General features: G+C 48.2%; 1 protein-coding gene and 1 non-coding gene across 2 annotated transcripts; both read left to right on the forward strand.

Moving 5' to 3' along the window:
• Nucleotides 1-1,963: 1,963 nt before the first annotated feature.
• Nucleotides 1,964-53,528, forward strand: mtnr1al (melatonin receptor type 1A like). Its single transcript, XM_038793551.1, has 2 exons — nt 1,964-2,147; nt 52,087-53,528. Exons 1-2 carry the CDS (start codon nt 1,964-1,966, stop codon nt 52,854-52,856), a joined length of 954 nt encoding a protein of 317 aa, XP_038649479.1. The 3' UTR covers nt 52,857-53,528.
• On the forward strand, nt 38,300-38,381 carry trnas-uga. Its single transcript has one exon. It is a non-coding gene; the product is annotated as a tRNA-Ser (tRNA).
• Nucleotides 53,529-72,089: the final 18,561 nt, after the last annotated feature.

The raw sequence follows: 72,089 nt of genomic DNA on the forward strand, positions 1-72,089 counted from the left end.
ATTCTCCCCGTGTTTGCGTGGGTTTCGCCCCCTTAACCCGAAGATGTGCAGGGTAGGTGGATTGGCCACGTTAAATTGCCCCTTAATTGGAAAAAATCAATTGGGTACTCTAAATTTATAAAAAAAAGAAAGGTTTATGTCTTCTCACATGGCTTCAATTATGTCATTGTGTGGGTGGAGCTGGGCTGTGGCTGTGTGAGGTGTTTTGGTTTCAGTTTCAGTTTGACTGCTGTCGACTCAAGGAGAAAGAAATGTTCCCTATCTTTCTATATTTTCATTTTAAAAACTGTTCCAAAAGTAAACTGGTTGTGGCTACCTACTTCAGTAACTTAAAATATATAGTTTGCTTTCCAGAAGGAGTTTGAATGTAAAACAAAAGGGAAAATGCTGCAAAATCTCAGCAAGTCTGGCAACATCTGTAGGGAGAGAAAAGAGCTAATGTTTCGAGTCCGATGACTCTTTGTCAGCGTTTGAATGTGCTGGTTGAGACTGGATCAGAATTTCAGAATAAGGACTAGTCCCATTCAAGTGAGAATGCAGTGTGCTGGGCCATGTCTTTGAATAGGGTTTTTTGGTTTGTTGGATTTTGTTCTTTAATTGGAACAGTTAAGGAGGAATTCATTAAGGGTTATACATAGGTTATTTGAGCTGTGTGGTGTCTTTATGTTTGTAATTGATAAAGATTCTTGCTGTGTGTTTTACATATATATATATATATATATAAACTATATTCTTAGGATAAACTTTGTTTTGATTAAAGTGTCTAGGGAGTCTGCTGAATCACACTTGAGGTGAGGGCTTTTGTGTTCATCCTAGACAAATTCATCATGAAGGTTGTTGTTCAGGTGAACTCCATAATACACTTTGTGGTTTCTAAGCCCTGGCTCATTACATTATATATATCACACACACACATGTATACCACACACACACACACACACACACACACACACGTATATACCACACATTTCCATGGCACACATATACATCACACAAATATGCATCGTACACACATATATCACACACGTATATCACACACATATGGGTGGCACAGTGATCAGTATTACTGCCTCACATCGCCAGGGACCCTGTTTCAATTCTGGCCTCAGGTGATTTGATTTGATTAGATTTATTGTCACATGTACTGAAGTACAGTGAAAAGTATTTTTCTGCGGCTGAGGAACGTACACAGTACGTACATAATAAACACAAGAATAATCAACAGGGAACAGTGATTGGTTACAGTGCGGAACAAGGGGGCAAACAAAGCAAGGTGACTGTGTGGGGTTTGCACTTTCTCCCTGTTTTTGTGTGGGTTTCCTCTGGATGCTCCGGTTTCCTCCCACAGCCCAAAGGTGGGCAAATTGGCCATTGGCCTCTCCTGTCCAAAAAGTTAGGTGGGGTTATGGGTATAAGGCACAGGAGTGGGCCTGGGTCAGGATGCTCTTTCAGAGGGTCGGTGCAGACTCGATGGGCCGAATGACCTCCTTATGCACGTAGGAATGTTTTGGTTGTTCTTGTTCTACATACATATATCACATACATCATATGCAAATGCACACAGAAATATATATGACCCACATATATAGATATTACACACACACCCATATGTCCAGTCTACATTCTCCACACTCCACTATATCCCTGAATGCCGTTTCTCTCTCTAGCAGCACCGAAATGGTTAAACTTCTATTCCCAACCCAGTCTGATCTTTAGGATTTTTTTGTTATTGTTTATATAATCGCAGTTCCGGGGTTGATTAGGAAGCACGCGGTCCTGGCAAAGCAGGAGTGGGAAGGGAGACAGGTTACAGTAAGTGGAGAGGAGAGGACTTGACTGAAGTGTGGAGGAGCAGCGGTACGGGGGCGCCTCTCTGAGAGTCAGTGTCCAGCAGGAACATCCAAATCATTCCTGATATTCATCTCTCTGTCAGTGGTTCCCCGCTGATATGATGTGACGGGCGATGAATGGGAACAGGATTTTGCCGAAGAATCTGTCCATTGAAGAGGTAGAGAGGCTTCCCGACAGGAGGCTCTGGGTGATCAGCACCCTGGCCAGCGTCCTCATATTCACTATCCTGGTCGATATTCTGGGCAATTTACTGGTCATCGTGTCCGTGTTCAGAAACAAGAAACTGCGCAAAGCAGGCAAGTTTTTCTTCTTCTTCTTCTTCTCTTCAACTTTAGAAGGGGAGGGGAGGGTGGATTCTCCCGAGACGGAGGCTGTCAGCAGCGAGTCTCTATCGCTCAGCCTGAACCTGGGTCTGCCAAGCAGCTTCCAGTGGGCAGGCAATGGTTCAAGATATAGCGAGGTCCTGGATCCCAGCTACCCCTCCCTCCCTCAAATCCCTCTGCTCCCCACTGACCCCTCCCTCCCATCCCTCTGCTCCCCACTAACCCCTCCCTCCCATCCCTCTGCTCCCCACTAACCCCTCCCTCCCATCCGTCCCTCTGCTCCCCACTAACCCCTCCCTCCCTCCCGTCCCTCTGTTCCCCACTGACCCCTCCCTCCCATCCCTCTGCTCCCCACTAATCCCTCCCTCCCATCCCTCTGCTCCCCACTGACCCCTCCCTCCCATCCCTCTGCTCCCCACTAACCCCTCCCTCCCATCCCTCTGCTCCCCACTAATCCCTCCCTCCCATCCCTCTGCTCCCCACTAACCCCTCCCTCCCTCCCGTCCCTCTGCTCCCCACTAACCCCTCCCTCCCTCCCGTCCCTCTGTTCCCCACTGACCCCACCCTCCCATCCCTCTGCTCCCCACTAACCCCTCCCTCCCATCCCTCTGCTCCCCACTAACCCCTCCCTCCCTCAAATCCCTCTGCTCCCCACTAACCCCTCCCTCCCATCCCTCTGCTCCCCACTAACCCCTCCCTCCCATCCGTCCCTCTGCTCCCCACTAACCCCTCCCTCCCTCCCCGTCCCTCTGTTCCCCACTGACCCCTCCCTCCCATCCCTCTGCTCCCCACTAACCCCTCCCTCCCATCCCTCTGCTCCCCACTAACCCCTCCCTCCCATCCGTCCCTCTGCTCCCCACTAACCCCTCCCTCCCTCCCGTCCCTCTGTTCCCCACTGACCCCTCCCTCCCATCCCTCTGCTCCCCACTAATCCCTCCCTCCCATCCCTCTGCTCCCCACTGACCCCTCCCTCCCATCCTTCTGCTCCCCACTAACCCCTCCCTCCCATCCCTCTGCTCCCCACTAATCCCTCCCTCCCATCCCTCTGCTCCCCACTAACCCCTCCCTCCCTCCCGTCCCTCTGCTCCCCACTAACCCCTCCCTCCCATCCCTCTGCTCCCCACTAACCCCTCCCTCCCTCCCGTCCCTCTGCTCCCCACTAACCCCTCCCTCCCTCCCGTCCCTCTGTTCCCCACTGACCCCTCCCTCCCATCCCTCTGCTCCCCACTAACCCCTCCCTCCCATCCCTCTGCTCCCCACTAACCCCACCCTCCCTCCCATCCCTGTGCTCCCCACTAACCCCTCCCTCCCGTCCCTCTGTTCCCCACTAACCCCTCCCTCCCTCCCATCCCTCTGCTCCCCACTAACCCCTCCCTCCCTCCGTCCCTCTGCTCCCCACTAACCCCTCCCTCCCTCCCATCCCTCTGCTCCCCACTAACCCCTCCCTCCCTCCATCCCTCTGCTCCCCACTAACCCTCCCTCCCTCCCATCCCTCTGCTCCCCACTAACCCCTCCCTCCCACCCGTCCCTCTGCTCCCCACTAACCCCTCCCTCCCTCCCGTCCCTCTGTTCCCCACTGACCCCTCCCTCCCATCCCTCTGCTCCCCACTAACCCCTCCCTCCCTCCCGTCCCTCTGTTCCCCACTGACCCCTCCCTCCCATCCCTCTGCTCCCCACTAACCCCTCCCTCCCTCCCCTCTGCTCCCCACTAACCCCTCCCTCCCATCCCTCTGCTCCCCACTAACCCCTCCCTCCCTCCCCTCTGCTCCCCACTGACACCTCCCTCCCTCCCGTCCCTCTGTTCCCCACTAACCCCTCCCTCCCTCCCATCCCTCTGCTCCCCACTGACCCCTCCCTCCCATCCCTCTGCTCCCCACTAACACCTCCCTCCCATCCCTCTGCTCCCCACTAACCCCTCCCTCCCTCAAATCCCTCTGCTCCCCACTAACCCCTCCCTCCCTCCCATCCCTCTGTTCCCCACTAACCCCTTCCTCCCATCCCTCTGCTCCCCACTAACCTCTCCCTCCCTCCCATCCCTCTGCTCCCCACTAACCCCTCCCTCCCTCCCCTCTGCTCCCCACAACCCCTCCCTCCCTCAAATCCTCTGCGCCCCACTAACCCCTCCCTCCCTCCCATCCCTCTGCTCCCCACTAACCCTCCCTCCCTCCCATCCCTCTGATCCCCACTAATCCCTCCCTCCCTCCCATTCCTCTGCTCCCCACTAACCCCTCCCTCCTTCCCTCCCTCTGCTCCCCACTAACCCGTCCCTCCCCTCTGCTCCCCACTAACCACTCCCTCCCACCCATCCCTCTGCTCCCCACTAACCCCTCCCTCCCTCCCATCCCTCTGCTCCCCACTAACCCCTCCCTCCCATCCCTCTGCTCCCCACTAACCCCTCCCTCCCATCCCTCTGCTCCCCACTAACCCCTCCCTCCCATCGCTCTGTTCCCCACTAACCCCTCCCTCCCTCCCATCCCTATGCTCCCCACTAACCCCTCCCTCCCTCCCATCCCTCTGCTCCCCACTAACCCCTCCCCCTCCCATGCCTCTGCTCCCCACTACCCTCCCTCCCTCCCATCCCCCTGTTCCCCACTAACCCCTCCCTCCCTCCCATCCCTCTGCTCCCCAGCTAACCCCACCCTCTCTCCCTCCCTCCCAACCCTCTGCTCACTACTAACCCCTCCCTCCTTCCCATCCCTCTGCTCCCTACTAACCCCTCCTCTCCCACACATTTCCTACTACCAGGCCACACCTTTCTCACCCTCCCTCCCTCCCACCCACTGCCCTCCCTCCCTCCATCTGTTGCACACCCCTACCACTCCCCATCCTTCCCTTTCTCCTCATTCCCTGCCTTCCTCTCCATCTCCCCACTCTCTCCCTCTCTTTATTCTTCCCACTCTCCCTCCGGCTCTTTCCCCCCTTCTTTCCTACTCCATCTCTCCCTCTCCCCCCTTTCTCTTGCTCCTCTTTTACCTCCCTTCCTATGCTTCCTTATCCCTCCTCACCCACCAATCTCCCCTCACACCCTTCCGTATATACGTCCTCTTTTTCCCTCTCTCTCTCTCCATCCTCCCTTCACCTCTCCCTTCCTTCTTCCTTCCTTCCTCTCCCTCTTTTCCTCCCTCTCTCCCCCTCTCTGTCCCTCTTTATCCCCCTCAATCCCTCTCCCTCCTCCACCCCCCTCTCTGCTTTACTCTATCACCCTCCACCGAATTGCCCCTCTTGTCTGTCTGTCTCTCTCCCTGCTCCCTCTCCACTCCCTCTTCCCTTCTCTTTCTTCCCCCTCCTTTACTAACTCCTCTGTATCTCTCTCTCTTCCTTCCTTTCACTCCTTCTCTCTCCTTTAGTTCCTCTCTGCCCCGACAATGCTTTCACTAAAATAGTGGGAAAGGTAATTGGATAGAGAAATTGGTCTGGTTATATTGTATAATGCATTTGTTATGATCTTGGACTGGCAACTGAACCACACGTTGGGAGACCATGCAATTTATATCCTGCCAGTTGGAGAACAGGTATTGCAGGATGCAAGACTCCTCTCCGAGGCCACCCAGTTTACTAATCTCCTTCAGTGGAGGGGAACCGCCTGGGCCAGCATTAGATCAGACTGCAGCTCCACATTCTTCCAGGAAGCTTTTAGAGATGAGGCCATTCTGAACCCTAATTAAAATTATATTTTAAATTTCAAAGTCCATGGAAATGCTTCAGTTGTAAGTCAATAAACCCAAAGAAGCAGTTCATTATTTATCAGCAACATCAGGCACCACAATAACATAAAAAGATTTATACGCACACGTTAATATTCTTTTTTAAAAATTTAATGTACCCAATTGTTCTTTTTCCAAGTAAAGGGTAACCACCTACCCTGCGCATCTTTGGGTTGTGGAGGTGAGACCCACGCAGGCACAGGGAGAATTCCACACAGACAGTGACCCGAGCCGGGATCGAACCCGGATCCTCAGCGCCATGAGGCAGCAGTGCTAACCACTGCGACACTGTGCAGCCCTGTACACATTAATATACAATAATTGGTATAGCAATGGTTTAGTTATAAATCCATTATGTTTACATGTAGAAATAAATATTGAGTCTTCTTTACCCTACACAGTTGTTTGAAAAGCTATCACACCCTCACTTGGAATGCTCTGAGGAATAGAGCCCATTTACGACGTGTCCCGTTGCCCCTTATGCTTTACTTTACTCAATAATCCTTAACAAAGTTGTAACATGACATTTTGTCCAACTAATTTAAAGATGAGTGGTAAAAGTAGATAAAAGACCATTATTGGTTACTCTTGGATTTGCACCCGGATTATCTGATTATTGTTAACGGAATTAAATGAGTTGAATTGTTCAGACCGTATAAAACGTTAACGAAATAGCTTTATTTGCCACATACATGCGGGAGAGCTAAAACTCAGCCGTCTTAACTACAGCTCGGTCCAAGTCGCTCTGCCCCAAAAAAGTCCCCACACAATTCTTTATACTGTTTGAGCTCGATACAGTGATTCAAAATGATTCAACATGATATGAGTGAATCAAATAGTACAATGCAACTGATTATCGGTCATTACAGTCATTCCCGATTAGATGATACGGATACACTGTTTTACGTTCATTGCTCATAACCGTTCCGGAGGTACTTTTTGCCCACCTGCTGTGTAATACAAAAGGACCATGTCTCAACAATGTGTCCGTGATGAGATGGTAATCTGCTCCATGTCCCTGATATTTGTATGTATTCAAATAGTACAATGTCCTTCCTAGACTGACTGGAGCCAGGCTGATCGCTGTCCTATTGGTTATATGTTACCTGTGGCCTGCTGGCTTGTACTATGTTAATTTGATTAGGTTCTAGGAGACTGTCGCTTTAACCCTTTCCAGGCACGATTTTCCTTGCTGCCCTAAGTGTACCTCTGAGGCTCCATTTTCCCTACTACCATTATATTGAATAATATTTTCCACCAAAACAAACAAACAAGAGGAAAATGCGGACCTATGACTAGTTATTTATTGTGAGGCTTCATGGGTCAGATTCCTTGAGCTATCTTCCACTCAATCCGTCCCTTTTAAGCCAATCTACTGGACTTGGCTGCTTCCAACGACATTGCTTTTAACAGATCCAAAAGACACAGATTAAATTTATTGGTTGGCCACAGAATAAAACCGGGCCCATTTTTAAAAGATAATAAATAATTTCGGGATGTGGGCAGTACTAAAAAGACCACCTTCCTTGTACATTCCGAGTCGCCCCAAGGAGAAGATTGTTAAACTGGTGAACATCCATTTCCCAAATTAGTCAGCCGAACACATTCTGATGGTACACAACTGTTTTATTGTGATAGTATAGGTCAGTACAAATATCCGTTTCCACTCTTCCCTTCCAGATCCTCCTCCTGTCCATAAACAAGTCTACCTCTTGAAAAAAAATGCAGGGCACAACTTAATGGAAAAAGTTCCAAGTGTCATAACAGGCACAAGGTCTGGGGTGTTTCCCGATGGCCGGCCCGGCGAGACTGTGGCTCATATTTAACGGCACCTTGTGCCAAAAATGATGCCCATGAGCTTCACGCTGTTACGGGATGTCCCGCCACCTGATTCACCAGACTCGTGACCAGAAGCTCTCTGTTAACAAGCGGCTTTTAAACGTTCCTTTTGAAGTCACTCCCAGTCAGCACACAAGCATGGCACCATGCAGACCTGCTCCACGCTTCAGCATACAACCAAGAACAGGGCTCTGTCCTGGAACTGTTTGGCAGGACAGTCAGGCAGCTGCAGTTGCCCCTGTTATGGGTATACACGGTATTGGAGGATGGCTTGTACGCCCCTCAGATTCCAAGCCCCTCACCCCCCACAGCTCAGGGGTGACCTATATTCCCAGCCCCCTCAGGGGTTCCTCTTTCCTCACTTGAACACTGGTGCAGCAGCTCCAGTGCCCCTGGGCTGCATACCAGGAAATGGAAATGACTACGCACATCCTCAGTCCTCCTCAGCCGCCATTGCACCAGCTTCCTGTTTTTAAAAAGGATTGTTTAACGTTGCCCACATGACCCCTCACTGGGGAGCCGGTTAATTCCTGGGAGGTCGTTAGATTGGACTTCCAATTCACTAATCAGATGGAGATTGGTGTCAGTTGGTGTCTCGCCATGTTTGGATGGATTCCGTATCCCGTTACCGGGAGCGGGCTGGTTAGATCACGAACCGATTTGCATCCGGCGTGAATCCTGATTTTGGCCTCTTCTGGTATTTAACAGGCGCGCCCAGATCCACACCGGACACAACGCAGCCATTAAATCGCGGCCCCAGATCTTAAATACAAGCTTCAATGTGCATCACCTGCTCTCAATTCACTCTGAAGTAAGATCTGGTTTATTCTTAAAGGGACCTTATTTCTAACATTGTCAAAGGTGATGGGCCTTCTCCTTGAAGTAGTGAAGGTGTTCCCACAACGTTATTAGGATTTCAAGGATATTGACAAATTAGAGTTGAAGGAATGGCAATATATGTCCGAAACAGGATGGTGCATGACTTGGATGGGAAGCTGGAAGTGATGTTGGTTCCCTCAACATTGTTGTTCTGTCCATGTCAGAGTGGTAGAACAGACAGGGTGTGTGTGGATTTGAAGGCAGAGGACATTGAGTTCCAGGAGCACAGAGCAAATGAATTGCTCTGACTATTGTTAACTTTCTTGCATGCTGTTGCATGGTAATAGGCAATATGCTTAAAGCCTATGGTATTCTAGTGAGTGTTGGTAACTTAAAGAAACGTTCAGTAAATAATCATTGTGAGCAAATAGCTACTTTTAAAATCCAATTAGCTGGATTTGCCTTTGAAATTCCAACACAAATGTGGCTGGATAACAGCAGGAAGGAGGCAAAACTAGATTCTGAAATCCAGCACACCTTGTGGTTCTGACTTCAATTCTCTTCCAGCCTATACTCCCTCACCTTATCCCTCATCAGAGATGTCACTGGTCACCCGCTTTCTCACCCAAGGCATGTAAATGCCAAACACTGGGTGCAGGACCTAGGTAATAAGCTCATTCACCCCATTCGGTACCAGTTACCACCCTTTACTAGAACAATACCAAATATAGTCCGGGAGCAACACTCGTTGTAGCCCAAAGGCCAAGAAGGGGAGAACCTAGCAAAGATATCATCTCCTCCAAATCAGCCCTCATTTCCTTCCTCGTGGAAACTGTGGCCTTGCTACAAGGCTACTTGTTACCATAGGGAGCAATTGATGTGAATAGCACATGTCTTCAATGGGAAGCTAGACGAGGGAGGAAGGAAGGGCATGCTGCTAGGGTTAGATGAAGTATGTTGGAAGATGCCTTGTATGTACAGTCATGGTAATATTTTGGAGTAAAATTATTATTCCAAAGTGTACACTGCAATGTTATCAGTGATACTATGACATTAAATCTCTTACTGTAACTACACATGTCTGAACAGATAAATGCACCGTACGTTCCAACATTTTCTATGATTGAGTTACTACTTTTCTGAAGTGGATACCCTGACCTAAAGAGCATCGGTTACCATAGAAATAGAGGTTTTTAGTTCAAAAAATATTCTTACAAGTGTAACCTAATGGTCTGCAGTCGAAGAGTATGAAAGCAGCTGTTTGATGGATGATTGATTGAAAATAGTCTGTAGGTTGCAACCTGGATGGGTCATGCGTTGTCCATGTAATAGACCAATCTAGAAACGTGGACGAATGACCTGGAGACATTAATTCCAATCCCATTGTGGCAGTTGGTAAATTTAAATATAGTTAATTAGATACACCTGACCAGTACTGGTGACAATGCCTTTGAGGGAAGGTAATGTGCTCTGGGCTATTTGTGATTCCAGACACAGAGTAACATAATTGACTCTTAACTGTCCTCTGAAATAACCCAGACAGCCAGTCCTATGAAACAGCTAATCAGTGGCTCAGAAGGCAGCTCACCAATATTTTCTCAAAGGCAATTGGAATGGACCACCCCCTCACAGGGGTGGATCGGGAGTAAGAAAGAGTGGGTGGCTATGCAACGCCTTCCCATAAATTCAGTGAGCAGGTAATGCATCGACCAGCCATCCTTAAGCTTGTTGAGGCTCTTAACAAGCCACTTAATGGTCAGTTACAAGATAATTTCTGTCATTTCCCACTAACATGTGCAGTTGGAAAAAAGAATGAAGAAAGCCAGGTGACTCATGACCGTGGGATAAAAGGCAGGAAGGAGTGGGGCTACCTCCTTTTCCAGGTGTCTTGAACCCCCTACTCCAGATGGTGCACCCTCCCTTTTCCAGAAGACAAACCTCACCCTCGTGACCCCGATCTCATCCTAACCAAGAATCGAGAAGTCACCTGTTAGTCAGGTATCCCATGGATCTTTTCCTCAGGAAGTTTTGTAGTCTCAGCAGTGGCTACTACTGAATTCTGGTTCTGCTGGAACTACTCATCTACCGGACAAACTGATTGGTCAGCAGCTCTCGAGGAAAGGCCTTCCTTTCCCGGCGAGGCGGAGGTCCTATTCTCAGCTTGTTAAGACGGCCCACAGTGTATTATTGTTACAGGAAACCTTTTTAACAATTGGTCAATTCAAGACCGACTTTTCTACTGTAAAATTCACCACATTCAATTGCTATCTGTGGGAAGATGCTGTAGTACTCGTTGACCAAACGCCAATGACGGTGTTTCAAACAAACATATTTGTGAGAACTGATTTGATACATGGTGAATATTACAACATTACAACAATAGTTCGTGTCTAATGTGGTACAAAGTCCAAAGGCACTGTGCAGACACGGGGAGAACGTGAGAACTCCACACAGACAGTGACCCGGGGCTGGGATCGAACCCGGGTCCTCAGTGCCGTAGGCTAGCAGTGGTAACCACTGTGCTACCGTGCCGCCCTGAAGTAGCTAGGGATATTATTGGGTGCCCACATTTTAGTTAACAAAGAACAAAGAACAAAGAAAAGTACAGCACAGGAGCAGGCCCTTCGGTGCTCCAAGCCCGTGCTGCACGTCGAAACAAAAATCTTCTACACTTCCTGGATCCGTATCCCTCTATTCCCATCCTATTCATGTATTTGTCAAGATGCCCATTAAATGTCACGATCATCCCTGCTTCCACCGCCTCCTCCGGCAGCGAGTTCCAGGCACCCACTACCCTCTGTGTAAAAAAACTTGCCTTGTACATCTCCTCTAAACCTTGCCCCTCGCACCTTAAACCTATGCCCCCTAGTAATTGACCCCACTACCCTGGGGAAAAGCCTCTGACTATCCAGTCTGTCTATGGCCCTCATAATTGTGTAGACCTCTATCAGGTCGCCCCTCAACCTCCGTCGTTCCAGTGAGAACAAACCGAGTTTATTCAACCGTTCCTCATAGCTAATGCCCTCCATACCAGGCAACATCCTGGTAAATCTCTTCTGCACCCTCTCTAAAGCCTCCACATCCTTATGGTAGTGTGGCGACCAGAATTGAACACTATACTCCAAGTGTGGCCTAACTAAGGTTCTATACAGCTGCAATATGACTTGCCAATTCTTATACTCAATGCCCCGGCCAATGAAGGCAAGCATGCCATATGCCTTCTTGACTACCTTCTCCACCTGTGTTGCCCCTTTCAGTGACCTGTGGACCTGTACACCTAGATCTCTCTGACTTTCAATACTCTTGAGGGTTCTACCATTCACTGTACATTCCCTACCTGCATTAGCCCTTCCAAAATGCATTACCTCACATTTGTCCGGATTAAAGTCCATCTGCCATCTCTCTGCCCAAGTCTCCAAACGATCTAAATCCTGCTGTATCCTCTGACAGTCCTCATCGCCATCCGCAATTTCACCAACCTTTGTGTAGTCTGCAAACTTACTAATCAGACCAGTTACATTTTCCTCCAAATCATTTATATATACTATGAACAGCAAAGGTCCCAGCACTGATCCCTGTGGAACACCACTAGTCACAGCCCTCCAATTAGAAAAACACCCTTCCATTGCTACTCTCTGCCTTCTATGACCTAGCCAGTTCTGTATCCACCTTGCCTGCTCACCCCTGATCCCGTGTGTCTTCACCTTTTGTACCAGTCTACCATGAGCGACCTTGTCAAAGGCCTTACTGAAGTCCATATCGACAACATCCACTGCCCTACCTGCATCAATCATCTTTGTGACCTCTTTGAAAAGCTCTATTAAGTTAGTGAGACACGACCTCCCCTTCACAAAACCATGCTGCCTCTCACTAATTCGTCCATTTGCTTCCAAATGGGAGTAGATCCTGTCTCGAAGAATTCTCTCCAGTAATTTCCCTACCACTGACGCAAGGCTCACCGGCCTGTAGTTCCCTGGATTATCCTTGCTACCCTTTTAAACAAAGGAACAACATTGGCTATTCTCCAGTCCTCCAGGACATCACCTGAAGACAGTGAGCATCCAAAGATTTCTGTCAAGGCCTCAGCAATTTCCTCTCTAGCCTCCTTCAGTATTCTGGGGTAGATCCCATCAGGCCCTGGGGATTTATCTACCGTAATATTTTTCAAGACGCCCAACACCTCGTAGTTTTGGATCTCAATGTGACCCAGGCTGTCTACACACCCTTCTCCAGACTCAACATCCACCAATTCCTTCTCTTTGGTGAATACTGATGCAAAGTATTCATTTTGCCCATTTTCTCTGGCTCCACACATAGATTCCCTTGCCTATCCTTCAGTGGGCCCACCCTTTCCCTGGCTACCCTCTTGCTTTTTATGGATGTGTAAAAAGCCTTGGGTTTTTCCTTAATCCTACTTGCCAATGACTTTTCGTGACTTCTTCTAGCCCTCCTGACTCCTTGCTTAAGTTCCTTCCTACTTTACTTATATTCCACACAGGCTTCGTCTGTTCCCAGCCTTCTAGCCCTGACAAATGCCTCCTTTTTCTTTTTGACGAGGCCTACAATATCTCTCGTTATCCAAGGTTCCTGAAATTTGCCATATTTATCCTTCTTCCGCACAGGAACATGCCGGTCCTGAATTTCTTTCAACTGACATTTGAAAGCCTCCCACATGTCAGATGTTGATTTACCCTCAAACATCCGCCCCCAATCTAGGTTCTTCAGTTCCTGCCTAATATTGTTATAATTAGCCTTCACCCAATTTAGCACATTTACCCTAGGTCCACTCTTATCCTTGTCCACCAGCACTTTAAAACTTACTGAATTGTGGTCACTGTTCCCGAAATGCTCCCTTACTGAAACTTCTACCACCTGGCCGGGCTCATTCCCCAGTACTAGGTCCAGTACAGCCCCTTCCCTAGTTAGACTGTCTACATATTGTTTTAAGAAGCCCTCCTGGATGCTCCTGACAAACTCTGCCCCGTCCAGGCCCCGAGCACTAAGTGAGTCCCAATCAATATTGGGGAAGTTGAAGTCTCCCATCACAACAACCCTGTTGTTTTACTCGTTTCCAAAATCTGTCTACCTATCTGCTCCTCTATCTTCCGCTGGCTGTTGGGAGGCCTATAGTAAACCCCCAACATTGTGACTGCACCCTTCTTATTCCTGATCTCTACCCATATAGCCTCACTGCCCTCTGAGGTGTCCTCCCGTAGTACAGCTGTGATATTCTCCCTAACCAGTAGCGCAACACCGCCACCCCTTTTACACCCCCTTATCCCGCCTGAAACATCTAAATCCTGGAACGTTTAGCTGCTAATCCTGTCCTTCCCTCAACCAGGTCTCTGTAATGGCAACAACATCATAGTTCCAGGTACCAATCCACGCTCGAAGTTCATCTGCCTTACCTGTAATACTTCTTGCATTAAAACATATGCTGGTTTAGCTCACTGAGCTAAATCACTGGCTTTTAAAGCAGACCAAGCAGGCCAGCAACACGGTTCGATTCCCGTACCAGCCTCCCCGGACAGGCGCCGGAATGTGGCGACTAGGGGCTTTTCACAGTAACTTCATTGAAGTCTACTCATGACAATAAGCGATTTTCAATTTTTCAATATGCACTTCAGGCCACCGATCTGAACCAAATAGGTTTTCAGCAACATCTCCCTGTCTGCTCTTCCTCAGAGCCATACTGGCCCTATTCCCTAGTTCTCCCTCAATGCTTTCACCTTCTGACCTATTGCTCTGGTACCCAACCCCCCTGCCATACTAGTTTAAACCCTCCCGTGTGACACTAGCAAACCTCGCGGCCAGGATATTTACGCCTCTCCAGTTTAGATGCAACCCGCCCTTCTTATACAGGTCACACCTGCCCCGGAAGAACTCCCAGTGGTCCAGATAACGGAAACCCTCCCTCCTTGCACGTTCATCTTGATCTCCTGCACTCTCCCCACCAGGGAGAGTGGGAGTGAGCCCACCTCTCTTGGTCAATTTTTACTTCCTCCACCAGGCTTGTCAGGGTCCACTTGTGGATCTGTGTCCAGTCTCTGGCTACTTGGATCCCTAGGTATCGGAATCTGTTCTGGGCCATTTTAATAGGGAGCCCCTCCAGCTCTGCCCCTCCCCTGTTGTGGGTTCACTGGGAATGCCTCAACTTTGCCCAGGTCATTATTACATTCAGCAGTCGCCCGATGTTCGCAGTGAGTTGCCTACCCTTGACAAAGCCCGTTTGATCGTCTGTGAAGACCTCTGGTATGCAGCCTTCCAGCCTTTTGGCCAAGACTTTTGCGAGTATTTTCACGTCTACATTCTGCAGCTAAATGAGTCTATATGATCCACATTCTGTTGGGTCCTTATCTTTTTTGGGTATCAGTGAGAATTTGGCCTGCGCTAATGTAGGAGGCAACGTGCCCCTGACCAGCGAATCCGCAAACATGTCCCTTAGGTGTGGGGCCAGGGCTGGAGCGAATTTCTTATAGAAGACCGCCGGGAACCCATCAGGTCCCGGCGCCTTCCCCCCTGCATGGAGCTGATGCTCCCCATGGTTTCTCCCAGATCTATTGGTGCTTCCAGCACCCCCTAAATCTGTCTTCACCCACAACTGGTAGTTCCAGTCCGTCAAGCAACTGTTTCATCCTTGCGTCCCCATCGGGGGGCTCGGAGGCACACAGTCCTCGGTAGAAGGTCTTGAATGCTTGATTGACCTTTTTTGGTTCTGCTACCAGTCTGCCTCTGTTGTTCTTTGCCTGCGCTCTTTCCCTCGTGGCTGCCTGCTTCCTCAGCTAGTGAGTCAGTTGGCGGCCAGCCTTGTTGCCATGTTCATAGAAGGTCCCCCATGTCTGGCGGAGCTGGTGCACTGCTTTTCTGGTGGATAACAAATTAAAGTCCATTTATAGCTTTTTCCTCTCCACCAGCAGCCCTTCGGTTGAGGACTCAGAATATTTTCTGTCAACCTCTAGAATGGAGTCAACCAGCTGCGGCCTGACCGCCCTCTCTTCGCTATCTCTGCACGCCTTGTAGGCTATGATCTCTCCTCTAATCACAGTCTTCAGTGCCTCCCAGAACGTAGAGTGTGTGACCGCCCCGTTCTGGTTGTTACTAACGTAATAACCTATGGCCCACAATGTATTCTGGCAGAAGGCCTTGTCGGCCAGGACGTCCGTATCCAGCCTCCATGTGGGCCGCTGGGCACAGCCCCCCTCCAACCTCACACCCATGTAATGTGGTGTGGTCGGAGATGATGATCGCAGAATATTCCGCTCCTATGATTCCTGGAAGCACCGATTTCCCCACAAAGAAGTTGATGCGGGTGTACACCCTGTGCACCTGCAAAAAGAACGAGAACTCCTTTTCTCCCGGGTGCAGGAACCTCCATGGGTCTACCGCCCCCATCTGCTCCATGAATATTCCCAACTCCATAGCCATGCCTGTCTTTCTCCCCATTCTGGGGTTTGATCGGTAGGTCAGTGGGTCCTGCACGCAGTTAAAGTCCCCCCCCCCATAATCAATCGGTGTGTGTTGATGTCGGGATTTCCGTCATGGTCTTTTTTATAAATTCTGTGTGTCCCAGTTGAGAGCGTACACATTTACCAGCACCACCACTGACCATGACGTACCATCCCCTGGGTAAACAAGATCGGACATAGAGTGTGTCATAATATGCACCCATGCAAATCATGAGGTAAAAGCTGGCAGTGACAGACACCCAGGTGAGCCAATCAACATACAGAACAGAACACAACCAATCACCAGACAGAACACCAGAGGGGGGCTTCCAACTATAAAACACACGAGGCATCAGCACTCCGCCTCTTTCCACTGGTGACAACTGTAGTGACAGTCAGGGTGTACAAATCATTCAACACCTTCTACACGTGGATCAGAGCTAGCCTGGTCTAGATAGTTAGAGTTAGTTTACTCAGAGTAGCAGAGAGTCAACCCACAGGCAGCTGTGTGCTTCATAACTGAAGTGCAATAAACCTTATTGAACCAACGCCTACGTTTGGTGTATGCTTTATCGTTTATCTGCATCGTATTGCAGTCCATGTTATCCCAGGGTGAATAACACGACAGAGTGCACTGCATTGACCTGTACGAAAATAGAAAACCAATTAACACCATAAAGGTTAAGCGTGTAACTTTTTCTTTGAGAAACATAATGATCAAGTCAATGTTTTTGAGAAAGGAAAATAAATGGGAAAATATGTGTGGCTTTATAATCTGAACTATATAGCTTTACCCACTGTTTTGGTTTGGTTTCACAATAAAATTGCTAATTGCCAAATTATAGTGTCAGCTGCCAAGATGAGATGTGATTACACACATGGATAAGGACAATATCAATAAATGATCTGAACCAAATAGGTCAATTCCTAAAGAGAGATCATGCAAATGATGAACATTTAAATTAAACAGTTCTACGGGACTATTAGTTCAATTATGTCCCTCTTCAATGTGAAGATACATTTTAAAAAATAATTATATCTCCTCTCTCTGTCATAGTGGCAGATTATAGGTGTTTTAACTTCAGGCTTGACGTGTTTCAGTCAGAAGGTCATTTTTGTCCCTGAGCCTCAAAGAGTTGTAAAATTTTAAAATGGTGAAATTCTCATCCTGGTGTTCAAATCTTTGCAACTTCCTCCAATCCTACAACTGTCTGAGATCTCAGCACTCATCCAAAGCTGGACTCAGGTGCCTCCCTGATTTTCTTCACTCCATCTGGGGCTGGTTTAGCACAGGGCTAAAGAGCTGGCTTTTAAAGCAGACCAAGGCAGGCCAGCAGCACGTTTCAGTTCCTGTACCGGCCTCCCTGAACAGACGCTGGAATGTGGCGACGAGGGGCTTTCCACAGTAACTTCATTTGAAGCCTACTTGTGACAATAAGCAATTTTCATTTCATTTCTTTGACAGCTGTGGCTTCAGCTGACTAGATGCAAAACTCTCGAATTTCCTCCCTAATTATTTTTACCTCTTTATCTCTTCTTCCTCCTGAAAGACATTCCTTGGGCCGTATTCTCCACTCCCGATAAAAATCGGGATGGCTGTCATGAAACCGGCTGAGGTTCATGACGGCCTCGGGCCCCGCTCCCCGCACCTAATTCACTTCCACCCAGGGGGCTAGGAGCGAGCCCCCGTCTTTCCCGGCCGCGACCTTGTCGCGCCGGAAATGACGCGCAAAACGGTGCATTTGTTAGGTCATCCGCGCATGCGCGGGTTGCCGGTTGCAACCCGCGCATGCGCGGATGACTTCATCGTGCCAATGGCGCAAACCGCGCATGCGCGGTGGCCGTCTTTCTCCTCAGCCGCCTGGCAAGACGTGGCGGCTTGATCTTGCCAGGCGGCGGAGGGGAAAGAGTGCGTCCGTATTGGACGCTGGCCCGATGATCGGTGGGCACCGATCGCGGGCCTGTCCCCTCCCGAGCACAGTGGTGGTGCTCCCGTGCCAATCGGGCCCCTAGATGCCCCGAACGGGCATCTGGCGCCCGTTTCACGAATGCAGCGACCAGGTGTGGTTGCTACCGTGGTGAAACGGGCATTAAGGGCCGGCCGCTCGGCCCATCAGGCTCGGAGAATTGCCGTTCGCCATGAAAAATGGCGAGCGGCGATTTTTCCCAGCCGGGGGGGGGGGGGGGGGAGAATCGCTAGGGGTGCCAGGGGGGCATAAAAAATGTCAGGAGGCCCTCCCACGATTCTCCCACGCCACGTAGGGAGCGGAGAATTCCGCCCCTTAAATCTCCCTGTTAGACCGCGCTTCATCTGCCATATTATCTTTTTGCGTAGCTTGGTATCAAATTTTGCTTGCTATCCCCTCTCCCCTGTCTTGAAGCATTTTGGGGTATTTTACCATGTTAAAGATGGTATATAAATGTTGTTGCAAGCCACCTACCGGAGAGAGTGTTCCAATTGTACACAGAAGCGTATACATAAGTGTTGTCAGGTGGATTTACCTTTAAGAAATGGGTGTTTCCCAAATAGCTGCAGTGATGTCAGTGTGTGGGTAGAGCTGGGCTGTCTGTCTTTCACTTTCGTTTTGAGCAGGAAGCTGCAGAGTGTGTTTAGTTTCATTTTCAGAGTTGGAGAGCTGCATTCAAAGCAAGCAGCTGTGTAATGGTCTCTCTCTCTCTCTACAAGCTAAAGAGTGTCTCCAGATCATTGATGATTTCAAAGTAATACCTGTTACTGTGGAGAATTTAAACCTGCTGTCTTTATTTAAAAAGGGTTTAACTTATGGATGTTGTTGGGGAAGTTATTAAGGGTTACCTATAGACTATGGCCTCGTTTTGCTGTTGCTTAAGCATCACAAGGCCGGTGAATAGTGGGAGAGGCCACAAATGAGATCCGTGCCAGGCACCAAACAGTTTGCGATGCAACCAACCCGCTCCCATAGGCAAAATTGGGATCTCGCCATAGCGTGGCAAGAAACCAATTATCACCACTTAAGCCCCATTTCCATATAATCAATAAGAGTGACCCCATATCCAACGTCACTCAGCAGCCTCCCCAGCAAATGGTCATACTGGCACTGATTGGTACTCCTTTTGAAATACGTGAACCTGGCAGAAGGGCTTCTGTGGGCAGCCGAGGAGGTGAGTAGCCATCTTTGCTCACAGCAAAGAGCCCGGGGCACTGGGCATGCTGCCCCAGTGCTTGGAAAGTGGGGGGCGGAGGGGTTGGACCCACTCAGGTGGGGGACCTTCTGCAGAGGGGCTGCCATGGGGGGAGAGTAGGGGGGAGGCGTTGGGAGGGGGGAACTGTGGAGGGGGTGGGTAACTGCTCACAGTACCGCCATGCCAACCCCTGGATCGCGTTCCGGGGGCAACACTTGTCCCTGCCCGTCTGCCCCATGACCACCCATAACCCCCACCGACTGTTGTGGCCTCTGGCCGTGCCGCTGAAGGCTGTTGCTGATAGGTAATTGGCAATCGTGGTTAAGTGAGCATTTCACACAATCCAAATGGATTCCCATGGATGGGTGGGCCATGTAGCATGTGAGAGTCATCACTTAGAATCCGAATCACACCCTGATGGCTGGACAGTGCTTGAGCACTGCGGGAGGCAACACCACACACAAATTCTGAACACCCAGGGATAGGACACAGCTCTGGGGACACGTCCACGGCCCGAGGGTGGGTGAGCGCCACGGGGAGCAGAGGGGGGTGTGGGGGGGGGGGGGGGGTGCCTGGACAGATGGGCAAAGGGTTCGGAGATCAGCCCGCATTGCGGATGAAAGTGATAGAGGTATAATAATGTTTGTGGCACACAGAGTGGGTGAAGAGGGGGTGAGAAGGCGGGGTTGTGGGGAGAGGGAGGAGGGAGGGCTGGGGGTTGTATGGGGGGTTGGGGGGGGTGGATGCTCCCTTGGTGGAGTGGGAGGGGGAGGGAATTGGTGTCTAATCACTTGTGCTGCCTGGTGTAGGTCACTGACCGTGTGTAGGTCATTGACCGAGCTCAAGGCCGCCGCCGCCACCTCATCCCATGCCTTGTGGCTCACCGTCCGTGACCCTCGGGGGAACAGCTCATCCCTCCTGGCCTCCACCGCATCCAGGAACCTCCCCAGGTCAGCATCCTCAAAATGTGGGGCTGGTCTCCTCGGCTCCATTGTTGCGAGCTGGCTGGGGTTGGCTGAGCAAGTGCTGCTCGATCTTGTTAGCTGGGGGGGGGGGGGGGGGGGAGAGGGGTTGCCATGGTCCCGGCGAATCAGCTGGTGAGCCGTCATTTGTGGCTAGAAGCCCATGAGGCCTCGGTAAGTGGACCAATTAACGTTGAATTGCGATGCCAGCCTCGTTGGCTGAGCGCCGGGAAGTCCACAGCAATTACTGCTTGCTGCAACACTTTGAAACCTTTCCGGACAATTGCGCCCTTTGAGTCCGAAATACGAGTCATGGTTAATGGTGATTGTGGTAGGTGGGTGAAGCAGTGTGTGAGGTTCAATTAGTCATCGACTTTATTATGGCACTGAAGGAGGCCGTTCGGCTCATCGACTTCATGCCGTTAGTTGCATTTGAATTCACTGATCTTGACGACTGGTGCATGGTCATTAAAATTCTTGCTGAATCCAATTCATTGGTGTTGCACTGCCTACATTGGCCCCTGTGGATAGGGATCCTGTGTCCACTTGCCAACTTTATGCACCAAGGCCACTAGTGTTGCGTCAGAGAATCTTGGAGCACACTCTGCCCTGCAGACCAGACACGTCTCTGCAGCCACAATACACGTCCCCTTTAGAGGTACAAGCTCCTTTAAGTTGTGCAGGCTAGCTTGAAGAGGTGCTGACCTTGCACAAATGTGGGACCCATAGAATCATAGACATGTTATGGTGCACAAAGTGGCCATCCAGCCCATCATGTCTGTGCCAGCCAAACAAAGAGAAAAAAATAAAAACCACCTGCTCATTTTAATTCCATTTCTAGCATCTGGCCCGTAGCCTTGCACCATGCCCCCGAATTGACCCCTCAGCCAGGGGAAACAAGACTTTCCTGACCACACTTCCTAGGCCCCTCGTCATTTTGTACATCTCAGTTAGGCCACCCCTCATCTCCTCTGTTGGAAGGAAAACAACCCTAGTCTATCCATCTCTTCTCATAGCAACAATTTCCATGTCCTGGCAACAGTCTTCTAAATCATTCCTACACCTTCTCCCGAACAATGATGTTCTTCCTGCAATGTGGTGACCAGAACCGTACACAAAACCCATCATTACATCCCTGCTTTTGTATTCACTACCTCGCCCAATAAACCATAAGACGTGGGAGCAGAAGTGGATCATTCAGTCCGTCAAATTTGTTTTGCCATTCAGTGAGATCATGACTGATCTGACAATCCTCAACTCCACTTCCCTGCTTTATCCCCATAACCTTGGATTCCCTTACTGATTAATAATACGGCTATCTCAGCCTTGAACATAATGCCCCAGTCTCTACAGCCTTATGTAGTACAGAATTCCGCAGATTCACTATCTTCTCAAAGAAGAAATTCCTCCTTATCTCTGTCTTAAATGGGTGACCCTTAGTCTAAGATTGTGGGCGCAATTCTCCGCTCCCCAGGCCGGGTGGGAGAATCGCGGGAGGGCCGCTCTTGCACCCCCCGCAATTCTCCCGACCCCCCCCCCCCAAAATGGCATGTCGCGTTTTGCGATACGCCGCTCAGAGAATCGCTGGTTGCCGTTTTTCCTGGCGACCAGCGATTCTCCGGGCCGGATGGGCCGAGCGGCCTGACGATCCCGACCTGTTCACGCCGGCGGCAACCACATCTGGTCACTGCCGACGTGAACAGCGTGCGACAGGTAAGTGTGGGGCCTGTGGGGGGCAGAGAGGGGATCGAGCACCACGGGCGTGCTCGGGAGGGGACTGGCCCACGATCGGTGCCCACCGATCGTCGGGCCGCGTCTCTAAGAGACGCACTCTTTCCCCTCCGCCGCCCCGCAAGGTCAAGCCGCCACAGCGGTCCCGATTTGGACATCGGAATGGACTCTCCGTCCAATCACCGATTACGATATTGGATTGGATTGGATTTGTTTATTGTCACTTATACCGAGGTACAGTGAAAAGTATTTTTCCGCGAGCAGCTCAAACAGATCATTTAGTACATGGAAAGAAAAGAAAATACATAATAGGGCAACACAAGGTACACAATGTAAATACATAAACACCGGCGTCGGGTGAAGCATACAGGAGTTTAATATTAATCAGGTCAGTCCATAAGAGAGTCGATTAGGAGTCTGGTAACAGCGGGGAAGAAAGAGAAGATACCGGCATCGGGCAACGGAGAATCCCACCCTTAACTTTCCCATTTTCCTCCAGGATTTATTCCATCTGACAAGTTCTTATCCTGTCTATATTCCGCTGGAGGCTGTGTGTCACCTTCACCACTTTCCTTATCACCTATCCCAGCTCAATAACAGGAAGCATTCCATATCCTCTTGTCCCCCTGTCCTGCCACATTCAAATGGTCTGTGGGCATGGCCTCCAACGTCTCTCACTTTCTGCTGAGGCATGCTGCCACTTCACTGCATCTTCAGCATTGCTTTATGTCACTGTCATTTAAATCAGCAGGCCGCACATAGCTTGGATGTTACATCAGAAGGAGCAGGAATGGGTTAACCTGTATCAGAGCCCTGAGTGGCAGACTACGACTTGAGATTTCACCACTGATCTGTGAATGCCCGTCATCCTGAAATTATGCTTAGTTTTAGGGTAATGGTGGTGAACACTAAGAATTCACGGTCAACACCCTGTCCCACAAAGTGCAGTCCATTGTTATTGACTATGACAGCTAAGGTTTAATCTTCTGGAGAAGTGAACTCTCTCCCTGCTAGTTTATCCATCCAGCTTCACTTCCTCATTGCCTGCGTTTCTCAGATATGATTACCAAGCAAAGAAGCTGGATCTTTGTAACTGAAGAAGGATTTGCAATTTTGCAAAAATGTGGCCAATCTTCAACTTCTGTTACTGGCCTAATTATCTCGTCACTGAAAATAGCTTATCATTCCAGCCTTTTATCCACTGATAATGAGATGGTTAATATTTATACTTCAAATAGAAACCGAGCCAGTATGTAAAGGGTAGTGAGATTAACAATGAAAAAAAGACAAATTTGTAACATTTTCTACTTTCTTTTGACACTAAGTAGCTTCCTCTTCAAAATGAAGGCTTGAAATGGCGGGCCTCCATGAGATTAAGAAAACTACACAAAATGTACATATTTCCCCCCTGAAGCTTCCAGATCTGTCTTCCCCTGGCCACTGTAATATGTATACACATATATAACTAAAGAGTTAATTATAACATCTAGCTGTAATACTATCACTAGAGGCACCACTAGATCCCACTATAAGTACCAGCTCCCAGAGGATCTTGGTCTCTTTCAACCCAGGAGTGACTAGACAGCAGTGGTGTATGATAGATAGATCACAGCATAGTTAGCACGTGCAGTTTTGAATCAGTTAATACATTCATATTTAATTTCTTGATTTCTAGTGATAGTACTGTAGAGTGTCTACCTCAAGTATAATTGATCGTTACTTAATAAATTAGTTTGCTTTAAGTTGAACACTCGTGGTTTCTTCAGGATCACACCATCAGACCTTCTGCATCAACAGCAACTTAGTAACGATTCATATTACTGAACCCAATAATATAACAGCGCCCTCTTGAAATCACCCCTTTATTGGCCCTGGCTTTGCCCCCCTCTCCCTGGGAATTACATTGACCACAGGGTGAAGAGAGTGGGGGGCGGTAGAAGAATTGATGGAGGGGGGGGGGGGGGGGGGTGCGTGGGTTGGAAATAGCTAGTCAATACTCCAAGCACTATGTGTGTGGAATAAGCTTCTTGAATCCTGCTGAACTTTCCTTGTCAGAAATTTTCATGTGTTCATATGCAAGTTTAATCACCTCCCCATGACATTCAATGGCATTACCACTTGCAATCCACCACCATCAACACTCTGGTGTCACCACAGGTCAGTAACCTAAACTGAACCATTTGTTTTGATGCAATGGCTGCAGGTGCAGGCCAGATGCTGCTTAATTCATCCGACGGACTGCCCTCCACTTGTCTGGATGGGTGCAGTTTCAAAAACACTCAAGAAGGCGACAAGATGCACTGCATGAACTTACCAAAGCACCTTCCAAACCTGTGACCGCTATACCTTGAAGGACAAAGACAAAGAGGGATGTTGGAATAACGTTGGACCTGCAAATTCACTGCAAAGTCACGTACCATCCATTTCCCATCAAGCAGTCAAAATCCTGGAACATCCTCTCTAACAGCATTGTGGGTGTACCTACACTACATGGACTGCAGAGGTTCAAGTAAGTGGCTCATTAGCATCTTCTCAAGAGAGGGTAAGGTGGGCAATAACTTTTGGCCTTACCAGCGATGCCCAAATCCTGTGAATAAAGAAATAAATAAATAAAGTGGCATTCTGGTCCCCTTAACACTACCTTATTTTTCCCACTCCCAGTATCATGTGTTATCCTTGGCAAACATGACAGGAGTGGATTTTGGCCACTACGTTGACTTTGTTACTTATTAGCAATCGCACTATCTTACCTTTTTAACCCCAGTTCCCGGTCCTTTCTCTGCGAGCTACAGAATCAGTTGCTTCTATGCCTATGATCTTGGAGTCCATGACATTCCACTATCTCTGTGTGAAGATATTTTGCCTGGATTTGAGATCAGTCCTAAATTTAGAAGGCTGTTTTCTTATTTTGGAATGCACTGAGAAACGGATGAGTCATTCCTTGTCTCTGTTGATTCACTTCATTATTTTAAATACTTCATTCAGATGACCAAATGACTCCTCATCTTTAGGGGCTATAGTCTAACTTACTGTAGGAATTCTAAATCTATTCTATTCTTATCGAATCTACTCAATTTATCTTACCAGTAAAGTTTGCAATTTTTTCAACGTACTTGTACATCAGACATTTATTAACCCCTTCCTTTCTCACTTGCAACATTCAAGACCTTCAAACTTGTTATCATCCAGGTTTATGATGCTTGAGCAATATGGTTCAGAAACCAGTTATAGTAGAAGCACAGATGCTGTCTAACCATTCTGTCACATGAACACAGAGGAGGAAATGGTTAACCTGTTATCCATTTCGACATGGATCAGTGATTCCCTCAGGAATATTGATCATCGTCTGTCTCTGGCCCTATAAGATTGACTTGGAGCACACAATTAATTATTTGTTTAAGAATTAAAGCTGATTTATTGGCCTTACTGCAGTTTTATTAGTCTTAACATTTAGTATTAAATAGCACTAAGTGGATGTATTTGTGGTTAGGACACGGTAAATTGCTCTTTGATTGTAAAAAAAGAATTGGGCACTTCCAATTTAAAAAAAAAGAACTGTAGTAAAAGAATAAAACCTCAACATGTTACAGACCCCAATAATTAGTAGACTATCAAAATCTTAAGAGTGGAGTCGACACATTCCTGAAAGTGAATGATGTCTCATGTGCAAGGTGGGTTGTGTGTGGTACTTAATAGCCCCCCCACCATGGGCAGCCCCACCACCACGAGCAGGCTGGGTTGGTGGGTGGATGGCAGGGGGTGGTTGTCTAATTGGGTGGGGAGGCACAGGGTGAAGAACTTATTGCCTTTCAGATAGTTTAAATCGGGGTGGTCAAGGCTGAGGACGGTCTTACCACCTGGAAGCGATTTACCTCCTGAAGTGTCCATTCCATTCGGCAGAAGGGGGATTGCTGCATACGCCAATTATGGAAGCTAGCAGGAATAACCTGAAGGCCTAGGGGGGTGGTGGCCCACCTGAAGAGCCCTTCCCTACCCTCCACAATGACTGCCCTGCCCGCCACCCTCCCTGCCCGCCCCCGCTCCCTGCCTGCCCCCTCCCTGCCCGCCCCCCTTGCCCGCCCCCTCCCTTCCCTGCCCAACCCCCCTCCCTGCCCGCCCCCCCCTCCCTGCCCGCCCACCCCCTCCCTGCCCGCCCGCCCGCCCCCCTCCCTGCCCCCCCCCCCCCCCCTGCCCCCCCCCCCCCCCCCCCGCCCCACCATTCATGGCTTTTCTGACTGCCCCACAAACCTCTCTGCTGAGTCCTCCATTGCTGCTGCTTTTTTGGACCCTGCTGCAATACCTGCAGTGGCCACTGACACAAATGGTCTTGCTGGGCCTGAAGAGCTGCCAGCTGTCTGATTGGTTGGCAGCTCTTCGAGACTCTTTGCCTTTTAAGGCACAGGAGAACCAATGACAGGCAGTGTACTGCCCGATGCACGTTAATCCTATTGGGGCTCCAGGAAATGCCTGTGGAGGTGGCTTTTTAAAAAAATATTTTTATTCAACATTTTCAATTTTCTACACAACAGAACAGCAACCCAAAACCATTTCCCCACCCCCTAAACAAGAAGACCCCAACAGAGAATGCCCCCCTAGCAACTAACGGTGACCAGCTCTTTAAAGTACAGAGTAAACAGCTGCCATCTCTAGTAGAATCCCTCAATTACCCCCCTCACAGTGTACTTGACTTTCTCGAGGTATAAAAACTCCATAAGATCCCCCCGCTTTACTGAGGCACTGGGCAGAGAAGTTGACCTCCATCCCATCGGCACCCACCTTCGAGCAGTCAGCGAGGTGAAGGCCAGAACATTAACCCCCACCGTCTGCAGTTCCGGTAGGTCCGACACCCCAAACGTGGCCCCCGAGGGACAGGGCTTCAGCTCAATTTGCACAATCGCCAACTTGGTGCTGAAGAAGAAGCCCCAAAACCTCTACAAGCTGAGGACACGTCCAGAACATGTGCACATGGTTAGCCTACCCCGTCTCATAACGTTCACATTTATCCTCCATTAAATTCAGACCATTCTGTGCAGAGGGTGAGGCTCACTTTCGGGCCATTATCGGAAATGCTGCACAAGCCAATGGTGGCTTCTCTACCACATACAGAGTCTACTCTGCTTAGTTATCGGCTAATTTTATCTGATAGTGTGGATAGATTAAACAGTCTATATAGCATCGCACCTCTGAATTACAAATTAGCCCCACTACCCATTATAAATCAACCCCTGGGACATCCATGTGTAATCAGTAGGTGGCAGCACAGGTCACAGAGAGAGTGCCAGTCTGCTGCAACCAAACTAACTACATCAAAGATTCTAATTGTTATTTTGATGGAGAGCATGATTACTAAACACAAAACAGACGTCTCAATCCTATCAGGCCAGTCGGGTTTATTACAGTAACATTATCATTAAATTAGTGAATAACTCCCAGCCATCTGGACAAGATATCAAGCTAAAAAAAAAACTAGTTTGTAATGTACAGCAGTTCTGACTGAGGGAGCTTGTTATAAACTCGAACGTGAATGCATAATTATTTTAACAGAACTGAAACTTATGTTTTCTCTTTTTATAAGCTAATAAACTTGCTCTGCATTTCCAATATGTATGATTTTATTATGCAATCTCTCCAGACTGTGGAGGTTTTAAGTAACTTTGTAACTGAGACTACTATTAATACTAATTCTCAATGGATTTATAGGAACTTGAGAGCAGGGGATGGCCATTTAGCCATTCGGGCCTGATCGGCTGTTCCATGGGATCATGGTTGATCAGCAGCCTACATCCATATGTCCACCTTTCCCCAGGTCCCTCTGGTTAAAATTAACAATTCATCTAATATCAACTGGCATTCGGAAAAGAGAGTTCCAAACTTTTACTATTAAAATAGATCAATCAAACTAAGCCCTATGGTCCTCAGCCCAATCCCTGGGAAACTCCACCATACACCTCCGTCCGGTCCGAAAAGCAACTGTCAATCATTATTTCTAATTCACCTCGCCAATTTTGTACTCATGCTGCCACTGTCTGTTTTATTCCATGGCCTTTAACTTAGCTGACCAGCCTATTATGTGGCACTTTCCAAAACTCCCTTTGGAAGTTCATATGCACCATATCAAACTCATTCCACTCATCAAGCACCATTATCAGTTGTCAAGGTGTCTGCATTGCTCCCGACCACCCTCTTTTCCAAATATCATAAAAATAGTGTTGGTTTTTATATTTGTTTTTTTTTTGTAGCTTTTACTATCTTAATACATTTTTCTAAAATAAATTTAGAATACCCAATTCATTTTTTCCAATTATGGGGCAATTTAGCATGGTCAATCCAACGACCCTGCACAGTTTTTGGGTTGTGGGGGTGAAACCCATGCAAACACGGGGAGAATGTACAAACTCCACACGGGCCGGAATCGAACCTGGGACCTCGGCGCCATGAGCCAGCAATGCTAACCACTGCGCCATCGTGTTGCCCTATTGCTAATAACCTTTATTAGTGTCACAAGAAGGCTTACAATAACACTGCAATGAAGTTACTGTGAAAAGCCCGAGTCGCCACATTCCATCGCCTGTTCAGGTACACTGAGGGAGAATTCAGAATGTCCAAATTACCTAACTGCACGCCATTCGGGACTTGGAGGAAACCGGAGCACCCAAGGAAACCCAAGCAGACACGAGGAGAATATGCGGACTCCACACAATGACCCAAATCATCTTCCAGTTGTATCCTCGTTGCCAGGTTTGTAGAACATAAATGAGTCCGTATCCAAAATGCTGCATGGCCATTTGGTCTGTAGCATAAATAACAGCCACTCAAAGGAAGTTGCCAGCTGAACCTTCCCCAGATCTTCAGCAGGCCTTATAAACCTTTCTCTCCCGTGAAAGCGCCAAGAAAAGAGTGCAGGAGATCCAGGGGATGGAGGTAAACACCCTAGGATGTGCCCCCTACCGGCGAGCCAACCCCCCCAGGACCGATACCCTGCCTTAAACCGGGTACCATAGGGACCAGGTCCATTGGAAAGCTTCATCGCGACAGGATGCCTCCCTGGAGTCTATACAGGGAGAGCCTATGGATGTAGGGGCGAAAGAGAGTGCAAGGCACAAGCCATCCCGTTTGAGGCAGACACCAACCAAGTGCTTGCACTTTCCACCGGGACCTACCAGCGGAGGAGTGTAGGCAGCTGAATTGTGTTATGGCAACCCGAATGGCCACCATCAAGATAACTGTGCAAGTTAATGGGCATCCATTTCACATGGAGCTAAACATGGAAGCTGCGGTTTCCGTTTCTGGAATGTAGACTTTCGACAGGATGAAGTCGGGGTACAGCAGTAGAATCTGCGGGACACTTGAGGCAAGATTAGTGATGTGTACCAGCGGGCCGTCAGCTATTGCAGGAACCACAGTGACCCCGGTAGTTTACGGACAACAGTCGGTGCGCCTCCCATTGATTATAATAAAGGTTCAAAGCTCCAGTGCATTTTTCGGAGATGGATGTTTGCCTGCCGAGAGATGAATGCATTTTCCATGCGAGGGTAGTGATGTTCCTGGGCTACTGAGTGCACTCTGAGGGATTACACCCAGTCGCAGAGAAGGTACGAGCTATTCAGCAGGCTCCTCTCCCTGAAAACACCACAGAGTTGCGGTCTGTTCTGGGTTTGGTGAACTATTACAGCAAATTCGTCCCTGGCCTCGTGACCATGTTAGCTCCCCGACATCTCCTTTTGAAAAAGAACCAGAAATGGGTGTGGAGCAAGCAAATGAAGCAGCATCCAAACGAGTAAAAAACAATTGACTTCCTCTGGATTGGTAACACATTTTGATCCCACCAAACGGCTAATTGTCAGGTATGGTGCGTCACCAGGCAGCATTAGCGCTGTTTTATCACATCGCATGGAAGATGCCAGAGAGAATCTGAACGCTTTCACCTCCCAGCCACTGGCCATGGCCGTGCGCAATTATACACAAATCGGGAAAGAAGGTTTGGCAGGTGTCTTCACCATGAGGAAATTCCATCAATCTGTGTTTCACGATCATCATGGACCACAAGCCACTGCTCAGTCATTTTGAAGAAGGCAAGGCAATTGCACCCATCGCTTTTGCCAGAATCCAGCATTGGGCCCTCCTGCTAGCCGCCTACAAATATTAGTTTGAACATCACCCTGATACCGAGATAGCATTAAGCCTTTGTCTACATGCCCTCCTTCTCCTCCCAGGACAGACGAAGAAGTGGCCATGCTCAACTTTATGGATTCGTTGTCTGTTACAGCGTCCCAAATCCATGAGTGGACACAGACTAACCCAGGCCTTTCGAAGGTGCGACATATAGTCCTATATAGGTATCAGTATAGGCGGTTACCAGGCGAGTTATGGGCATTCTCGATGAAGATGTCCGAGTTTACCGTGTAAGTTAGCATTCTGCTGTGTGGTACGTGCGTCATCGCCCTGGGCAAGGGCCAGGACCGGCTCCTCAGGGATCTGCACAACGACCAGGGGTGTACAAAACAAAAATGTTGGCATGTAGCTACGTTTGGTGATTGGGCCTGGGCACTGAGCTAGAGAGAGTTGCCCAGCAGCCTGGTGTATGTCAGGAGCACCAGAAGCTTCTCCCAGCTGGGCTCCTTCACCCATAGGAATGTCCGGGGTGACTGTGGGTATGGTTACACACCAACTTTGTCTGCCCTTTTCAAGGCTTCATGTTCTTACTCCTGATAGATGCCCACTCTCAGTGGTTGGAAGTCCATAGAATTTTGACGATCCCCTCGAGAGCAACTATTGTCCATCAATACACGGTGTCCCAGAGGTGTTGGTTACTGATAATGAAACACCTTTCACAAGTGATGAATTTTCAGGATTCCTGAAGGCTTACAGGCTGTGCCACATCCATGTGGCCCCATTTCACCCAGCTTCAATCAGGCTGGCAGAAAGGGCGGTACAAATGAGGACTAAAAAAGCAGACTTTAGAGTCGATAGACAGAAAGCTGTTCTGCTGTAGGGCCACTCTGCATGCCACAACCAGGTTGGCACCGGCTGAAATGCTTCTGGTCCAGAGGCTTCAAACCCATCTTAGTCTGGTTTCCCTGATATCGGCTGGAAAGTACGTCACAGACAGGAGTTGTAAGGGCGGCACCCTGTTGAACAAAAAACAGCCCAGACTATTTGTACCAGGTTACACAGTCTATGTTTGAAACTTTGCAAATGGCGACCAGTGGATCTGCGGTCAGCCAGACGGGGCTGCTATCTTACCAAGTTCAAGCACAAGTTTGTGTCATGAAAAAGCACCTCGATCAGATACAGTCCAGTGTTCCAGTCAAACCAAGCCCGATGCCTGAAGAGGCTAGAGCATTACTTCATGCGGGTCCAGACGCCGAGATGACAGAGATCATAGATACGGATTCTGACATGGAAACCTAGGCGTCGGAGATCTCCAACGGGGAGCAAGCAGTGCAGCAGCCCCAGACAGTACAACCACCAAGGAGTTCTGAAAGGAAGAGGCACCCAGATATACACTGTCAGATCCAGCACCGTGAGTGCAGGAAGCACAGCCATGGGTGAAGAGAGTCCGGTGCCCTCATATTACCAGAAGAGTATCCAGACTTTTTGGGGGGGGGGGGGGGGGTGGAGGGGGTGGTGGGAAGGATGTTACAACCCGCACAAGACCTATGGGGTTGGAGCAATCAGTCTCCCTGTGAATCTCGCTGAATATATGAGCTCCCTCGCTGAGGGGGCATGGAGCCCGAGATCGTTCATGATTGAGATATAAAGTTGGCCAGGTATGGAACCGACAGAGTAGACCCGGCTTGGTTCTGATGTGTATTGCAAATATAATTACTTTGCAATAAAGTAATTACTAACTTGCCTCGGACCCGTTTGTGGTCTAGAAAAATGACATACCATGCAAAAGTCCACAGAGTCCATACAGTGCAGAAGGAGGCCATTCAGCCAATCGAGTGAGATACCCTCAATTACGACACAGGAGAGAAGATTGGTAATTCAAAGGCTTTAATTACCAGAGAACCGGACAGCTGCCGAGAAGTGTGGTCACAGCACGCTGCCCAGTAAGCATCACTTTATATACCGTTTCTTGGGGGCGGAGCCAGAGGCGGAGTCCCCCAGGGTTCCAAGCCCGGTCTTAAAGGGCCAATGTATTAAAGGCAAGATACAGTTACAGCAGTTACCGATACCATTCATCATATCGAGTCTGCACCAATCCCCTGAAAGAGCACCCTACTGAGGCCCACTCCACTACCCCATTCCTGTAACCCTGCAAACCCACCTAAGCTGCACATCTTTAGACACTAAGGGGCAATTTTAGCACTCTCAACCCTGCGTACAAGGGAAGCTTTCTGTCCCCCAACTATTAATTCAGCTTTAACTACCTATTTCTTTCCCTCCTCCTCAACTCCACTTCAGAAAGCATCCTGTTCCAAGGTCTATTCCTGTTGCCCTTCAGACTGGCTTTAGTCTTATTCTGGCAGGCAGTAGAATAAGCTAGAATAGAACCAGTTTCTGCGGATCCTCATTCTCGGTCTAACCTGGATTCCATTTTCTCAGCCACACTATCGACCACACCAGCCTCACTCTGCACTTCTTTACAAGCTGCAAACAAAGTCTTGTGTAAACTGTTCAGATACGTTTTCTCTCCCTTATATTTTCAGAGTGCCTGTAACTCACATTGCAGCTCAATGATTACCAATTGCAAAGGTTTTAGGTGGAGATAACTATTGTGTTCACTCAGGATAATCTTGGTGTTCATAAACTCCCACTAAATGTAGTCTGGACCACACAACCTATTTTGCTATTTCTTAGTTTAGATTACTTATATTATTAATATCACTAACCACTGCGCCATCTTGCAGCCCCTACCCGATCTGAAAAAAGCTAACCGCTACACATCCATCAGCTCCTTCCATTGTGTTGCTGTCACATGAGGTATTTTGATCTCTCTCTCTCTGGCACTCCATTACCTCCAGGATCCAACTCTTGAGCTAATTAATCAGTTGCTAAAAATACTAAACACAATAGTATAGAATATATCAGCAAAACGATACCTAGAGAATCATAGAGTGACGACAGTGTAGAAGGAAGCCATTCGGTCCATCGAGTCAGCACCGACCCTCTGAAAGAGCACCCTACCTATGCCCATGCCCTCACCTTATCGCCATAACCCCACCTAATCTTCTAGACACTTTTTATTTCCAATTGAGGGGCAATTTAGCGTGGCCAATCCACCTAAACTGCACATCGTTGGGTTGTGGAACCCACGCAGACATGGGGAGCATGTGCAAACTCCACACAGATGGTGACCCAGAGCCGGGATCGAACCTGGATCCTCAGCGCCAAAGGCAGCAGTGCTAACGACTGTGCCACAGTGCCGCCCGATCTTCTGGACACTAAGGCGAAATTTGGCATGGCCAATCCAGTTAATCTGCACATCTTGTGCCTATGGGAGGAAACCGGAGCACCCAGAGCAAGCCCACACAGGCATGGGAGATTGTGCAAACGTCACACAGATAGTCACCCGAGGCTGGAATTGAACCCTGGTCCCTGGTGCTGTGAGGCAGTGGTGCTAACCACTGGGCCACCATGTGTAACATCCATACCTACTTTAAACCTTTGGGCGCTGCTGGCTTATTCCTCTTGTTTCAACGTTCAGAAGACAAGAATTTTTTATCGAATGTATTTTAATTATCAACTAAATCAGGTTACTGCTGCTTTGTAGGTGCCCCACACTTGCAGTCTATCCTGCGTGCTAGTTTCCCTTACTTTGGACTTTGAGGGCTATTTACAAGAAGGGATCTTTCATTCCTAGTGTCCCAAATTCCAGGAGTCCATTCTACCAAGCTTGTACTTGTGCAGTGGAGTGACATTCTTCTGAGTCTTAGCCTCAGCTACAAGCCAACAAAGTGGCTTCGTAACGGCCTCCCCAAACAGGCGCCGGAATGTGGCGACTAGGGGCTTTTCACAGTAACTTCATTGAAGCCCATTTGTGACAATAAGTGATTATTATTATTAAGTGACCCCAAATCTAAGGACCAGTATTTACATAATTAGAGTTTTTCATCAGCACTCACTTGGATCTCTCTCTCTCTTTCTCTGGTGGAAGGCAAAGTTACCCAAATTTGGCCCACCCCTGAGATTCATCAAGAAGCCGAAGAAAAGGGGAAACATTTCTTCATCTCAGAAGGAAGCCTGTTTGTAAAGTGTAATCAATTCTGTCTGTCAGCCACCAGCTTTCTTCCGCAAGCATTGTTGGGGTTTTAGCAATTGGTGTGAATTGAGCTGAGGCATCACCAGAACTAACAAACAAGCACCAAGACCTAGCTTGGCTGGTTGTGAGAAGGGCCCTCCCCGTCAGATTCTTCATGTACACCCAAAGGCTCAGCTCTGTTGCACTCTGCCCTCGGAGTGGCTGTGGGGGAAATGAGACGGTCACCCACCTCCTTGTGGAATGTGCCTTTGCAAAGAAGGTCTGGAGAGAGATGCAGTGGTATTTGTCAAGGTTCATCCCGAGCAGCTCTGTGACACAGGACTCTGTGCTATACGGACTGTTTCCAGGGACACACACCAAGACAAACATCAACTGCTGCTGGAAAGTCATCAACTCGGTGAAAGACGCTCTTTGGTCTGCCCGAAATTTGCTGATCTTCCAGTGCAAAGAATTGTGCTCGACCGAGTGTTGCAGACTGGCACATTCCAAGGTCCAGGACTACGTGCTGAGGGACGCACTCAAGCTTGGGGCAGCTGCCGCCAAGGCGCAATGGGGAAAGACCACTGTGTAAGGTCTTACCAACAAATGTACACCGAGGGGTGGGTAACTGTGTAAAACCCCTCGGTCCGGGTCTTCAATACTCCAATGTAAAAAAGAAACATGACAATGTAAATATTTAAGAAAGAACTGTAACATAAAGAAGGATATGTGTGTATTGTTATCCCAATTGAATGGAAGAAAGACAAGTGAATGTGTAACTTTGATGGAAATGTACAGTCAAGACAATTTGAAATGTTCTGTAATGTTTATTAGAAATTTTATGAATAAAGTATATTTTTTGAGAAAAAAATCTTAAAATATAGAGTGTTCAACATTTCCCCAAGTAATCTGAGAAACCTCTTAGTCACGTGCTTTTGATGACAGAGCGGGGTGTTGGTGGGATGACGGGCATGTGATGTTAGGCTAGTGGAGAAGGGGGTGGGATGTTGGGACAATGAGGATATGAGCATGGGGATGGGATTTTGGGATGCATTCTCAAATTCCTATCCCCCCCCAGGTAACAAAGTTGCTTCCCACTGTCTCCAGCCCAGGAATTCCAGGACCTTGCTGTTGTCTGGCACAGAGAGATTCAGGTAATAAAATAAATTGATGGCAACTTTCTTGGATATTGCTACAATTTCTATACTTATGATAACTAGAATGCCACACATAATTGAAACTGCAACTCTGCTGTTTGTTCCTCGGATGCACAGTTCAAGCCGAGCTCACAGGATTAATCAATAAAGCATCACACTCTCCTGACATTGGCCGAGTAACTTGTTTTGTTACTGTAGTTCAGAGAAGCTAAGTGAACGTCCTGAGCTCATTTATATTTCAGATGTTTCTGAGCATTATGGAAACATTTTGGACAGCAATTTGTCAGACACCAGATTCCAGAAACCTATCTCGTTGATCTGTGCCTTTAAGGGGACAATATTTGATATTTTTAGGTCAAACCCCTTACTTGTTTGTGAGAAAAGAAATGGTGACATTGCTCCCAATTCCATACTATAACTCGGGAAAGCACTCAATTCAGCCCAATAACATCTCTCATAATGTTGTGCACCTACAGGCTGTCAAGTGGGGGTTCATCTTGTATACAAGCCACTTTATGCCAAGTAAGTGCCTACTGCATAACTTCTGATATTAGTGCGCAAGCAATTGGATGAAATCAGTCAGTAATGGAATGTAAGAGTGATTTGTAACAGTAAATTCACCAGTCCACCTGTGAATCAAATAAATATGATGTTAGTGGCTGCTTGCAAGTGTCAGGTCCCGGATCACTTGCTACAACTTCAGTGAAAGATTAGCAACAGCCCTGGAGGAATGTAATTTATCTTCTCCCAACTGAGCAAAACCTGTGTAAATTGCAAGTGAATTTTACCAAGGCCATTAAGCCCAATAAATCCATCTCTATTTAATAAAATTCTTGTGTTTTCAATTTTCCTCTCCACTATCTCTCTGGGCTTCATTTCCATCGGCCCCTTTGCCCATTCTTCATGTGTGGGCTGAGATTGTGTGGTTCTAGAGGTTAATTTTATACTGGGGCCTTTTGCAATAGTACTTTAAAAAATATTCTTTCATGGCACGTGGGTGTCATCGGCGAGGCATTGCCCATCCCGAGGAAAGGTGGTAGTGTGCCGCTTTCTTGAACCACTGCAGTCTATGTGGTGTGGGTATACCAACAATGCCATTAGCGAGTGAGTTACAGGATTTTTACCCAGCGACAGTGAAGGAACGGCGGTACATTTCCAAGTCAGGATGTTGATTGGCTTGGAGGGGAACTTGCAGATGATTGTGTTCCCATGCATCTGCTGCCCTTGTCCTCTGAGATGGTAGAGATCACGGGTTTGGAAGGTGTTACTGAAGGAGCCTTGGTGGGTTGCTGCCGTGCATCTTGTAGATGGTACACACGGCTGTTACTTCATTACAGTGGAAGAGGCGGTGGATGTTAAAGGTGACGGATGGGGCACCAATCAAGCAGGATGTTTTGTCCTCGGTGGTGCCAACGTTCTTGAGTGTTGTTGGGTCTGCACTCATCCAGGCAAGTGGAGAGTATTCCATCACACTGCTCACTTGTGCCTTGCAGACGTTGGACAGGCTTTGAGAAGTCAGGACTCTGGATTCTACGCCCCACGATGCCGGCAATGCAGATCATGATCGGTGGAGATTCGGTCATCCAGACAAAATTTAGGTTTGCAGCGGGTGCCGAACTGACCATTAGCTTCAGCGCCCGCTGGGGACAGCATCGGGGTTCTATCCCACATGCCAATGGGAGGATGCCAATGGATGCAGATGGGTCCTAATGACCCATTTATATCCACTTAGCAGGCCCGGCACCAGAGTCTCTGGACTTTGCGATTCTCTGGTCCTCTGGGCTGGGAATCACATGGGCGGAATTCACTCGAGGTATCACCAAATGTGATCCGGACATGGTGGATCTCACAATGGGTTGAGGGGGGTAACTCCTTAAAAGAATTTCGCCCAAAGTCCATTCAAGGGCCGCCCCCTACAATAAACCGCCTCCCAGTCCTCCAAACCTCTGATAGCAAACTTTATTTTCTCAAGGAGCAGAAACTCTGCCAAATCACTCACCCTATCCGAGGCGGCTCAGAGTCTCACCACCCGAACAATGTCCACCTCCATACTATCAGGGAGGCAAAGGGCAACACATCGTTCTCTCTTCCCACCCTGCACTCCCAGATCCTTAGACATTCCAAATACTGCCACCCATGGGCTCAAAAACACCTTCGCCCTCAGAATCTTTGATACTGTCTGCAAACACTTTCCAAAACTTCTCAACCCTCGGGAGGCCCCTAACTAAAAGGACCCCCAACAAGGGCTAAAACAGTGTTTTTCAAAGTGGGAGTTGTGGGTGTTGAAAACGGGTCGGCACAAATGATCCACAAAGATCACCAGATCTTTCTTTCCGTTTCTCTCTGGGTAACGTTTTGCTGCCTTAATGTGATCCTGTTCAAAAAGAAAGTGCACATTCATAAGGTTAAATTTAATACCTAGCCAATACACAAATACCATGTTTCATTATGATACCGTACATTTGTAATGGCTGTGAGATCAGCACTGGTCTGGCATTACATTTAGGTCTGGTTCTGTTCTATTTATAGCGCGCATTTTGTAGAAGGCAGTATTACAATGAAGACTTCTCAGACGATGAGATAGCCAGTATATGAGGTCTTTGATCTGGAGGGAAAGCTTAGTACTGCCTCCTACAAGTTACGTGCACTTTAGGAAAGGAAAAGGCTGGGGTGGCACGGTGGCACAGTGGTGAGCACTGCTGCTTCACGGCACCGGGGTCCCAGGTTCAATCCCAGCCCTGGGTCACTGTCCATGTGAAGTTTGCACAGTTTCCCCATGTGGCGTGGGTCTCACCCCCACAGCCCAAAGATGTGCAGGGTAGGTGAATTGAGCACGCTAAATTGCCCCTTAATTGGAAAGTAAAATGAATTGGGTACTCTAAATTTTAAACAAAATGAAAGGAAAAAGGTAACAATTGGGAGAGGGGTGTATTTTTAAATGTACAGTGAATTCCATTTAAATTGCGGCTGTAGGAGCTTGCCTGGTCAGTGGACTATGCCCAAGACTCAAATTTCCTGCCGTGAAGGCAGGTTATGGCTTCAGAATTTGACGAGCATTGCCATTATCTCACAATCCAACTCACTATTTCCCCCCTTGTGCTTTGAAATATTTTGCGGCAGCTGCGATGGCCGAGTGGTTAAGGCGTTGGATTTGAAATCCAATGGGGTTTCCCTGCAAAGGGTCGAACCCTGCTCACAGCGACTGTGTTCAACTCCCCACCGAGTCGAGAGTTAATCAGAATCCCGGTTGGTTGTCAGTAAACGGTTTGAATTGGGAGGTGGTGGCATGGTGTCACTGGTATTAGTAATCCAGAGATCCAGGGCAAGATCTGAGGACCTGGGTTCAAATCCCACCATGGAAAAAAATTTGAAATATTTTGCGGTTGAATTAATTTCACAATGAGAGGACGTCTGAAAACGTGGATGGCTGATGCGCTGTAAATGAATGTTGTATCGTATGATGTCGGACATTTATTTTGAATTCATATGTTGACGAGAGGGATAAGATTGATCATATTTCCTTTATAGCTGAATTCACATTGAAACACGCTCCCAGATCAGCAAATGCGTTCATGTCGGTGGGATGGTACAGGGCGTGTCAAATCCTCAGATCGATTAAGCAGCCTTTTAGCACTTTGGAGCCGAGAGTTACATTTCGGCTTCAAGTTGGAAATGTCCTTTTGGACAAAACCAGTGTTTTTCTAAATTCACCTATATGTTTTAGAATTCCCTTTATACCAAAGACCTTAAGGGCCAATATTCTAAAACGGCGAACAGGGATTCTTCCTCCCTGACTCCAGTACAGGCCTCTGTGAGTGCTATTCGGGTCAAACTCTCCTTTCAAGTTATCCCCCGGTATAACTCATACCTTCACTGAAGAATTTTACTTACTTACCCCTTAATAGCATCGATGTCCCGGGTCCTGCGTTCTTAAGGAAGTGAAGTAAGCTAATAACCACTTTTTCAGGTTAAATTATTTTATTATTAACATACTCTTTTTTATCTCATTAAATTAAAAACATTATTTACTTTTGGATGTTGTCTGGTTGGTTGTTGAGGCCTTCAGACTCTCTCTCTCTCTCTTTCTCTTTCAAGTCTCCTGGTCATCTCTCCTGGTGCTGTTTTCTCTTTTTCTCCTGGTCTTCTGTCTTCATTGGCTGCTGCTCCCTCGCATTCTTCTCCTGGGCCTCTCCTGCTGCTCCTGCTGCTGGGCCGTCTCGCTGCTGGGCCTCTCCTGCTGCTCCTGCTGCTGGGCCGTCTTCCTTCTGGTCTGGTCTGCCGTTCTGCGTCTTCCTTCTGGGTCTGGTCTGCCGTTGGGCCGCTTCTCTCCTGGGCCTTCCCTCTCCTGGGCCGCTCCGCTCCTGCTGCTGCTCCTGCTGTCCTTCTTCCTTCTTCTGGTGCCGCTGGTGTTCTGCGCTGGTCCCTTTGTTCCTGCTGCGGCCTCGTGGGGAGAGAGAGAGGAGGAGTCTGAAGCCCGCGCTGGTTTCTTTGTTCCTGTGTCTGGAAGCCCGCGCTGGCTGATCTCTGGCGCGAGATCGGGACCTCCGATAAGGATCGGACTTCGGGTCTTAAAGGGGCAGTCCATCACAATTTTCCAACAACACAAAGAAATTTTTTAAAACTTTTTTCTTTTCCCTTTCTCCTGCTGCAGGTTGTAATAACCATTCTGATAGACTGAAATTGCTGCCCACAGTTTCTGTGCTCTTCAGCTGCCACCAACCTCTTGTGGGATCTTTCCCTGCACTCTCCCCGATCAGATATTGGCAGACCTCTATGTTTCAAATGACACATTCTGTATTTTCCAGAACACCCCGTCTTGACATTTGAAACATTACTATAATTTGGTTTATTGTCCCCCCATCCAATTGTACTAACATACATCCCTGATCATTGTCATTTGTATGCATATCACAGACCTGTGTCAATACGAGCCTTGTTTTCCGTTCCAGTCCAACTTGTTTTCCATTTCTGATTGGAATGTGGTAATTGTGATATCTTGTACCCCCCACTGATCCCCTTGTCTTATTAATTTAAAATGTTCAATTGATCCTGCTTGTATTCCTAACTTCCCCATTAATGTCTAACATTGTCGTGAATCATGTAAGTCTGCCAACCCCTGGTTTACATGAGAGAACATCTTTCTGACAACGTGTATATTTTTCATTTCCGCATTTACAAAACCGCATTGAACCGTCTCTTTTTTTTTTCTTCCCAAACAAATTCTCCCTATTGTTCTATACATAGTAAAATTTTTATCTTATCTTAACACCTTATTCATTACCTAACCAATAGACTGTGTGTTACACTTTACATATTTTCAACTGTTAACAATTTAATATCAATATCAAAACATCGCTTCTTGGCTTTTGGAACAATAATTATTACATACTAAACTAGCCCTCTACTAAAACATTCACAGTTTAGAAATGCGGATCAAGTTATTTAACGACACACATACCCCCCTTATCATATATATACAACAGTCCCTATCAATTTACATAAAAATAAAAAATTTTTCTTATCAACGATTATAGCTCTTCAATGCAATATTGTTTTGTTGCATTGGTACCAATTTTCCCGCCGTAGTATCAAGCTACTAAAATTCTTAACCTATTATCATTTATCATATCGGGGTTCCTCGTCAGTCGCTGCTATCTGCTGCCGAGACCTTAATGATTCCACTGCGTAGTACATACCCCATGGAGACCACAGATCATCCATCAACTAACGTCCAGTTAGAGATGTCTGACCGGGGGTTTCACTGTCCAGTTATAATTTGATATTCTAATTTGTTTCTAACCCGTAAAGTTTTCCTCCGGGTTCTGTCATTTAATTCCCTCAAATTTGTAGCCAAGTATATCATTAGTTTCCCCCCAATCCTGTCGAACAGATTCTTCTCTGGAGTGTAGTTCTCTTCCTTCTTGCGAACTGGTTTGTTATTGGAGTGTAGTTCTCTTCCTTCTTGCGACCTGGTTTGTTATTAATTTTTTCCACCTGAAAAAGCAAATGAACAGATCAAGGGTGGAGAGGGCCCTATTCTTTAATTCGGATTATCCCAGAAGTGCCCTCTCCAGGACTTCCGGATTCCTTTTGCCATCATTTCTTTTTGAACTGGTTTATATTCCATATCCTTGATGTAGTCAAGCCTCCTTCTGTCATTGCACCCCTGAGTGAGATTCGAAGAATCTCAAACTCCTCTGATGCTCACTGGGTCGTGTGTTTCAAGCGTGACACAATTTCTTTTGCTCCAGACACCATGCTTCTCTAATTCAATTGTATGTGTACCCAGAATCTGAACAATCTTGTCTTTACATTTTACAGTCTCACGAATGATTTTCCCCGCAGTCTTAGTTGGTAACTTCACCCAAACTTCGTCTCCTACTTGATAATTCCCAGATTCACTTGGGTCTCCTTGTCCCTGGGGGACAGAGGTTCCAAGATTGCTATTAAGATCAAATACTATTCTTTCAATGTCTTTATCCCAGCCTTTATTATTCTGATTCTTTATGATCCAATCCTTTACTTTTCTTACAGACCTCTCAGCCATTCCATTACTCTCAGGTGCATATTTCACGGCCCAATTGATTGTTATTCCTCTGTCAGCACAAAAGTTAATAACAGTATTGTTTCTAAAGTGTGGCGCGTTGTCCATTCGGATCGATTCTGGTCTACCTCTGGAGGTCATCATTTCTGCCAATACCCTCTTGGTTGTGGCTCCATTTGCTTTGCTGGTTGCTCTAAGGTCAATTTCTCCCGTGCAGCTATCAGCTTTGACTAAAAAATACAAATTACCTTTGCTGCTTCTGGGAAAAAGTGGTCCTGCATAATCTAATGACCATTCCTGCATCGGTTTCTCAGTTTTTATGCTCCCATATGTTTTATTTCCTCTCTGTCCTCCACAGGCCATACATCTCTCACATTTTCTCCTTACTGCAGTTAAATGTTGTCTCCAATAGGCTATTTTAATTCCCAACTTCTTCAACTCCCTTGCGACTACAACATGACCCCCATGTCCTGTGGCTTCATGTACTTGCTTAATTATCATTTGATGGTCGGCTGCTGAGTTCCCAAGAGTCCCCAAGATTATTGTCCTAAGTCTGGCTAATTCATCCACTTCCTGATTCCCCTTACACAGTTCCCCAATTCCTTTTGTGTGTGCTTTTTGATGAATTGTCTGGATCTCCATATCGGCTAAAATTTTATCTATCTCTTCCCACTGTTCTTTCTGTTCCAGTAGTTTATTTCTACCGTTCGTCCAACCGTTTAGTTTCCAAAACTCCAAATCTTTCTCCAATCCTTGCTGCACGAAAAAGCTATCGGTTACAACGGTAACTTCCTGCAGCTTTCGCTGGTGACACTCCTTTAACCCTTGCAATACTCCCTCTACCTCAGCTGTCTGAGCTGATCCAATGATTATTCCCTGTTCCTCCACTACTATGTTTCCTGAATTTTTTTAAATGAATGCCCATCTGGCTTGTTCTTCGTCCTTCTTGACTTTACTACCATCAGTATATAATACCCAAGCATTCACCAACTCCGTTTTACTAACTGGCTCATCAAGTTTCTGTCCCTTTTGAATGTTATGAACAAACATTAAGTCAGGGTTTAGAAGAATGGTTTCCCATCTTTCCCATCGAGCTGTATTCGCGCCTTGCTGGCAAATCTGTCTCTTGGTTAGCTCCTTTAACTCCAAAAACTCAGTTGTGACATAAATTTTCTTACCACCCGACAAGTTTTCTATCTCTGCTATTCTCTTTGTTATAGCTGCTAGACATTTCTCGATGTTTGAAAACTTTTGTTCAGCTCTCGACCAGTTTCCTGTCAGATGTTTGATAGGTGTCTGATTGCTAAGATTAGCAAGTACCATACCATATCCATTTTTATATATGTCTAATTTAATGCTTAAATCATCCTCTTCTTGTCTCCCAACTAATGACCCCGATATCGCAATTGCTGTCTTTAACTGATCTAACCCTCGCTGGTCCAAATAAAATCCCCTTTCAAGGTTTGATAAATGGCTTTAGCATAGAGACTGAAGTCCTTCACTACTGGCCTTAGATATCCCAACATTCCCATTATTTTTTGAACCCCTTTTTTCGAAACAGGCGCAGTAATTTCAGCTATCTTCTTCCTCATTTCAATACTGGCCTCTCTACCTTCCTTCGATACTGAATAACCCAAATAGTTGACTTCGCTTCTCCCAATTTGACATTTCTTTAGCCCTATTTTAAAGCCTGCTTCACTAAGTGTCTTAATGATCCTGGCCACTCTTTCCACATGTTTGTCCTGATCGTCATCTCCAATTAATATATCATCGATATATACCAAAGCCAAATCATCTTTAATCAGCTCCCTGATTATTGCCTGAAAGTGATTTGGAGAATTAACATATCCCTGTGGAAGTCTACAATATACATAATGCTTAGTTCCAAAGGTGAATGCTGTTTTCTCCCTGCTGTCTGGGTCTAATGGAACACTCCAGAATCCATTCGCCAAATCTATACTAGTTAAGTAAGTTTTTCCCGCGACTTGCTCTAAGGTAGCTTGTGGATTTATTAAATATCTCTTGTCCTTCTTTGTGACTTTATTTAGAGCTTTGTAATTTGTTACCATTCTAAATGTACCATCTGGTTTTCTTACTACCTGAAGTGGACTATTTGTTGAGGCATATGTGACCCCTTGAATAATCCCCTGCTGCTCCAATTCCTTGATTATTATCTCCAGCTCGCTCTTAGCTCCTCTAGGCAAAGGATACTGTTTTTGAGGTCTGTGTTGTCCCCCGTGAATTGTGTGTTGAAATTGCTGGCTAATCAAACCTGTGTCATTCTTACCTATCGCTAGGTTTGCTCCCATCAGTACTTCTTCCATCTTCTTCCAAGCTTCGTCATTTAAAATACTTTTCTCTTTCTGTTTCCTTATTTCCTCCATGTTATCAATTGGTTTTAATATCCTTATTTTTCCAGTATCTATTTTTATTAAATCTTTCCCTGCCATCAGATTATCAGTTCCTGATATTGCCAGTAATTCTCCCAATCTAACTTCTGGTCTAATATCCTTATTCCCTAATGCTCCTTCTACTATGTATTTCTTTCCTGTCGGATTTCCAGCTTCTTCCCTTATCATTGATATCTCAGCCCCTGTGTCCACTATACATCTTTCCCCCTTGTATACTACTACTAATTCTCCTTTGTCTGTTTCTGTTGTTAGATTTTGTATAGCCTGTTTAAGGGGAGAAGCCGAATCCTGTCCATATATACCGGGGCCTCCTCTGCCTCCTCCTCGGAATCCCCCTCGCGAGCGTCCCGGATACCCTTCTGGTGGTTGATATCTACCTTGCTCAATCCTCCCCTGACCAGCTGCTCTTCTTCTCCTATCCTCAATGAATCTGTCTCTTTCCTCCCGACTGAGGGCTAGGAATTGTCCCCTTGGTAAATAATCTAGATTTTGTGGTGGAGGTGGCCCTTGTGACCGCAAATTATACCCATGTTGTGGCATTGCTGGTTGTGCTGGATTTTGTTCCGATTTGTCAGGTATCTGTCGGTTTGGTGGTCTAATCTGAGCATTTTGTGTTGAAACATTATTTTGGGCAGCTGCTCTTTTTTGTTCCCCTTTTGTGTGTTTATCCTTAAATGCTTTGCCTGCCAAATCAAATTTAACCAGTTCTCTTCCTATTTCTCTTCTAGAGGTCGTTAACAGTATTGTTGAGAGGCTTTTTCCTCCTGGAATCTTGGGTCCTAATTCCCTCAGGAATCTGACTACATCGACCCCCTCTTCCTTATTAACCTCATATATTCGGTCGATATATGGTGTGAGGTGTTCCCCTGCATATGCTGCCTCTGTCATCTCTTTCATTAAATTAGCTCTCTCATTTCCCAAATCTAACTCACTTATTAAATCTGAGACTTCGCCTGTAACTATTTCTCCCACTGTATGTAAATCAATCAATTTGGTGGATTCTCCTGATGCCCCCATTTTCTTCGCTAACTGTTTTAACCTCTGTGAGTACTCAACTCTACTCTCCCCATGTTTCTTTGGGCCTGCTGTCTTCATTACGGCTGCTACTATTTTATACGGTACCATGCCTCCCTGTCCTTCCTCTGGACCTGGTGTAAATGACTGAACTATTTTCTCACTTCTGGGGCATGGTGTTCTCAAAGGGGCACCTCTATCTGGGTCCCTATATTCGGAGAAATGTATCCGTCGTCGTACCGGTTCTTCCTCAAAATAGGGGGTACTATGTTGTGCAAACTCTTCCACCGATTCTATATATTCTTCAAACCTTGCACTTGGTACTTGGCTATCTCGTGGAGCATAACTTGCCCTATCCATTGGAGTAGGAGCAGTTTTTTGGGGTCTTGGACGATTCTGTATCCTTTCCTGTGGTCTTAATGCTGCTATTATCTGGCCTTGTGTTTCTGTGCTGTTCCTTACCCTACTCATGGCTCTTCCGAAACTGTCATACCCTTTGCTCATTTGCCAAATTTTAGCTTTGGGGGTAACGTTTGGTAATTCTAGTAATTTCGTAGAATCAATTTGTTGACTTCCTCCTAATATTTCTCCTATTTTAAGTCCCCTAGCTGTAACCTCTCTTTCCCATCCTTCCTGATCTCTATGGTGTACCATTTCTGCTTCTGGATTATAAATATAATACGGTACATCCTTATTTACTGGTTGATAAGTGGAAGGTTGTTGGTGTTTCCAGTGATCGCTATAATCCCCTATTTCTAATGGTTTAGAATTTTTTCTATTCCCTATTCCTCTCTTTTGTTTGACTATTTCCTCATTCTCGGATGAGGATGATAATTCTTCCTGTCCCATCACAGGGGGCGCCATAATCCCAACTATGCCTTGTTCCTCTTCACTTTCTTGTGGTTCAACGAAATGATCGATAAACGCTTCTTTCTTATGTGTGGCAGATTGCTGAGGCCAATTTTCTTCCTGAAACAGACTTGGCTCTGGGTATTGAAAATTGTATCCCGTTGGGAAATTTTCACAGGGGTCCGAATTCTCTCGGCTATCTGATTCTAGGCCTGATTCCTCGTCACTTTCCATTTCTAATGGTTCATTTTTCTGCAGTTGTTTTATATATTTGCCTACCACTTCAGAGTTACTTCTGTGTTTACTAGGGATCTGTATTATTTCTGTCCTGTTTACTCCGTCAATGATTTTAATCAGTTTGGAACACACTTTGCCCACTTGAGCAGCTGCATGCTTCTGTCTGTGTCCAAACACGATTAGTGATTCAGCTCGCTTTTCAAATGCAAACTGACAAAGTGCTTTAAGGACCCTGACTGAATCTGTATATTGCAGGGCTTTTGGCACTCTAACAAAGAGGGAGATATCTCCGTCTGGATACATATCTCTTGTCCAGGATTTCTTTTGTTCTTTTAATTTCTTCCATTCCCTTTTCATTTCTACATTTCTCTTGACCGTATCCCAGGGCATGAGAATTACCCTAATTGCCATTTTCGGATTTTTAGTTCTGTTCCTGGTTGTCCCTTTCAGGTGCACTCTGAAATTAAGGATAAGTACCCTTTCTGGGCCCTATCCAAGGCTGACCAAGGCACTATCTTCCTGCTTTAGTTAAGGGTCGATTGATTATTGGTTTCTGAAGATAAGCGTCCCTATTTTCCAGAAAATGTCCGCACAATCTGCCTTACCCTGAGGATGATTTATTCTTTAGCCCCTTTTACCAGTAATGGATGCAAGATTTTAGTGCTGTCACCAAAATGTCTTGCAGACTTTTCTCAGGGTCAGTATCTTCTAGTCTACTGATTTTCACACCCAACCTGAGCTTCTGTCCCCTCGATCCACAGAATATCCTTACAAAAGCCAATCACACCTGACTTTCCAAACTAAACTCGGCAGGTAAAGTTTGACTCACACATAGACTAGAAACTTCTAATATTCTAGCCTTTTCTTGGGAACTAGAAACTTCTAATATTCTAGCCCCTACTCTGCTTAACTAGAAACTTCTAATATTCTAGCCTCGCTTTACCTAGAAACTTCTAATATTCTAGGCCTCCACGCTGGGCGCCATGTTTTTCTAAATTCACCTATATGTTTTAGAATTCCCTTTATACCAAAGACCTTAAGGGCCAATATTCTAAAACGGCGAACAGGGATTCTTCCTCCCTGACTCCAGTACAGGCCTCTGTGAGTGCTATTCGGGTCAAACTCTCCTTTCAAGTTATCCCCCGGTATAACTCATACCTTCACTGAAGAATTTTACTTACTTACCCCTTAATAGCATCGATGTCCCGGGTCCTGCGTTCTTAAGGAAGTGAAGTAAGCTAATAACCACTTTTTCAGGTTAAATTATTTTATTATTAACATACTCTTTTTTATCTCATTAAATTAAAAACATTATTTACTTTTGGATGTTGTCTGGTTGGTTGTTGAGGCCTTCAGACTCTCTCTCTCTCTCTTTCTCTTTCAAGTCTCCTGGTCATCTCTCCTGGTGCTGTTTTCTCTTTTTCTCCTGGTCTTCTGTCTTCATTGGCTGCTGCTCCCTCGTATTCTTCTCCTGGGCCTCTCCTGCTGCTCCTGCAGCTGGGCCGTCTCGCTGCTGGGCCTCTCCTGCTGCTCCTGCTGCTGGGCCGTCTTCCTTCTGGTCTGGTCTGCCGTTCTGCGTCTTCCTTCTGGGTCTGGTCTGCCGTTGGGCCGCTTCTCTCCTGGGCCTTCCCTCTCCTGGGCCGCTCCGCTCCTGCTGCTGCTCCTGCTGTCCTTCTTCCTTCTTCTGGTGCCGCTGGTGTTCTGCGCTGGTCCCTTTGTTCCTGCTGCGGCCTCGTGGGGAGAGAGAGAGGAGGAGTCTGAAGCCCGCGCTGGTTTCTTTGTTCCTGTGTCTGGAAGCCCGCGCTGGCTGATCTCTGGCGCGAGATCGGGACCTCCGATAAGGATCGGACTTCGGGTCTTAAAGGGGCAGTCCATCACAATTTTCCAACAACACAAAGAAATTTTTTAAAACTTTTTTCTTTTCCCTTTCTCCTGCTGCAGGTTGTAATAACCATTCTGATAGACTGAAATTGCTGCCCACAGTTTCTGTGCTCTTCAGCTGCCACCAACCTCTTGTGGGATCTTTCCCTGCACTCTCCCCGATCAGATATTGGCAGACCTCTATGTTTCAAATGACACATTCTGTATTTTCCAGAACACCAGCTTTATTGGTGTTGGGATGGAAAACTGTCGGTACGTTAAATTTGAAAACTACAAATTGGAATTATTTGGTTGCCATGCAACACCTTGGCTTTAAGTATTGAGAACTGAATGCAATTTACCGTCACAAGTGAGGAAAATCAATTATATTAATTTTAAATGCATAAAGTTGAAGACAGGCTCACGTGTAAGTGAACATGGTGTGGGTCACGAGGGACAGCCATTTGGTAAAAGTGGGTCGCCAGGAAAAGATTTGAAAAACAATGCCCTACTGGGGCCCCCTAACTAAAGGGACACCCCACAGAGACCCCCTAATTTAAGGGTCACCACCACAGACCCTCCCCAGAAAAGAGACCCCTGATTGGAAGCTCGAGAGCAGTCCAGAGAGGGGCAGTGTAAAAAATACAGCTGTAAAACTCACCTGGAAGCACCACATGTCCATTCCTGGAAAGAGATCAGCTATGACCTGTGTTTAAACCCCTCAGATCCTTTAGCTGCAACCCATTCATTCATTAATTTCCCTTAGTGGGCTGTAATTGACAGCTTCCACAAAACAGCTGTGTGCCTTGCATCATTCATCTTTTCACCCTATGTGTTGTAACCACAATAAGTCTGACAACACCAGGTTAAAGTGCAACATGTTTGTTTCAAACACTAGCTTTCGGAGAACTGCTCCTTCCTCAGGTGAATGAGGCATAGGTATAAGGTGCCTTATAGAGGAGATGTGCGAGGGAAGTTTTTTAGCCAGAGGGTAGTGAGTATCTTGAACTTGCTGCCAGAGGAGGTGGTGGAAGCAAGTGCAATAGCGATGTTTAAGGGACCTTAGAATTAGCACCTTCTCCGGCTACAAGATTAATTTTCCAAAGTCGGAAGCTATGTCGGTGGGAGATTTGAGGGGTAGACATTTCCCCCCCCCTGCCAATTTTCCTTTTAAGTGGTCTCCACTGGGGTTATGTATCTGGGTGTTGCAAATTGTATGAGGCCAATTTCCCTTGGTTGATTGCGGCTATATAGTGGGATATAACTCAATCATCCTCCCTACCAGTTTCATGGCTGGGTGGGATTGCTTTGGTTAAGATAAGTATGTTGCCTAGATTGCAAATGTTGCCAATGTTGTTGTCTTCTTTAGCCTTAAAAGGGGATCAATGGAGTGAATAGTTTGTTTATTTGGAATCAGAAGAAGCCTCGGCTAAAGTTCTCCAACTGCAGCTCCCAGGTTCCAAGGAGGGTTTGGGTGTCCAAAATATTAGATTGTATCAATTAGCCTCTCATGTTAGGTGTATAAGGGACTGGGTTATAAAGGACCCTACCTCTATTTGCCTCGATATTGAAGTAGATCAGTCAGTTTACCCTTTGTGGGTTTTGCTATTTTATGGGGATTTCACGTCAGGTTCTGCTAGGTGTGAAAATCCTATTATTAATATACTTAGCACGTGGAGGATGGTCTGTCAGCTAGAAATGAGTTCTAAACTGACTTCTGCAATTCCGCCCATCCGGGACAGCCCAGACTTCCTTCCAAAAGAACAAAGAATATTACAGCACAGGAACTTTGACCCTCCAGGCCTGTGCTGACCACGATTAATTATCACAATGCTCCAAATGACCAAGTTTCAAACCTCACACTAGCTCTCTCACGCAGGCTGTCTCCAACCTCACATACGCAAAGCTGACTGAGTATGCGCTTTATTCTGGCTTTTGTCCACATTCTATAATTTCTGGTCCCACCCTCCACGATGCCCATTGCTGGCTAGAATGGAAAAACCTGGTGTCCAGTCTACACAAACCAAGCACAGTTAATTAATTTCACAGGTTGTGCCAATTGAACAAACTGCATAGAACAGTGCATAGATTGGGTTTGAAGACCAAGGGCGGGATTCTCTGTCTCTGAGACTAAGTGTTGACGCCGACGCAGAATCCATGGACTTTTACGACAGAAAAACTGGTGCCGCTACTGATAAGGGGGGGCTAGCAGCGGTGCCGCGTGGAACACAATCGATTCCAATGACGAACGGTACGGGATTCGCCAGGTCTGGGGAGAAAAGTGGGTGGTGGCCAGGAGGTGGACTGCGGGGTCAGGGTGGACGGGCATGTCGCACCATTGCCACAGCCGGCAAGGCAGCCATGCAGCTGTGTACACCGCTAATAGCCCACTCTGAACCTAGTGCCATGGGTTGTATAGGTGTCCCCCCTGGGCACCCCCTTGGGTGCCCTCTGGCCCCAGCCAACCCACCAGCTGTATTAGCACGCTCCAGCATAACCAGTGCCATCTTGTTGGCTTGGATAGGTGTGTGTGGGGAGTGTAATGCGTATGTGTGGCTACAGCCTGTCAACCTCCCGAGTGTCGATCAGGAGGGCTGTGATTTGATTGGCTGATAGGGAGCTGTGCAAAATTTGAAAATCTATTTAAATTATTGGTTAGAAGTTGCATTGAGACTGAGGTAATAAGGATATATATTTTTTTTAAAAGTTTAGATAAAAATGCATTAAAGTGTGTGCGGAAATCCTCCACCTCGCTTGCGGCTGGGATTCTCCGCTAAACGCTAATAGCGTTTTGGCTGGAACGCCAAATTTTCCAGCCTCACTTGCAGCAGGGCAGCAATGGACAAGATCGGAGAATCACGCCTGTAAATGTTTGAGAATTGATAGCTGACGCCATTAATCTATGGTTTCCATGGTAGAGCTGACAGAATAATTGATTTTGATTCCCTCAGCGGCAGTAGGAATTGCATGTAATAAAATGGTAATTTACTTCATTCAGAGACAATAAACTAAACCAAATGTAAGCATCTGGAACACAGAAGTAATTTACAAAAATCCAATTACTTTCATTGCATCCTCTGTTACAAACACAACACTTATTCAGTCTTTGAAAATGGTGATTACTCAATTTGGAAGGAGATCCAATCATTTGAAAAAATTAGAACTGAATTGTCATGAGGCGGTAAAAAATAAATCCAGAACAGAGAAATAGGAATGTGCTGGTGAGAGCAATGTCAGCCATAAAGCTGCCGTTGCTATTTCCACCTCCAAACATCTGGGGAAAAAAACAACCAATATGTTCTTACACAGTGGTTAGCATTTTCTAATAAAATATATTTTTATTCCTTCAGGGTATGTGGACATCCCTAATCACCCTTGAACTAAATGGCTTGTTAGGCTATTGCAAAGAGGCATTTAAGAGTCAACCACATTGCTGTGGATCTGGAGTCACATGTAGGACAGACAGACCAGACCGGGTAAGGACATTAGTGAATGAGACAATCATTTAATGGCCAATTCCAGATTTTAAAAATTAAATTCAAATTAACCCATTTTCTATGGTGTGATACGAACCCAGGGCACCAGAGTATTACCCTGGGTCTCTGCTTTAGAAGTCCAGTAACAATACCACTACACCACCACATCCCCTGCACATATTTTGCAAACATTTTCTCCTGTGCTTCTCTGAATGAGAAAACTCTGCATACTGGTTCTACCTTTCGTCTGGCTCTCTGGTAGTTTGCCCAAGATTAAAGCGGATGTACAAGAGGTAAACAGCTACACTTGGGATCCAAAGCTCATTGTATTAGAAGTAGAGTTTCAGCCAAGTGAACACTAATTGAACCTGGGCTTTAGAATGGCTAAATGATTGAGGAATTGGTTTAGCTTCTACTTCCTCCACCTGCTGCAAGTTGAATAAATTCTACTGCAACCATCATGATTGAAAGCAATGATATTTACTGCTGAACTAACCTGGTGTGCTCTTTTATAGGTAATGCCTTTGTGGTAAGCCTCGCCATCGCTGACCTTCTCGTAGCAATCTATCCTTATCCTCTCATCCTAATAGCAATATTTCGCAATGGATGGGTTCTTGGCTACACCCACTGTCAAATTAGTGGCTTCCTCATGGGGCTCAGTGTGATTGGTTCTATTTTTAATATCACCAGCATTGCAATCAACAGATATTGTTACATCTGCCATGGTTCGAAGTATGACAAAATCTTCAGCAACAGGAGCACGGCATTCTTTGTTGTACTGGTCTGGGTGTTGACTTTTTTAGCAATCGTTCCGAATTTCTTCGTGGAATCCCTTCAGTATGATCCTCGCATCTATTCCTGCACATTTGCTCAGTCTGCCAGTTCCTTCTACACAGTCATCGTGGTGGTCATTCATTTCATTCTGCCGATCAGCATTGTCTCATACTGTTACCTGCGTATCTGGATCTTTGTCATCCAGGTTAGGAGGCGGGTTAAGCCCAATAGTCGGTCCAAGATAAATCCCCATGACTTCAGGAACTTTCTGACCATGTTTGTAGTGTTTGTGCTCTTTGCTGTCTGTTGGGCACCATTGAACTTCATTGGCCTGGCAGTAGCGATTTACCCACATTTGGCTGGCATGATACCAGAACAGCTGTTCATTGCCAGCTATTTTATGGCATATTTCAACAGCTGCCTGAATGCTATAATATATGGTGTTTTAAACCACAACTTCCGAAGAGAATATAAACAAATAATAATGGAAATGATCAGGCTCTCTTGTTAGGATGACCATTCTTCTAAAGTCTACAACATGGAGCACATTTATTGGATGTTAGAACCTTTCAGATGTTTGATCCAAGTGTGGTAATCAACGATATGAAGGATTGATCATTGGCTTGGAAAGAAATGGCGTGAAAAAGCTTTTTCGAGCACTTTTCGACTGTGCTCAAGTCTATTTTGCCTGCTGTAGTTTTGCTGAAATTACAACTTTCAAAACAAAACTTAGCATGGTAGTACTGGAAAACGAAACAAGATACAAGATGGAGGCTATTAAAACGATCCACAGATGCTGCCTGTCCAAACATCAGGGAAATGTGCAGACACAACCACTCATGCCACAGTATGGTGAGAGAGTATGACAGATGCTGAACTGCAATGAAGGAGCCGTGTGCAGCTTTTGTTTGTCATTAAACTAGAACAGCGATAGCAGTGTATGAAGTCTTGAACGTGTTAGCACCCAGCTAGAAGATCCATTGAACAGATAATTACAACAAAATTGAATATAATGAGCATGGCATTCTCCTTTTATTTGATTTTAAGTAAGCATTGCCTTCATAAAAATGTATTTTGTTTCAGATATGTGCCTTTGCTGTGAATGTATTAATCATTGTTGATGCATTGACGGGAGGTAATTTAAACTTGTGACAATTGTGTGATGTGACCAATATTGGATCAACCACAGATATACCCCATGGTGTCCAATCTGATTTGATGTGTCCACTTTACACAATTTGCAATTCTTAAAAGAATAAAGTTTGCCAAACTTGCTTCATGGAGACAGTTTTCTTTTAAAATCGGACTTGCATTTATTGATCTGTTGACCCAGCAAAGCTACACATTGATGCCTTGTCTCTTGGTCATTGGCTCAAAAAGGAAAGGATTGGCAAGTGGGCGTTTACTATTTCTCCACTCTGTGTGGAAGAAAGGCCAGTTAATGCGAAATAAACACTTCTGTCCTCCAAACTGTTCATCGCATCTCATTTCTACAGAGGAAACACCTCGACTATCTCCGCCAAGAAATACATTCACAGAGCTGGAAGGAAGAGAGATCAAAATGGTAGGCCTGAAAACTGGCAAAGTTAGCCAGCTCAGCATGTCCATTGGAAACCTCCACTGCTAACCTTGCCAGAGAGAGGGCTATCAGGAGAGCACATCTAATTCAGAAGCTCCTCCAAGGCATCCATACGTCTGGGGCACTTTGCTGGGCAGTCTCAGAGAACGGCAGACTCTGATGAGTGGCGTTGATTACGAGGAGTGAATGACATTGTGCGGAAAGAGCGAGTAGAGGAAAGTATTTGGCCCCTGCACAATCAGGGATTCACAATACGGTTCTCAGTCTGGACTCCTGAGATGAATCTCGCTCCTACTATTTGACAAAATGGTATGATTTTCCTCAGAATTTATACTGGCTATTGTACAGTTTCCTTGATCTAATTGTCCTCATTACTATAAACATCAGAGTTCTTACAATGCAGAATAGGGTCTTTATTAAGACATCACACTTCACAATCCAATATGAGTGCTCAAGTTTTTAATGAGATACCATGTGACACAATTAGAATGATTACTTAGGTATGATAATTCATTATTGCTGGATATGTACAACATACAGTGGGTTACTCACATCTTACATTCATTCTGCCTTTGATCTCTAAACTCCATGCATCCTATTGCTAAATCATAATACAGCAAAGCCAGCAAATGCATTTCCCACAATCTCTCATAAATATCCTATTACCTCTACATATTACCCACAAACTGTTGTCATTATTTTATTACTATAAATACAAATGACTGGATTAACAGTTTCCACACCAGGCTGGATGTGTGAATTTCATACATCCTATAAATTCCTTAATCTTTTTAAAAAAGAAATTTAGAGTACCCAATTATTTTTTCTCCAATTGGGTTTTCTCCGGCTGGGTCACTGTCTGTGCGGAGTCTGCACGTCCTCCCCGTGTGTGCGTGGGTTTCCTCCGGGTGCTCCGGTTTCCTCCCACAGTCCAAAGATGTGCGGGTTAGGTGGATTGGCCATGCTAAATTGCCCGTAGTGTCCTAAAAAGTAAGGTTAAGGGGGAGGTTGTTGGGTTACGGGTATAGGGTGAATACGGGGGTTTGAGTAGGGTGATCATGGCTCGGCACATATTCGAGGGCCGAAGGGCCTGTTCTGTGCTGTACTGTTCTATGTTCTAAGGGGCAATTTTGCATGGCCCAATCCACCTAGCCTGCACATCTTTGGGTTGTGGGGATGAAACCCACACAAACATGGGGGGAATATACAAGCTCCACACGGACAGTGACCCAGGGCTGGGATTTGAACCCAGGTCCTCAGCACTGCAGTCCCAGTGCTAACCACTGCGCTACATGCCACCCTTTATAAATTCCTTAATCTTAAAAGGATACTGTTGCCTTAGACCTACCTGCTGATCCCATTGGTAGTCCAGGACAGTAAGGTACACAGGTAAAGTAAACCCTTGTTCACACAGGCCAACAGTTACAGACCCCCAAGCCTAACTCATGTCCAAGTATCTTATTTATTTATTTATCTGACCCCCAGGAGAAGATGGCCCATAGCAGCTAGGGGCTGGTTTAGCACAGGGTTAAATAGCTGGCTTTTAATGCAGACCATGGCAGGCCAGCAGTGCGGGTTCCATTCCCATATCATCCTCCACTAACAGGTGCCAGAATGTGGTGACTAGAGGCTTTTCACAGTAACTTCATTTGAAGCCTACTTGTGACAATAAGCGATATTCATTTAATTTCTGGGCACGGGAGAAGACCGGAAGGGGGGTACTGCTGGAATCGGGGAGTCTGTCAGTCATTGAGCAGATGGTGATGATGGAGCAGGCTGGGGAGGTGGGAGAGAGGGCTATCTCCCAGGTGGAGATTGGCATGGGTCAACCAAGTGAGCCCCTAATGCAAAGCGATGTCTCTATAGCAAGTGAGCCACCCCTCTCCCCCACATAACTCTTACCAAAATCTCATCATGTGTCTTGTCTTTGTCTTGCAGGATCACCACCTTACAAACCCCGCCCGTCTGGGCTACACGTACCCATAGCCCAGAACATCCCAGACGACCAGACTGGGGTGTGCCACTGATTTCTCGGCAATACACTCACCTGCACCCTCCACCATCCCAGAGACTATCGCCTCAGTGGGTCATGTTAGTGAAGGGGCTCCTGGGACACCTTCTGGTGTGCACATCACACATGCTGCGCACGTCACACATGCTGCGTCAGATCAGGTGTAGGTAAGATCTCCCGAGGGAGCAGGAAGTCAGAGGGCTGCCCGATCCCACAGATTAGCTGTAGTCCAGACAGGTATTGCACTTCTGGAAAAGAATAATCACATCAATGGTAGAAATGCAGACGCAGAGCCAGGATCTGCAGGAGTGGGTATCAGCAATCTTCCAGCGCATGCAGATGCCGTTGGGGAGTCCAATCGCCTTCAGAGGCAGGTGACCCTGCTGACAATGCATGGTACCCAGGACAACACCGATACAGTGGCGTCCACAGTGAAAGCCTTGGGTGAGAAAGTCGCAGGCTTGGGTCAAGACAGCAAAGGCTTGAGGCACACTGTGCAGTCGATGGCTGAGGCTCAGGACAAGGCAGTCACAGGCAAACATGTACCAGGCTCCCAGGGACATTGCTGCGGTGCTCCAGAACTTGGCCCAGTCACAAATGGTCTTGCCTGTCAAAGAGCATTGGCCAGGCACTAGCTGACCTCGGCCTGTCTCAGAGGGAGATGGCACAGTCTCAGAGTGACGTGGCATAGTCTCGGAGTGACGAGGCACAGTCTCAGAGTGACGTGGCACAGTCTCGGAGTGACGTGGCACAGTCTCAGAGTGACGTGGCACAGTCTTGGAGTCACAAGGCACAGTCTCAGAGTGGCATGGCACAGTCTCAGAGTGACAAGGCAGTCTCGGAGTGACGTGGCAGTCTCGGAGTGACGTGGCACAGTCTCAGAGTGACGTGACACAGTCTCAGAGTGGCATGGCATATTCTCAGAGTGGCATAGCACAGTCTCAGAGTGACGTAGGAGTCTCAGAGTGACATGGCATAGCCTCAGAGTGGCATGGCACAGTCTCAGAGTGGCATGGCACAGTCTCAGAGTGCTGAGTCACAGTCTCAGAGTGACATGGCACAGTCTCAGAGTGACATGGCACAGTCTCAGAGTGACATGGCAGTCTCAGAGTGGCATGGCACAGTCTCAGAGTGGCATGGCACAGTCTCAGAGTGACGTGGCACAATCTCAGAGTAGCATGGCATAGTCTCAGAGTGGATAGCACAGTCTCAGAGTGACGTAGCAGTCTCAGAGTGGCACGGCACAGCCTCAGAGTGACATGGCAGTCTCAGAGTGGCATGGCACAGTCTCAGAGTGATGTGGCACAGTCTCAGAGTGGCATGGCATAGTCTCAGAGTGATGTGGCACAGTCTCAGAGTGGCATGGCACAGTCTCAGAGTGACGTGGCACAGTCTCAGAGTGATGTGGCACAGTCTCAGAGTGACGTGGCAGTCTCAGAGTGGCATGGCACAGTCTCAGAGTGACGTGGCAGTCTCAGAGTGGCATGGCACAGTCTCAGAGTGACGTGGCACAGCCTCAGAGTGACGTGGCACAGTCTCAGAGTGACATGGCACAGTCTCAGAGTGCTGTGTCACAGTCTCAGAGTGACGTGGCACAGTCTCAGAGTGACACGGCACAGTCTCAGAGTGACGTAGCAGTCTCAGAGTGGCATGGCACAGTCTCAGAGTGACGTGGCACAATCTCAGAGTAGCATGGCATAGTCTCAGAGTGGATAGCACAGTCTCAGAGTGACGTAGCAGTCTCAGAGTGGCACGGCACAGCCTCAGAGTGACATGGCAGTCTCAGAGTGGCATGGCACAGTCTCAGAGTGATGTGGCACAGTCTCAGAGTGGCATGGCATAGTCTCAGAGTGATGTGGCACAGTCTCAGAGTGGCATGGCACAATCTCAGAGTGACGTGGCACAGTCTCAGAGTGACGTGGCACAGTCTCAGAGTGGCATGGCACAGTCTCAGAGTGACAAGGCCAGTCTCAGAGTGAGGTAGCAGTCTCAGAGTGGCATGGCACAGTCTCAGAGTGGCATGGCACAGTCTCAGAGTGATGTGGCACAGTCTCAGAGTGGCATGGCACAGTCTCAGAGTGGCATGGCACAGTCTCAGAGTGACATGGCACAATCCCAGAGTGACGTGGCACAGTCTCAGAGTGACGTGGCAGTCTCAGAGTGGCATGGCACAGCCTCAGAGTGACATGGCAGTCTCAGAGTGGCATGGCACAGTCTCAGAGTGACGTGGCATAGTCTCAGAGTGACGTGGCACAGTCTCAGAGTGACATGGCACAGCCTCAGAGTGACATGGCAGTCTCAGAGTGGCATGGCACAGTCTCAGAGTGACATGGCACAGTCTCAGTGTGACGGGGCAGTCTCAGAGAGACGAGGCAGTCTCAGAATGGCATGGCACAGTCTCAGAGTGATGTGGCACAGTCTCAGAGTGATGTGGCACAGTCTCAGAGTGACGTGGCAGTCTCAATGGCATGGCACAGTCTCAGAGTGGCATGGCACAGTCTCAGAGTGACATGGCACAGTCTCAGAGTGACATGGCACAGTCTCAGAGTGACGTGGCCCAGTCTCAGAGTGGCATGGCACAGTCTCAGAGTGATGTGGCACAGTCTCAGAGGGACGTGGCACAGTCACGGAGTGACGTGGCCCAGTCTCAGAGTGGCATGGCACAGTCTCAGAGTGGCATGGCACAGTCTCAGAGTGACGTGGCACAGTCTCAGAATGACGTGGCACAGCCTCAGAGAGACGAGGCAGACTCAGAGTGGCATGGCACAGTCTCAGAGTTGCATGGCACAGTCTCAGAGTGACGTGGCACAGTCTCAGAGTGCTGTCTCACAGTCTCAGAGTGATGTGGCACAGCCTCAGAGTGATGTGGCACAGTCTCAGAGTGGCATGGCACAGTCTCAGAGTGGCATGGCACAGTCTCAGAGTGACATGGCAGTCTCAGAGTGGCATGGCACAGTCTCAGAGTGATGTGGCACAGTCTCAGAGTGGCATGGCATAGTCTCAGAGTGATGTGGCACAGTCTCAGAGTGGCATGGCACAATCTCAGAGTGACGTGGCACAGTCTCAGAGTGACGTGGCACAGTCTCAGAGTGGCATGGCACAGTCTCAGAGTGACAAGGCCAGTCTCAGAGTGAGGTAGCAGTCTCAGAGTGGCATGGCACAGTCTCAGAGTGGCATGGCACAGTCTCAGAGTGATGTGGCACAGTCTCAGAGTGGCATGGCACAGTCTCAGAGTGGCATGGCACAGTCTCAGAGTGACATGGCACAATCCCAGAGTGACGTGGCACAGTCTCAGAGTGACGTGGCAGTCTCAGAGTGGCATGGCACAGCCTCAGAGTGACATGGCAGTCTCAGAGTGGCATGGCACAGTCTCAGAGTGACGTGGCATAGTCTCAGAGTGACGTGGCACAGTCTCAGAGTGACATGGCACAGCCTCAGAGTGACATGGCAGTCTCAGAGTGGCATGGCACAGTCTCAGAGTGACATGGCACAGTCTCAGTGTGACGGGGCAGTCTCAGAGAGACGAGGCAGTCTCAGAATGGCATGGCACAGTCTCAGAGTGATGTGGCACAGTCTCAGAGTGATGTGGCACAGTCTCAGAGTGACGTGGCAGTCTCAATGGCATGGCACAGTCTCAGAGTGGCATGGCACAGTCTCAGAGTGACATGGCACAGTCTCAGAGTGACATGGCACAGTCTCAGAGTGACGTGGCCCAGTCTCAGAGTGGCATGGCACAGTCTCAGAGTGATGTGGCACAGTCTCAGAGGGACGTGGCACAGTCACGGAGTGACGTGGCCCAGTCTCAGAGTGGCATGGCACAGTCTCAGAGTGGCATGGCACAGTCTCAGAGTGACGTGGCACAGTCTCAGAATGACGTGGCACAGCCTCAGAGAGACGAGGCAGACTCAGAGTGGCATGGCACAGTCTCAGAGTTGCATGGCACAGTCTCAGAGTGACGTGGCACAGTCTCAGAGTGCTGTCTCACAGTCTCAGAGTGATGTGGCACAGCCTCAGAGTGATGTGGCACAGTCTCAGAGTGGCATGGCACAGTCTCAGAGTGGCATGGCACAGTCTCAGAGTGACATGGCACAGCCTCAGAGAGACGAGGCAGACTCAGAGTGGCATGGCACAGTCTCAGTGTGATGTGGCACAGTCTCAGGGTGACATGGCACAGTCTCAGAGTGACGTGGCACAGTCTCAGAGTGCTGTCTCACAGTCTCAGAGTGACGAGGAACAGTCTCAGAGTGGCATGGCACAGTCTCAGAGTGACGTGGCACAGTCTCAGAGTGCTGTCTCACAGTCTCAGAGTGACGTGGCACAGTCTCAGAGTGCTGTCTCACAGTCTCAGAGTGATGTGGCACAGCCTCAGAGTGGAGTGGCTCAGTCTCAGAGTGGCATGGCACAGTCTCAGAGTGGAGTGGCTCAGTCTCAGAGTGGCATGGCACAGTCTCAGAGGGACGTGGTACCGTCTCAGGGTGACGTGGCACAGTCTCAGAGGGACATGGCACAGTCTCAGAGGGACATGGCACAGTCTCAGAGTGACAAGGCCAGTCTCAGAGTGGCATGGCACAGTCTCAGAGTGTCGTGGCACAGTCTCAGAGTGGCATGACACAGTCTCAGAGTGTTGTGGCACAGTCTCAGAGTGAAGTGGCACAGTCTCAGAGTGACGTGGCACAGTCTCAGAGGGACGTGGCACAGTCTCAGAGTGACGTGGCACAGTCTTAGAGTGACGTGGCACAGTCTCAGAGTGCTGTCTCACAGTCTCAGTCTCTGGGCTCCATGGCTGGGGGCATCGAGACCATAGTTGAGACGAGAGTGGGTCTCCAGGACTGGCAGAATCTGGTGACAGTGGAGCCCCTGGATTGCACGCCGCCCTCACCTCCATCCCATGGAGTAGTCTGCGGGCCTTCAAGCACCTCAAGGGAGGAGGAAGTGATGGGCCCCGTGCCAGTGCCTCCCACAGCAGGGTGGGGGGGGGGGGGTTCCTGGAACACCTTAGCGCTTCTGAAACCCTTCCATCTGACACTGGTGCATTTCATGGGCAGGTAGCAGAATAGGGTGGCACCTCGTCACCTGTGGAGGAGGGACACGGTGATGGGAGGTTTTGGTGTGAGGTGTGGATGTTGCAGGATGACATAGGGCAGGGTCTCCAGGACAATTGTACATACCACCTGTTGTCACCTTCAGAGGCGGCAGGGAATGGGGTTAGACATGTGGGGGCGCCATAATCACTCACCATCTCCATCACTGCCCTCCCCCCCCCCAATCACAGCCCCATCCCTGCCTCCCCTGAGAATGTATGAACCCGTGAGATGGAATGGGCAGCAGACAGAATGACCTGGGCAGACAGTGGAATGTGATCCCGAAGGCAGGAGCCAGACTTTGTCAAACGATGAGGAGCAACAGAGCCCATCTCACAGTGAGCCGTCATCATCCTCCGTCCTATGGACAAGACCCGCTGAAACTCCTAACCCAGGGCCAACAGCATGTGGTGATGCTTGTAAGAACCTCAGAGGGTGGGGGGGAGCTGGGCTGGAGGGATGGAATGAAGGCAGGAGGGACATGGAGGATGCGGGTGGCTATGGGAGGTATGGAGAGGTGGGACAGGGAAGCTGAGCTGCCGATGGCCAAGCTTTCTGATTGGCAAACCTGAGGATGATCAAGTTGCAGCGGTCCTGGAGCACCCACTTGGGCCCCCGGCCCTAGTCACCCTGGCCAACCCCACAGCCCCCTTGTCGGATGAGGCCTAGCATTCTTCCATCTCCTCCTCCAGCATGCCTGCTCTCTGCTGCTTAATGTTGTGCGGGACATAGCAGGCCACCACAATGTGCAAGACCCTCCTGGGGCTATATTGCAGGGGCTGTTTAGCACAGGGCTAAATCACTGGCTTTGAAAGCAGACCAAGGCAGGCCAGCAGCACGGTTCAATTCCCGTAACAGCCTCCCCGAACAGGCGCCGGAATGTGGCGACTCAGGGCTTTTCACAGTAACTTCATTTGAAGCCTACTTGTGACAATAAGCGATTTTCATTTCATTTTTCATTTCATATTGGAGAGTCCCACCAGAGCAGTCCAGACATCTGAACCTCGTCTTGAGAACGCCGGTGCACCACTCGATATTGCTCCTGGTTTCTGCATGGGTGTCGTTATAATGGTTCACCGCATTGCTCTGGGGTCTCTGGACAGGCGTCATTAGCCACGACTTCAGCAGATAACCCTTGTCACACAAGAGCCAATCCGAGGGAGTGCCATGGAGGTGTCAGGAACTGATGAGTGCACCGGGATGTAAGCGTTGTGCGTGCTTCCTGGATATTGGGCGCAGACATGCACGATCTGCAGCTGGCAGTCACACACCAACTGCACGTTGCCGGCCTCTCTGGGCAGTTCCCGCTCGCTACCACACTTAGAAAGGTTTCTCAAGAAATGCGCCCTAAGTGTTGGCACCGGGACTGAATTGCATGCGGTTCGTGTTCCCTCTGGGAGCATTATTCAGGGAGCAATTCAGTCTATAGTAATGGGCCAGCATTCTGCTGGCACGAATTCCAAGCAATTCCCTGAGATTAGGCATTCCAGTTGTTGGGACCAGAGTTAGCTCCAAAGAGACTGGCTTACCACACATTTCCTGCAGCCACCAAGATGGCTCAGAGACCTGCCCCCCGAGGTCAGGAGTCCAAAGTGGACCCACAGCTCCATGCCAGTGAGGAGCGGAGGGATACCCTCTTCCCCAGCATGGGTTACAGACTCAAGCCTGGCTTCCTGAACACTGCCTGAGAGGTAGTGGCAGAGGCAGTCAGCGCTGCCAACCTCACCAGGAGGAGAGAGCTGGTGATCCGGAGCAGGGTGGATCACTGGTTCGTCCAGGACAGAGAATCAGGGAGGGTTCTGTAGGCTGCAGTGCATGTGCCCTCTGCTGATCCCCTGCTTCCTCTGCAATGGGACAGCGCTTCTGAGGAGTGCCAATGCCTGGTGGACTTGAGCTGGGCCCTTGATGATATAACTGTGGTATGAGGGTGTCCAGAGAGGCGGCCTGGGTGGGCTCCTGGATGACTTGAGGCTTTCTGAGCACTTAAAGGACACAGGCAGCATTCAGCAGTGTGAGCAGCCAGGAGCCTGTGAGTAGCACCAAAGAGGTATGTTTAAAATACAGACTGCAGCAATAATGGCCTGAGGCAGGCCATGCCGATTCTGAGGGGAATAATCCGAGTCCATGGACTTGGCAGCAAGTTCCTACCCGTTTTTGCTGGTGTTCCTATCCTGGGCAGCCATCCCCCAGCACACCCCACAGGTTTCAGTGGTTCTTGACTGTTTCTTTAGCCTCCATTTTCCCCTCCACAGCCATGGCGCCCAGTCCACATTCGTCAATACTTGTAGTAATTCCCACCCCTGAGAGATCTGCCTGAGAGAAATGGAGCATCGCGGACACATTCTGTATCCAACCCGCTAGTCATCTTAAATACAGCAAATGGTGGATTGCATGCTGGCCTGGGGCACAAACACATTATCGTCACCAGCAAGGGACCAGAGCATGATTCCTGAGTTGGCGGCAGGCACTGATCTCGATTTTGGCCGGACACCCAATTCTCCGCCCATTCGTGGTTCGCCTTGCGGCATCAGGAGGCGGGGAATTTTGCCCACTATGTAATAAATTGAAATCATTATGTATCCCGTGCCACCCCCACAACCCAAAATGACGTGCATGGTAGGTGGATTGGCCACGCTAAATTGCCCCGTAATTGGAACAAAAAGAATTGGGTACTCTAAATTGATATTAAAAAAAGTAATCAGGTATAAATGTAATCAAATTCTCAGGCATCATTTAAGATGTGAAATTGTCTTTCTTCAAGTTCCTGGAAAGACCAATAGAAAATTACTGATCGGGTAAGGGTCATCTTCACTTTTCTTCAGCTCCAAAAGATGAGTCAATACAATTTAATTTAATGACTGAAATTAATTTCACTTCATGCAAACTCTGAAGGGAACGGAACAATGGAAAAATATAGACTTGCACTTACATTTGGCATGCACACCTTTCTCAGAAGCATTTTCAAGTGATTCACATACAATTAATTACTCCTGAGGCGCAATGATTATAGTTATGTGGCAACTATTGCCATGCATTCCAGAGAGGTCACTGTTAAGTATTATTTAAATCATTTCATGGCTTGCAAGAAGTATGACATGATTGAATGGATGAATTTCAAAATCATCATCAATTATAACTGAACAGAGCTATAACTGAAATGTTTTTTTTAATAAACAATTATTGATGTATTTCTTTGGAATTGCAACAGCAACAAAATAAACAATGTACATAACAAGGAAAATATTAACAAAGTGCAAATACCACCTCCCTGTCCCACAGGTCCCACCATTACCTACCCCCCTAATCTACGCTAACCTAACCCCCCCCCCCCCCCCCCCCCCCCACACACCCCACTTCTGCTGACTAATTCTCTGCAAAGAAGTCAATGACTGGTTGCCACTTCCGGGTGAACCCTCACAGAGCCGCTCTCAAGGCGAACGTAATTTTCTCCAGGCAGAGGAAGCCAGCCATATCCAATAGCCAGGTCTCCGATTTCGGGGTCTTCGAGTCCCTCCAAGCTAGTAGTATCCGCCTCCGGGCTACCAGAAGGACAAAGGCCAGAATATCTGCCTCTTTCTCCCCCTGGATTCCCGGATCCTGCAACACCCCGAAAATCGCCACCTCCATACTCATTGCCACCCTCGAATTTAATACCTTGGGCATGACGTCGGTAAACCCCTGCCAAAATCCCCTCAGCCTTGGACATGTCCAGAACATGTGGACATGGTTCGCTGCTCCCACTCCACCCCCCCCCCCCCCCCCCCCCCCCCCCCCTCCACCCGCACATTTGGCACACCTGTCTTCCACCCCAAGAATCTGCTCGTCTGGGCTACTGTCATGTGAGCCCGGTGAACGACCTTGAATTGTATCAGGCTGAACCTGGCACATGGTGTGGTCGCGTTGACCCTACTCAGCGCGTCCACCCAAAGGCCCTCCTCTAACTCTCCCCCCATCTCCTCCTCCCACTTTTGCTTCAGTTCCCCGGTCTGCGTCTCCTCCGATCCCATAAGCTCTTTATATATGTCTGAGACACTTCCCTCTCCTATCCATCCTCTAGAAACCACCCTATCCTGAACCCCCTTAGCGGCAGGAGTGGGAAGGTTGGTACCTGCTTCCGCAAAAAGTCCCGTGCCTGCAGATATCAAAATTTGTTTCCCCCACCAATGCAAACTTCTCCTCCAGCGCCTTCATACTCTGGAAGCTCACCTCTATAAACAAGCCCCCATCCTCTCAATCCCCGCTCTCCGCCAAATTCGGAACCCCCTGTCCATCCTCCCCGGGGCGAACTGGTGATTATCACAGATTGGGGACCATACCGATGCTCCCTCTGCTCCCACATGTCTCCTCCATTGCCCCCAGACTCTCAGGGCCGCCATCACCACTGGAGTGATGCAGTACTGCGCCGGTGGGAACAGCAGAGGTGCTGTTACCAATGCTCCCAGACCTGTGCCCTTACAAGAAGCCGCCTGCATACGCACCCACGCTGGCTCCCCCCCCCCCCCCCCCCACCCCCCACCAGCCACCTCCTCACCATGGCTATATTAGCCGCCCAGTAATAATTGCTGAAATTCGGCAGCGCCAGCCCACCATCTCCCTGACTCACTCTTCACTTGCAGGGACTTGCCCTCCCACACAAAGCCCACCATAACTTTATTGACCCGCTTAAAAAAGGACCGCGGGATGAAGATGAGGTGGCATTGAAAAACAAATAGGAATCTTGGGAGGACTGTTATTTTTACCGTTTGAACTCTGCCCACCAGAGACAACGGGAGCGCATTCCATCTCCGGAAATCCTCCTTCTGGTCCACCAGCTGGGCCAAATTCAATTTATGAAGCCTGTCCCCATCCCTTGCCACTTGGATACCTAGGTAGCTGAAACTGTCCCCTACCACTCTGAACGGTAGTTCCCCCAGTCTAAAATAGTCCGAAGTCGTCCTGTTCGTCCATACACTTGCAACCGGAGCCCGGTACAGCAACCTAACCTAATAAAGCCCCTCCCAAATCCGAATTGCTCCAGCACCTCCCATAAATAATCCCACTCAACCCGGTCAAAAGCTTTCTCCGCATCCATTGCGACCACAACCTCCACCTCCCTGCTCTCCGGGGGCATCATGATCATGTTTAACAGCCTTCTTACATTGGCTACGAGCTGCCTGCCCTTAACGAACACCGTCTGATCCTCCATAATAACGTCCGGTACAGTCCTCAATCCTGGAGGACAAAAGTTTGGCCAGCAGTTTGACATCTATGTTCAACAAGGAAATCGGCCTGCAAGACCCACATGGCTCTGGGGTCCTTGTCCTGTTTCAGGAGAAGCGAGATCATGGCCTGTGACATCGTCTGGGGCAGAACCGCTCTTTCCCTGGCCTCATTAAAGACCTTCATCAGCACCGGTCCCAATATTACGGAGAAATTTTTATAGAACTTGACTGGGTACTCATCCGGTCCCGGGGCCTTACCCGACTGCATGGCCTTCAAACCCTCCACTAACTTCTCCAGCCCGATCGGTGCTCCGAGCCCTTCTACCAGCTCCCCGTCCACCTTCGGGAAAGTCAGCCCCTCCAGGAAATGCATCATCCCCTCCGGTCCCGCAGGGGGTTCCGACCTATACAACCTGCTATAAAAGTCCTGGAAGGTCTTGCTCACACTGCCGAGTCCCCAACTAAGTTCCATCCCCGTCAATATTTCCATATTTCTCTAGCTGGTACCCTCTTTCTGAGCTGCTGTGCAAGCATCCTGCTGGCCTTCTTCCCGTGCTTGGAAATCGCCCCCCTCACCTTTCTGAGCTGTTCCACTGCCCTCACTTTGGTAAGCAAGCCAAATTCCGCCTGTAACCTCCGGCGTTCCCTTAAAAGCCCTGCCTCTGGAGTCTCCACGTACCTCCTGTCTACTTGTAGAATCTCTTTTACCAGTCGGTCCGTCTCTGCCCTGTCTGTCCTGTCCCTGTGAGCCCGGATCGAGATCAGCTCTCCTCTCACCACTGTCCTCAGCACTTCCCAGACCACCACTGCTGAGACCTCCCCCGTATCATTCACCTGCAGGTAGTTCAACATACAATTCCTCAGCCTCTCGCACACCGCTTCATCCGCCAATAACCCTACATCCAGCCTCTATTGCGAGCGCTGCTTGCTATCCATACTGACCTGCAGGTCCACCCAGTGCGGAGTATGGTCCGAGATCGTGATCGCCGAGTACCCCATGTCCACCACCCCAGGCAGTAGGGCCCTACCCAAGACAAAGAAATCGATCCGGGAATACACCTTATGTACTTGGAATAGAAGGAAAACTCCTTCACCCTCAGCTGCCTAAATCTCCATGGATCCACCCCCCCCATCTGCTCCATGAATCCTTTCAGTTCCTTTGCCATTGCTGGCACCCTGCCCGTTCTCGAGCATGCCGATCCAGGCTGGGATCAATAACTGTATTAAAATCCCCTCCCATGATCAGCTTGTGTATGTCCAGGTCCGGAATCTTTCCCAGTACCCTCTTTATAAAATCCCCGTCATCCCAATTTGACGCATGTACATTGACCAGCACTATCTTCATCCCCTGCAGATTACCACTCACGATGATATATCGACCTCCCACATCCAAGACTATTCTTCCCACCTCAAATGTCACCCACTTATTGACCAAAACCGCAACCCCTCTAGTCTTTGTATCCAGCTCCTAGTGAAAAACCTGACTTTCCTCAACCTGACCTGGTCCACTACCCTAGGGTGTGTCTCCTGCAACATTATCACATCCACCTTCAGTCCCAGCGCCGGCCCTAGGGTTGGTGGCGCCCCGGGCAAGCTGAACTTCGGCGCCCTTCGGGGGGGGGGGGGGGGTGGGGCCGGGGGGGGGGCGGGGGGGGCGGGGCCTGGGCCGGGGCCGGGGGGGGGGGGGGCGGGCGGAGGCGGAGGCGGGGGGGGCGAGCCCGAGGCGGAGGCGGAGGCGGGGGGGGGGGGCGAGCCCGAGGCGGAGGCAGGGGGGGCGAGCCCGAGGCGGAGGCGGAGGCGGGGGGGGGGGCGAGCCCGAGGCGGAGGCGGGGGGGGGGCGAGCCCGAGGCGGAGGCGGAGGCGGTGGCGGGGGGGGGGCGGGCCCGAGGCGCGGGGGCGGGCCCGAGGCGCGGGGGCGGGCCCGAGAGCGGCGAACGGAGGGCGGCGGACGGAGGGGGGGGAGGGCGGCCACCGCGCATGCGCTGGTTGGCACCGGCCCAACTGCGCATGCGCGGGACCCGAGTCTCTGGCGCCCCCTAGCACATGGCGCCCCGGGCGACTGCCCGAGTTGCCGGTGCCTTGGGCCGGCCCTGTTCAGTCCCCTCAGGTGCGCAAACACACATGCCCTCTTTACTGGCCCATTTAGCCCCTGAACATTCCAGGTGATCAGCCTAGTTTGGGGGGGGGGGGGCAAAGTGCCCACCCCCTCCGCTGATCAGCCATCCCCTTTCTTGGGCCCGCCTCCAGCCCCTGCGCCGCACCTCCTCCGGTCCGCCCCACGGTGGCCCCCACCCCGACCTCCTCTCTGTCCCTCCACCAAAGTCCCTCCCTCGTCAGCAGAACAATCCCCCCCCCCCAGCAACACTACTCTAAAACCTAACCCATCTAGTAAACTAAATGTATGCACACCTCCCATTGTGCTTCCATGAGCTAGCTCATCCAGCTAGCTTGGTAGCCCCCGCCCCCAGCGCCAAGAAGTCTCCCACCTATTGTTCCCTTGCTACCCTCCCCCCCCATACAAACAAATTCCCTCATCTAACAATCCCTAGACAAACACCGAACAGCAAGAAAACACAAAAACAAAAGCACCACCCACCAAAACTCAAACAGGCACGTCTCCATCCCACAAAAGTGCATATTAATAAAAACAAAAGGGGCATTGCCAACATCCACTGAAAAAAGACTCCAAAAATGAAAAATCGTTTTACCCCCCCCACTTTTCTTAGAACCCCAAAGACAGAAACGAAACAGTAAGAGGAGGCATAACCAATTTAAAACAGGAAAACAAAACCCAAAAAATAAGGAGAAAAAAAGAGGCCCAATATAGGCCAATAAGTTGTCTCAAAGTTCGAGAGTTCTCAGACCCCCACCAGTCCTTTTCGTTTAGCAAAGTCCAGCGCCTCATCGGGCGACTCAAAATAGTGATGCTGGTCCTCATGTGTGACCCAAATACGAGCGGGATACAGCAGACCAAACTTCGCCTGCTTCTTGAAGAGATAGACTTGACTTGGTTGAAGCCTGCTCTCTTCCTCGCCACCGCTACGCTCAGGTCCTGGTACATCAGCAGGATACTATTGTCCCACTTACAACTCCACGTTCGTTTGGCCCACCGAAGAATGCATTCCTTGTCCAGGAACCTATGGAAGCTCACCGCCATTGCCCTCGGAGGGTCCCCTGCTCGCGGCTTCCTTGCAAGTGCTCTGTACGCCCTGCCCACCTCCAACGGTTGGGGGAATGCCCCCTCCCCCAGCAGCTTTTTGAAAATACCCGCTACGTATGCCCCAGCGTCTGCTCCCTCAGCCCCTTCCGGGAGACCAACAATTCTTAAGTTCTGCCGGCAGGACCGATTCTCAAGGTCCTCCACCTTCTCCAGGAGCCTTTTCTGCTGTTCCCGATGCATCCCCACCTCCAGCTCCACTGCTGTTTGATGTTCCTCCTGCTCAGCCAGCGCCTTCTCAACTTTCTGGATCGCCCAGTCCTGGGCGTCCAATCTATGCTCTAGCCGATCGATCGATCGATTCTTTAATCGGGTCCAAACATTCCCGCTTCTGCTTGGCAAAACCATCCTGGATGGCCTGCTTCACCTGCTCCGTTGGTCGCTGCGCCGCCACCCCAGGGGTCCGGTCCTCGGCCATACTGTCTCCCGCTGCAGCTTCAACACAGCTCTTGGCTAACTTCTTATTTCTGCCTTTTCGTGCACTTCTGGTTCTTTGCTCCATGCACTAATACGTGGAAATGATGCCCAATTGCCTCAGCCTTCGAATTCACCGTTTAAAACCAGAATAAAGTCCGGGGGAAAGGTCCAAAAATCCGACCAGAGAGCAAGCCACCAAATGTGCGACTTACTCCTTCATATGTGCCACCGGAAGTCCCTATTACAGAAATGTTAACGGTTCATCGAAGCTCTGTCAGGTGATCCCAGCATTTTCCAGTGATGGACACTTGGCGAATAGGAGGGCTGAGGACTCATATTACTCAGTGTGCTAGAACATATCCATGCTCCTCCATGTAAGTTGACAGGGGTAACCATCAGAGCTGACACTTATTATGTATCCTGAGCAAATTAAACTCAGGGGTAATACACTCCTGGAGTACAATTAAACAATGAAGAGTTGTTATACTCTGTGTTGTCAATATTTGAGGAATACATTTATCCTTATTCATGGTGCCAAATTTTATTTGGAATATCATCAATAATAAGTGGCAAGCCCTCACTTAGTTCCCAATGTTGATGGGACAACAGTGAAGCCTTCAGTCTAACATTCTGGGATCTGAAATGTTCCGTGTAATAAAAATGTAATTCATGACAATTGTCCCACTTGCAGAACTGAAACCTTCATTTTGCACTTATCTGTCCATGCAAACAACACAGCTTCATGTTCATTTGTCCACTAGTTTGGTCAATATTCTACAATTCTCTGTTGTTCTTTTGGGGGGTAACACGGCTGTGAAGCAGCTTAGGATGTTTTATTAAACATACTATATAAATGCAAAGCTTTTATTGTTCATTGTTTTATCGTCAGTCTCATTTTCAAACCCTCACTTCGACTACTTTCATTGTTAATCTGTTTTTGCTTCCATCGTACTCTTGGAATTCTCATTTTTAAACATCCTGCATACTGATCAAACCACCTTTTCCCTTTTCCATTTTCAGAATATGTACCCTCCTCTGAATAAAAGAGGTCAAATAAACAGGAGATCAAAATCTTCGCAGAACCACACTGGATCCATCAGATCTCAGATACCAAACTTGCACCTCATAATTTTTCTTTATGTTCTTTGGCTATGAATCAGACTTGACTTAATGGCAACATGACAGACCAAGATCAAACAGTTATGGCATGAAGCTCAGACTGCAGTTTGAAAGAACATGTTAAAGAATCCAGAAGCTTATTATCACCATTTTATTTCAGATATAATACTAAAGCTGGCTGTCCTAAATTTAAGATGACAGTAATGGCTTGTGTAAAATGAAACTAGATAAGTACATGATAGAGAACAGAGTAGAAGGTTAAGCTGCTAGCGAGATAAAGAGGGGTGAGTGGAGGTTCATATGGAGCATAAACACTGACAGTTGGGTTGAATGCCTGTTTCTGTGCTGCAAATTCTAAGTAATTTTATGTATAATTCCACAGACTCCAGTAGTCTTTGAGAAGTCACTAAATTGGCCACTTAATGGTCAGAATTTTATGCAATATTTTCAGGCACATGGCTGACCCGGAAGAATGTTAAATCGCACAAGAAGACGTTGGGCGAGACTTCCAGTGGCAGGTTTGAGCTGAGCGGTCTCACGAAAGGTGGCTCTCGCTTGGGAACTTCAACTTAGGCCTTTTAACCTGTCAATCGGACACAAAAAGTAACCAAACTCCTCCCATCCTCACCCAAACTAACCACCAACCAAAGAACCGCCATTGAACCAGCCAGAGGGACGGAAAAATTACGGGAGAGGAGGACCCCGACATCGGAGCGGGGGGAGATGCGGAGAGAGGCTGAGTGGAGCATGGCAGACCAAACAGGATTGCCAATGCAAACGTCGGCCCACCCATCGATGGAGCAGTTGAGGGAGCTTCTTTCAATAGAACTCCAGAAACACAGGGACGCTACAAAGGAGGACCTCATGTCGGTCATGAGGTCTGCCATAGAAACCGTTCTGGCCCCCATTAAAGAGGAGTTGGACAGAAAGGAGAGGAGACTGGAGACCCAGGAAGTGATGGTGCAGGATCTGGAGAAAGCAGTCACCGACCAGAGCGAATGGATTGCCTTGCTTAAGGCTGAAGTGGCAACATTGGTAACAACCTTGGGGCGGCACGGTGGCACAGTGCTTAGCATTGCTGCCTCACAGTGCTAGGGACACTGGTTCGATTCCGACTTC

The sequence above is a fragment of the Scyliorhinus canicula genome, chromosome 4 (assembly GCF_902713615.1).
Source record: "Scyliorhinus canicula chromosome 4, sScyCan1.1, whole genome shotgun sequence".
Taxonomy (NCBI): domain Eukaryota; kingdom Metazoa; phylum Chordata; class Chondrichthyes; order Carcharhiniformes; family Scyliorhinidae; genus Scyliorhinus; species Scyliorhinus canicula.

Coding starts and splice junctions, on each gene's coding strand:
- mtnr1al (XM_038793551.1), top strand. CDS start 1,964: ATGAATGGGAACAGGATTTTGCCGAAGAATCTGTCCATTGAAGAGGTA. Junction 2,148..52,086: donor CAAGAAACTGCGCAAAGCAG/GCAAGTTTTTCT, acceptor GCTCTTTTATAG/GTAATGCCTTTGTGGTAAGC.